General features: G+C 39.3%; 2 protein-coding genes across 5 annotated transcripts in view; both read left to right on the forward strand.

Annotated features, from left to right (window-relative positions):
- Window positions 1-1771: 1771 nt before the first annotated feature.
- Window positions 1772-50155, forward strand: PPFIA1 (PTPRF interacting protein alpha 1; the record flags this gene model as incomplete). 2 transcript variants are annotated; one of them, XM_080346071.1, is made up of 30 exons in its annotated part: window positions 1772-2035; window positions 19073-19174; window positions 20448-20612; window positions 21023-21097; window positions 21605-21706; window positions 21950-22171; window positions 22934-23080; window positions 23989-24123; window positions 24663-24737; window positions 25167-25250; window positions 25831-25962; window positions 28189-28251; window positions 29455-29534; window positions 29793-29925; window positions 30576-30799; window positions 31495-31729; window positions 34331-34360; window positions 35102-35253; window positions 35978-36150; window positions 36597-36690; window positions 42131-42212; window positions 42338-42538; window positions 43326-43388; window positions 43894-43920; window positions 45590-45765; window positions 45854-45951; window positions 47140-47315; window positions 47853-47921; window positions 48735-48900; window positions 50097-50155. In XM_080346071.1, the coding sequence occupies 30 exons, from the start codon at window positions 1772-1774 to the stop codon at window positions 50153-50155; spliced, it is 3804 nt and encodes a 1267-aa protein (XP_080202197.1). The 2 variants fall into 2 exon arrangements, with proteins under 2 accessions (XP_080202197.1, XP_080202198.1); XM_080346072.1 differs by lacking the exons at window positions 24663-24737; window positions 34331-34360; window positions 43326-43388; window positions 43894-43920.
- Window positions 50156-57219: 7064 nt separating this feature from the next.
- CTTN (cortactin) overlaps window positions 57220-71448 on the forward strand; it is a gene marked incomplete at both ends in the record, with an annotated part of 19448 nt that continues 5219 nt past the window's right edge. The window contains 12 exons of one of the 3 annotated variants that reach the window (XM_080346187.1): window positions 57220-57237; window positions 59132-59215; window positions 59636-59709; window positions 61051-61180; window positions 63938-64048; window positions 64697-64751; window positions 65274-65384; window positions 65890-66000; window positions 67229-67339; window positions 69062-69117; window positions 70223-70292; window positions 70580-70728. In XM_080346187.1, coding sequence (XP_080202313.1) covers window positions 59132-59215; window positions 59636-59709; window positions 61051-61180; window positions 63938-64048; window positions 64697-64751; window positions 65274-65384; window positions 65890-66000; window positions 67229-67339; window positions 69062-69117; window positions 70223-70292; window positions 70580-70728 — 1062 coding nt within the window. Of the gene's footprint in view, window positions 57238-59131; window positions 59216-59635; window positions 59710-61050; window positions 61181-63937; window positions 64049-64696; window positions 64752-65273; window positions 65385-65889; window positions 66001-67228; window positions 67340-69061; window positions 69118-70222; window positions 70293-70579; window positions 70729-71448 lie in introns of those variants that run through there. The other 2 variants (XM_080346185.1, XM_080346186.1) reach the window with 2 other exon arrangements.

The following is a 71448-nucleotide window of genomic DNA, read 5'->3' on the forward strand; positions in this document are numbered from 1 at the left end:
TCTCCCTTCTCCTCGCCTTCCGAAGCGATTCCAGCGCCTCACTCTTGGGATTATAAATGTTTGAACACAGACCCAGGGAGCTGGAAGGGGAGCCTCCCGTCGGAATTAACACAAGAGAAAAGAAGGGAGGCTTTTCCAAATCCTTTACGAGAAACCTCGTGCCGTTTTCCCATCCTGCCCGTGCTCTCTTTAATAATGCGATTGTGACCTGAGTGGAATTTAGGAGCGATGAACTGTTGAAGCTTGTTGCACCACTGCATCGGACTACGTATTTTGGGGGTTTTTTTGTTTGTTCGTTTGTTTTCCTCGACACATGATTCCCCCATCCCAGCTGTTGCAGGACCTATGGGCCAGTAATAGAAGGATGGGAAGCTGAGACAGTTTATTTTCACATTCTTCTGTTCTGGGGACTTGGCTGGTTGGCTGAAGCTGCTGCGTTTTACTGGATCTGCTCTTTTCTCGGCAGGTTTATTTGTTTTCATGTGCACGGGGTGTTTCAACTGAATAGACATTGGACTAGAGCTGAATGGATGCTTTGCAATCCAAAAGGTTTTTGGGGGTGACAAAAAACTGCTAAAAAGAGGAAAAGAACTGGTACTGCAGGAAACCAGGGGCCTGTTTTCCAAGCCTTTTTATTTTATTGAGCAAGGTAAATAATGTGGTGGTGTTGAAAATGGAAAGGCTTGTGGTAATCATGCATGAAAATGTTATAAAGCACTTCAGGCTGTTCCAAGTCTTCCAAGGGATTGTGAGGTCCCACTATAAGGCTCAGAATAAGTTTAATTGTTCTTGAAAATGTTCAGATATTTGAAATTTAAGACTGAGAACAAGCTTTGTGGTACCTGAGACGCTGAGAGAACTATTTCTTCTGATTTGCCGTAGGTTTATGATGTTGAGAGAGGCTGGCTGAAGGACTTCAGAAGTCTTAGAGGTTCAGTGAGAGTGTGCAGTAAATATATTAGTGTTTTTTTCTCTCTGCTTTTATAAAACTTGATGCCTCAGCCTGTTGTAAGGATCTGCTAAGGTCTCTTAAAAGTCCTTCCAATTCAACAGTAGAACAGTGTTTACATTTGCATTGGTAATTGTAGACATACTGTGCCTTGAATTATTTTTGCTTACCTTTATTTTTGTTATCCACAGTGGCAGCTGCTACGAATTCATAATGAACTTTTTACTTTTTACCTTCATTTACATGTGCATCTCCTGAATTGGACTGTTTGGATTTACCACTAATTTACATGCATCACGTTTACCATACACTTTCTACAGCCAGCATAAGCTCAAAGTACTGTTTTAGATACTATCTTTGTATGTTTCAAGTGTTGGAAGAAGCAGATAATGATTCTCAAAATATGCAGCGTAATCAGTTACTGGTTTAAGTGTCTGATTTTTGGTAGCATGCTGCGTGCCTTATCTTTGTTGTTTTGTTGGTTTTTTTTAAGATCTCAGCAGCAGTTTAGCCTTAACAAAAAATATGAATCCATTAAAATGAGATCACAGTCTGAATCGTAGCTGTAAAAATCTGGTTTTGCAAGAAGTCACAAGATTCTCATTATGAAGCGATGCCTTGATTAAATTGATTGGATACCTTTTCTCCCGCAGTCTTAATGAAATAGTGGCAAACGCTAAGGTGTTGGCAACTTTTGCTGATGCTATCAATGGGAACGCTAAGTTGCTATGATGGGTAGTATCCAAAGTTCCTTTGCTTATCCTGTTTAGATTTGTTTGACTTAAATTTACAGTCTTTGTTTTGTCTCGATTTTATTTCAAGATGATGTGTGAGGTGATGCCAACCATCAGCGAGGCAGAGATTCCCTCCGGGGGAAACGGAGGCCACGGTTCAGGTTCCCCGCTCCAGTCAGATGCAGATTCCCATTTTGAGCAATTAATGGTTTCCATGTTGGAAGAAAGGGATCGCCTTCTGGAAACACTCAGAGAAACGCAGGAGACGCTGGCGTTGACCCAGGGCAAGCTCCATGAAGTTGGTCACGAGAGAGATTCCTTGCAGAGGCAGCTCAACACTGCACTTCCACAGGTATGGACTCTGTCAAAGGAAGGGATCTTTCAATAATTCTCCTATTCTTTGTGGGTTTTTTTGTTGGCTTTTTGTATATTTAATTGTCTGAAGAGTCAGATTATGTTAGAGGGAGATGAATCTGGCTTAGTACTTATAAGTGTCTGTTGGTGCTTGCTCACGTAGAGAGGGATATAAAAACAGGGCAAGTGGGGAACATCAGCCCAGTTTGCTTTCCCAGTTCCTGCCATTTCTTTCTCTGGCTTAGCTTGAGCATGAAGTCCTATCTATATCCTTTTGTTTAGTAGAACTTGACGGACTTCTCTCACTAGTATTTTTTTAATGTAGGCCTGATACTGTTGCGGAATTTGATATAAAAACTTGAGAAGTTGTGAATACATACAGCCTGAGTTGTCATGGCAATGTAGAAGTCCAGGTGTAGGTTGTGGTGGTTGTTTGTTTGGTTTTGTTTGGTCTTGGTTGTTGTGTTTGTTTTGTTTTTGGGGGGGATATGTTGGGTTTGTTTTGGTCTTGCTAGGAGTTACTAATTATTGACTTCTGGAGGATGCAACATGCCAACATACAGCCTGTTGCGCTAAATGTGTTACATAGCGCAGTTAGGAAAAGGGATTGGTGTCTATGGAACTTCTCATTTTTAAAAATAATACAATGATTAAAAGAATACAACTGGACTTTGAACACCTCGAAAAGCCTTTGGTTGGAGGCAAAGCAGAGGCCGCTTTCAGGTGTCAGTTAACTTGAACTTTCTGGCATGGTGGATTGTCCAAAGTGTGTCACGATGGTGTTAGACTTGCGCACCTTGTTCCAAGAATACTTATTATTTTTATAGTTGCTGTTTATACCTTTTAAAGCGGTAGTTTTAAACCCTCTGTTTGCATGGCTCTCATTATAATGTAATCACTGTTTGACTCTTGGTGTGGTAATTGGTTCTGGCAATTACTCAGGGATAGAAACTAAAAACTAATAGGTGTTAATCCAGTTGTGCTACAATGGTATGATGGAAATGAGAAAGGAGATGTTTCCAACCTTTACTGCTCCTGGTGTTCAATCATGTGCTGCAGGCAAAAATCACTCTTTTTTTTATTATTGTAATAATTGTGGCTTCTCTTTAGCCGCTATTTCAGGTCTGCTGCATTAATGGGTGCCTTTAACCAATTGTATCATCTGTAAACTGTTATACTTGGATTTGTGGCTGAGCTCTAACCTGTGCTGTTCCTCTCTTCCCTTTTCAGTTCTCAGCTTTCCCTCCTAAATCTAGTAAGCTACTTACATGTCAACATTTCTAAAAGATTAATGCAGTTAAGAAAAAACAATTCCCATTTTCAAGAATGTCATAATTGTATGGCTTCATGTGAAATCTGTAAGAAAACAAGTCTCATAGTTCAGTGGTAAGATAAATTTTACTGCGATTTTATAAAAATATACAGCAGAGTGTAGATTTTGGAGATTGCTGTTGAAAAATCCTGTTGGTGCGGTGTGAGAACTATGTTGATTTTATCCTCAGTGGTGCTTAAGATAAATGGTTGTGGAAGGTGACAATTGATGGTGCTTTGAAAAGCCAAAAGTGTTTTATTATTCTGGCTACAATCAGAAATAACGTCTCTATTCTACAAGTTTTTGTTGCTGTTACGGTAAAGCATCAGGTACTTTATAGGTGTAAACATCTGATTAGGTGAAAAGGTTTCTTTTTTTAAAATTCTAATGAGTGTCCACTAGGAAAACTTGGTGGTGAGTGTGATATTTGAAACTATTCAAACTTTTTTGTTAATTGTTTCAAGCTGGGCGTTGTTTTGAGCTACTGTCTCAAATGACCTGTTTAGCTGTGGATTTCAAGGAGCAGCAGAAGCAGGATACCTTTAAATTTGCTGACAAGTGTGTTATTTTTTCAGGAAAAAAGACTTTTTAAAGTTCTTTATCATAGTAGTCATTTTGAATTTAGTAGGAAGAGATGTGAAGGTCAATTAAACTAGTTGTACAAATACCAGTAGAATTGCATGAATTACTAAGTCACAACATAACCAGTGTATTATTCCTCCCTCAGACTTGGTGTGTTGCTTTGTAGTTGATTTTTGGAGTACTTTATCGAGTTCAGTTGTTTGTGTGTAGAGTTTTTCTGTTATATATTTATATATGTTATATATTCTGTTATATATTTAGCTGAATCAGCCAGTTAGACCGTTCTGATGACTGATGGAAACTCCTTTTATAGATGAAAGAATGCCAGATTACTTCTGTACCAAAACTACTCTGTTTGTAGTATGAAGACACTCAATTTCTAATGACATCCCTGTACTTAATTCTTTACATTCATGAGTTTCTGCATATAAGGAAGAGGCTTGTACTGGTGTGCATATAGTTACAAAACGGCAAATTGGTACTTGTTTATTTGCACATCTTGTAGATTGTAAAAGTAAATGCAATTTAGAGTAAGAAGACTTTTGTTGTGGGTATCTAATTCACAGAGAGAAGAGCATTCTAATCTTGTATAGATGTGCTTTATCTGTTACATTTGCACAGAGTAAAACTGACAAGTTTTTCTTGTATGGGCAGCTGGAAATGAAATACAGCAGCATTGTCTTGATAAAATAACTGGATTCTTGGCAATGCCTGTTGTTTTCTGGGAGTTACCTTCTGTTAGAGATTACGCTGATCAAACTGGACTCTGACCTTGGAAGATGAACTTGATGAAATCAAATTGCTGTGCAAGAACTTAAAAAGAAATCTGTTCTTCCTAGAGTTTTTCCCCAGAAAAAGTGAAAATTAACTTTGTACTCCGAGAACTTAGAGAACTGTTATTTTTAATGCAAACACGTTCAATTATGATTTAATTATGGTCAGAAGAAATACTCCTTTCTGTTTCTTTCCACACCCCTATTCTAGAGTGGATTCTACAAAATTCAAGATTAGCGTGCTTGAAATTTGTGAGTTAATCTGTGCAACATACAGGGCGCTACTGCATTTACAAGTTAAACTTGGAAGTTAAAGTATATGAGGTCCAAGTGACAACCAGTTCTTGCTGTTGAGGTGTTGCAGGCTGAGGTTCAATTTGCTGATGGAATTTCATGTAGAAGTTCCTGTAAATGACAACAAGAGGCTTGTTTTGGGGTGGTGAAGACTAGAGTTGAATTTACAGTGACTCTGGTACCTGACACTAATAACACCAAAGTTGATGAATTCACAGCAGCTGTATCGGGATGACAATTTTAACGTGTGTGTTAAGCATTCTATAAGCTGATGTACAAATATGCTTCTTTAATACAGCAATGCTCTCATTTAGGTCCATCTTAATCTTGCACTTCTAATATTTTGGTCTTAAACTTATCAAACTCCTATTCAGAATGTCTGTATTCAGCAGTGTATATAGGGGCAGATGAGAGCTTTGTCAGTGGCGGTGTGTGTCTGTGTATAAATAAGAGCATTTTACTGTAATATGGAGTTAAATGGGGAAAAAACAAAACAAAACACCAAAACCAAGAAAACCCAAAACAACAAAGCAATCCTGCCTATAATTTTGGTTTGGCTTCAGCTTTACTAGGTCACCCATTGTATCTTCATTTCAAGTGAGTTCCCAGCAGGCCATCTTGAGTTGCATTTTATTGTTAGTAAGTATTTTTATGACTGCTGCACACTTTAGTTAAAAATAGTGTGTATCTGTTGGTATTAATGTAAATTTAGCTGTGTCTCTATAGAGTGATCTTCAACAATCTCAGAAATGCTGCTCGATGCCTCACAGCAAATAGTATCTAAACACTTGGTCTGGATACGGGCCTGGTATTGTTTTATTATGATGTACTTAAGAATTTAGTTGCCATTTTAGTAATGGTGTTACTTGGATTTCCTCCAGACAAGTTTTAAGTCATACAGGATGTCATAGATGTAGAAATGAGGCTTTGCATTGTACATAATATGAAGAACAGAGTTGCAGAAAGTACATTAAATAAAGCACTTGCCAAGCTTTGCAGCAGCTGAGATTTGCTTAGATTTCTTTTTACCTGCACTGGTTTAAGTCAGATGGAGATAGGAGTTAATGTTCCAAATTCTTCACTGATCTGATCAATAAACCTCAGCTTTGCTAGCATTTCTTTCTTTGCAAGACATAAAACCAGACAACTTTTGTCTGAGACCTTCAGAATATGAAGTTATCAGAAACCATGCTCTATAATTGGGCCAAAAGAGGAGTAGCTACACTTAAATGTTATAGTGGAGTATGTTGAGGACCAAGTCTAGTGTTTGGTCTTAGTTTCTCATTTATATGTATCTGGGTGAATTTGTTTATTGAAACATCCCACCCTTACCCAGCAGACATCTGCTTGCCTATCATTAACAACTTGCAGTTTATATTGTGCTTTTAATTTAGCTTATCTTGATTATAAATAGACCTTTTAGCTAGATTAAAGTTAGAATTAGTTTTAAAGTTGGGCTTTTTTTTTGTAGTTGAGGGTGAACTTTAGTGCTCTCATGATGTCTCATCAATCCCTTTAATAAAAAGATTTTTATGAAGTCTAAAACTATTGTTTTTGTTTTCCTTGGTTTATTTGTAGGAAGAATGTTTTGGTGACTACACAGAAATGTTTTTGTTTGTTTTTAATAGTCGATGTAGCCCTGAAAGATGAGCTAGTGATTATTTTTTCTTCTGTTGCTGTGCAGAAATGTCTGATAATGGGTTTATTAGTGTTTGCTGTGCTGTAGTCCGACAAACAGGCAGCATAGAAGCTTGAGTGAAAGAGCTATAAGCAAAATAAACTTAAAAAATACATGGTATATTTAGAACCAGGTGAACTTCACAAATATCTATGCGAACTTGTCTGCAGCCTCTTGTACAACAGGTAGTGGTTATTTTGGTGTTCTGAGAATTCTTCACCCGCGAGCCCATCTATTTCTTCTCTATTCTTTCTAAGAGTATAACTAAAAACTACTTTAAGTATGTTTTTTATCAAGACTTCAAGATTTAATGTGGCTACGTAGTTGCAATTTCCATCTAGCTGGTTTTTTTTTAAAAAAAAGGAAATAAAAAGCCTCTTGGATATTTTTGGTTTTGTTTTTAAGAGAAATGTGAATTAAAAATCCAACACTCATCTCCCTATTCACCTTCCACACCTTACAAGTTGTTATTGCTTTAACATCCACTGGCCTGTGACTTTGGTCTCTCCTTTCTTGTATTTATTTAGGTGGGTGTTGGGTTTACTTACTGTACTATTTGATCTTAGAATTAAGAGTACACATTTGATTGAGGTTTTATGTATGTAGATCCCTTACAGTTAACAACATTGTCGGAGAGCTTGAATCCCTGGAGAGAACATTTTACCTGTTGGGTAGTAATTTTGGTTTTTGCTCTTTGTAAGTTAGCACTGCATCCCAGAGCTAAATTAATATACTTCACACTTCATTTTGCTTGTTTTAGTTGTTCTGCTTCAAATGAATATGGTAGAGTCTTCACAGAAGCTGCTTTTAGAAATATAGGCAGCTTATGTCACTTTAAGTCTGTAAGGCTGACTGGTATCTGTTGACATGTATTAAGAAATACATATCATAAGCTCTTGCACGTAGGAATCTCAAGCTACAAATAGTGAGAAGGGGTAAATTGCCTTGTGTGTGTCAGGTCATCTGGGTGCTCCTCACTTTCCAAGTGTATTTTTTTAGGAGCCTGCCTGCGGATTCTCCAAGTGTCAATGGGGAAATGCGTGGCAATTCTTGCCAGGAAAAATGTTTTCCCATTCTTGGGGCTGAGACAAGGATTATTATTTTGCTGTCGAGTGGAGTGAGTTTTTTATTCAACTTGACTTTTTCACAGGAGTACATGAAGAAGGGCTGTTTCTGCATTTTGTAGACTCCAGATAATTGCCTGGTGAGCTGAACCCATATCTTGAGATTCCTCTCCTCGCTCATATATTCAGAATTGGAGCAATGCTGTGGTTACAGTATTTGCTAATGCTCAGTTTCATTCTGATACATTGTTTTCCTTTAGATTCTCTGTAAATTGATGTGAATACTGGGGTTTTGTATGAGCTCTACTGAGCATCAGCTCCTCTTCTGAGCAGCCTGACGAGGCTCTGTGGCCTGTTCCTCGGTGACCAGAGCTGTAACGTTTTTAAGAGGAGCTTTGTTACTTAATCTGCTTTTCTGCTGTTCCACAGCGGCCAACCTCAAACTTTGCCCATGTGAGTGTTTGTGTCTTTTGGATGGCAGTGAAAAGCTTAACGGGAATATAATTGTGGTTGCATCTGAAATATACTATGACTTTTGATGGGTACATATCAATAAGAACAATCAGCGCATCTTTTCCTGTAGTTCATATGGTTACGTTTTCAGAAATAGAAATCCTTAGAAGTAGTATTTTGTTTTAAAACTTCTGTGAAGTGCCCCAAGATTCCTTAATGAAAAGATCCTCATGCTACCAGTATTAGATGTAATCAGGTGTCGTCAGGACAGATCTTAAATGAGGCCCATTGCTTGTTTAAAGGGCCATGTGGAACAAAGCTTGAAAAATTTGTTAGGCACGTCCTCCTAGTTTTGTTGAGAAGAACAACTTCCACTTGGAAAATAAGCAAGTGTTTTCTATTTGTTGCAATAGGAGAATGGGCAGCCTTCGAATAGAATATCTCGTAGAAATGAGTAAAGACTGAGAGTTAATAAACTCTCGTACTCTCAAAAGAAGTGACATTTTTTTCCCATCTCAAATTTGCAGAACAGCACACACTATAAAGATATAGAAATATAGATTGCTGCTTAATTTACATAGTAAAACCAACCAAACAAAAACCCAAACAAAACCAACAAAAACCACCCCAAAAAAACCCCAAAAAAGGCAAAAAACCCCAAAGCCACCTTAACATGTTCATTTTAAAGAAATATTTTTTGTGTTGACCTATACAAAGTTTAGACTGGCTTGATGTATAGTTGAACTGTCTAACTATGAATGTTCATGCAAAGAAAGTACCTTAGTGAAGTGTATTAATCATTATCTTCTCAGCATTGACAACTTCCTGTAATGATAAATGATGTTTATTTTGAATTACTTGAATTATGTGGGATTTTGTCTGCCCAAATCCTTGATCTAATAGCTAAAACTTTCTTTAATGCGGAGAGAGCTCACTCTAATTTTATATTCTTTAAGGTTCTGCTGTGTGTCATATTTAAAGTCCAGACTGACATCTCACACTTGAATCTCTTCTACAAGGATTTCAGGCATGGGCCACCTGTTGTGTTTTAACTTGGAAACCCAGAAATAAAAGAAACTTTGGACCCAAATCAAAGGTCGTTTAAAAATTTCAATGGGATTCTGTGGTTCATAGAGTTACCTGTAGCACTAGAAGTTCTTTACATAATCTCATTATGTGTGTAAAGGAGAGACCAAGGTTGGGACAGCAGGGCATCTATGGAGGGTGGTCGTGGATATATGGGTGAATCTGGTTGGGGTTTTCGCATATTTATGTCTTAGGTAAACGTCTTAAGTTCAGAATATCTCATCAAAGCTCTATTTGCCATATGACATTTGGGTGAATGACTGGAAGTTTAGTTTAGATAATTTCAGGGATGCCTTGGGATACCACAGTGATAGTTCTTATTTTTTTCTTAGTAATATATTCCTCATGCAGTATTATCACCTTTTTGTAGTTCATGGGGAAAAGGCTCGGAAGGTCATAACATTCTTTTAGCTTAGTGTTGAAGAACACAAGGCAGGTGCATCTAGCTATGGATTCCTTTTAGAACATGCAGCTTGATCTTTCAGCGTGTCTTTGGAGGGTGTGGTTCACCAACACCATCTTCCAAAAGCTGAGCCTTTGTCTGAAGAAATCTGGAATTACTTTATTTCATGTAAAGTGGAAATGAAAAGGCTTTTTAGGATTTTAGCCCTCGCTGCCTGTCCGTGCAGGAAAGCAGCTGTCCCTTCCCCTCCTGTAATCTGATTTATGCTGATACTCACGCTGCTGTAACTCTGATCCCCTGTAGTCTTCAGCGACTGCGTAACACTCCTCTGTATTTTGTGCAATGCTTACGAAAGATTAAGTCCTGGGAAGCAGTAGAGGAGCAACGGGCCACGCAAACCTATTTTCTCAACCGGTTGCATCAGCTTTCCCTTGTTTGCAGCCCAGTGTGGAACTGGAGCTTCTCCTCTGCAGACCAGGTTCCTTACCCATCTGTCCTTTGCTTCAGCACTGGGTGCTGGTTACAGCACATTAACAGGTTGTCCTTGTCTCTTCTCTTTTCTTCCCTGCCTTTTAGTGTTCTTCATATCCCTGGTTTTGTTCTGTGGTGTAATGTGCTTCTTGGATTCAGGTAGTTATCAAGTTTGGAACTGTTGATTATGTGGCAGAGAAAAAATTGCTTTGAACATAAAAAAAAACCCACATAAACCAACTCTTTGACACTTAATCTGTGTTGCTGATTGAAGTTTTTCTGTGTTTAAACACCAGGCTTGTCTATTGTAAGACCCGAGCCTGTTTGTTGCATGGGTTTTAGAGGTGCCTTTATTTGTAAAAATCAAGTAACTTTTCCATGGAATGATTCAGTTGCATCTATTCTGAATATTGCAGATTTGGATATATTTCGCTTCAATTAGCCCAGTAAATTCACTTACCATGTAAACTGGGGTGATAGAGTGCAAAGAAAATGAACTGTAAAGAGCCCGTAAGTTGAATTCTCTGCTGAAGGCACGTATGTGTCCTCATTGCGCATTACCTGCTTAAACAAGTTTGAAATTACAAGGCTGAAGTGTTCATCACCTGGCCAAAAAAAAAAGAAGTGTATAATAGGAAAGCAGTGAGGGGGAAGCACATGTTGGCACTTGTTTAATGAGGGTGGCTTGGCCAACCTTATTCAGATATTCCCAAGCACTCCCTTTTAATGCTGCGTGAAAAACGTTCTTTCCAAGGACTGGCCGCAGAACTAAACCTGCCGACGAGGCCGAGACGAAGGAGCAGAACAGGGCAGGGCCTCAGCTGCCTCTTGGGCTTTTTGCAACCAGAAGGGTCTTGTCGCTGAAATAACCACAAGTGATGAATCTTGTCCTGGGTCTATTACTAAAAAAAAGCAAAGTATTTATTAGTTGCGTGAGGATTAATTTTTTTTAAACACAGTATTTATTATGAAGTAATTTTGAATTAATAAAAGTCATAGGAATTTAATATGAATGGTGCTGTTTCTTGTGGGTACAGTATGCTTAGGGTTGATACACAATAAAATACATATTTTTGTTTTCTTGTCCAAGGAAACTGACAATTTAATGTCATAGCTGCTCAGCCTCTAGAATGGGGAAGTCCCAGGAAAAATACTGAACTTGGGACATTTTCTCAGCATATATTGCATTATTTTTACCATTTGGCATTTTTGAGGAGCATCGTATGCTGTGAAATCCTGTGTAAGACGGCAGGAAATCTTGACCAACTTTATATGTGGAGGGGAAAAACTCCAATGAAATCTCTGCAGTGTCGTATTAAAGATGGAGACTGATTCTGTCCCATACCCTGTCAAACTGGTAATGCAAGATTCTTCCTCTTTAATTAAGTACAACTGTATTCTCCTTTTGCCACAGTGGGTATGGGTGTGGGTAGGTTTCTTCACTGACTTGGACTCCAAAAATGGAGATGCCTAAAGCTACAACTAAGAAGTTGTGCTGCTACTTACTGCATTAGTTACTAATCAAAATAGACCAGGCTAGGGGTGCAGGAATGTGGCAATTCATGTTGTGAAACCCTTAGAATTCACTGGTTCAGAGTGTAACTGAGAGGCACTTGTTTTTCTAACATCCCCCAAGTATGGTAAACTTATTTGTGTGTTAAGGTAAGCTGTTCTTCTGGAATATTGCTACGGTATTGGAAAGGATTACTCCAACAGTCTCAGCAGTTACAGTTCTGTACAAAGTAGCCAGACACATCCCAAGCTGAAAAGCCTGTTTCTCAATGATGACTAAAGGTTTCCTGATAGATACTTTAGCTGATCTTGTACATTTTTCCAAGCTGTACAAGCTCGGTATGGTTCCTAACACTTCTGCGCCGTATCTGCCTTTTCAGGGGACATATTCACATACATCCAAGAGCAGCTAAGGTGAAACTCATTGCGTAACCACCACAATGTAAAGATTCCAGCCATGTGATGGAAGGTTTTCTGCCACGGTTGCATATGGATAGATGTTGAGTTTCATGCAAGTCTGAAGAGCATTTCTGTATTTCCCATGCTTGCTGCCGGGCAGCTGTTACTTTACAAATGTTGTAATGGTTCTACTTTTGGGCTTTCTTACTCAGGCTATTCATAACGTTTCATCAGGAGGGACAACATTTGAAGAGTATTTTACAAAGTCAGGAGAAGGAAATAGCTTAAAACTATAAACTAGTGTTTTTAGGTAATGTTCAGGTTGTTCTTTTCTTGCTAATCCTCTGTATGTGCTGTTAAGCTGGAGAGTTCACCCCCCATACTGAGTATTTGGGGAAAGCCTTTAGAAAAAATCAGTAGTTTGGTATAGTTGCTCACTGGTTTGATGTGTAATCTTTGATACACATCTGTGGCTTTAAAAATAGTTGAAAAGCCAGTGTTGTTATAAAAAGGCTGTGTTAAAAATGCCTTGTGTCCACTCTGGGTTCTGTGAAAATATGCCCTGTGTGATCTAACGTGCTTTGAAGCGGCCTCAGATGCTGGCAGTGATTTGTTAGTTTATGAAAAGATTAACTCGGGACATTCTATGATTCTACCTGGAGAAATGATGGATTCTTAATCTTTCAGGGCTTGTTGCCCTATGAGAAGACACTTAGCAAACTGCAAGTTGTTAGACCTGAAAGAAGTAACTGGATGAGATTTTCTCACTTGTTTAAACAACTTAACGTTCTCTTTCCTTTATTTCACAGACCTACAAAGAGATTGATTTAGCACTGAAGAAAATAGGATGCAGCTGTGGCTTAGTTTGGATTTCCAGCACATTGCCAGATATTATTTGTGGCGTATGTGACTTATATTCACTGTGTTGTATGTAGGTCTAATTAACGGTGGAGTTTGGAAGATGCTCAGAGGTAGACATGTGTACCTTGCAGTGCAAAGTACGTTATATATATATAACCCTTTGTGGACAAGGGTTTACAGACATTTCAAACTGTTCTGAACCAGCAACAGGGAGTTTCATTCCAGAGCAATTACATTACGCAACTGTAAACAATTTAAAAACTTAATTGCCCATTTAGGATTGAGCAGTGTTAATGACAAAGCCTAGACAGGTCAATCCAAGACGCACGCTTGAAAGAATACTGTGCTAAAAAAGGGGGCTGGAATGATAAAAACTGACTTGTTTTTCGTGGTAGCCACTGAATGTCAGCAATATGCACTTGGGTGTTTTCATGCAGAGTTACAGTTTTTGCTAGAGAGGAAAATAAAGGTTAAAAAAGGGATGTTTTTTGAGTCAAGGAAAAGACAAACTTCGGAGAGTTGACTCAAAGCGGCATTAAACGTTTTAAAACATCTCAATGCCGCTAGTGGGAAACTGAGCATTGTTTTAATAGTAGATAAATCTGCACCTGGGTTTTAGTAGCGGTCTTTTGGGTTATAAAACATGCATAAGGAGAAATAGGAAAGGAGGTTGATACGTTAATTATATTATAAGCTACAGTATGTTCTCCCTCTGGCTGGTGGTTTAGATCTAGTTGGAAAAAACGCTGCTCCCAGCATGAAAAACCTTCCAATGCTCTGAAATGCAAGAGTTTGACATAACCATATTTTAATATGACTTTAAGTATTTTCTTACTTTTTAAGTTATTGCAATTTTTGAGAACAAAAGATAAACTTATCTCATAGAACTGAATCTCTTAATGCTTGCAATAAGTGTTATGTTTCCAGGTTAGAAAATTGAGGCTGCTTGATACTGGAAATTGATTTCACTAGGTGAAAAGCAAAAGATTTTTCTTCAGACTTCTTCAGCCTTTCCATCTCTCTGACATGTGCTAATGGGAAAGATCCATCTGATTTAGTACAAAGAACGAGCAAAGCACAGCTTGTATGGGTTGGTGTTTCTTGTGGATTTGTTGCTGTTAACATGTGTTCCTGTGTTTTCTTGGGAGGCTGGACTTAATCATTAAAACATGTCAATTCTTTTCAGTTTTAACTCTAAATACCCTTGAATTATTTCATAAATCTGACTGCTAGCTTAAAAAAAAAATTAAATGGGTCTGACTTAATAGGTGCAAAAATTTGCTTGCTACAAACTTTTGGATATATTAGGGATATTGGTCACTATGTGCTACCTTAAACCCCTTTGGATTAAAATGAAGTGGCTGTGAAATATATATAACAAGGGCAAGTGTAGAGTGTTGCATCTGGGTAGGAACAACCCCAGGTTCCAGTATAAGTTGGGGAATGACCTATTAGAGAGCAATGTAGGGGAAAGGGACCTGGGGGTCCTGGTGGACAGGAGGGTGAACGTGAGCCAGCACTGAGCCCTTGTGACCAGGAAGCCAATGGTACCTGGGGTGGGTTAGAAGGGGGGTGGTCAGTAGGTCAGAGAGGTTCTCCTGCCCCTCTGCTCTGCCCTGGGGAGACCACACCTGGAATATTGTGTCCAGTTGTGGCCCCTCAGTTCCAGCAGGACAGGGAACTGCTGGAGAGAGTCCAGCACAGGGCAACAAAGATGCTGAAGGGAGTGGAGCATCTCCCGTGTGAGGAAAGGCTGAGGGAGCTGGGGCTCTGGAGCTGGACAAGAGGACACTGAAGGGTGACCTCATTAGTGTTTACGCTGGCCCAGGCTGCCTGGGGGGTTGTGGAGTCTCCTTCTCTGCAGACATTCCAACCAACACCTTCCTGTGTAACCTCATCTGGGTGTTCCTGCTCCATGGGGGGATTGCACTGGATGAGCTTTCCAGGTCCCTTCCAACCCCTGACGCTGTGTGATTCTGTGAAATACCCTGTTAAGCTTAGATATTTAATTTTTCTTTGATTGCCTTGTGTAAGATTGCATGCTTGTCACTTTCTTGCATTTGGAATAATTGAGGTTTACATGTAATATAAAAAAATGGTGGCATTTATCTCAGATTCCCTCGATTTCTCATCCTGATGGCCTGTACTTTCCCCAGTTGTTCTTGTCATGTTCTCTTCAGCTTCTCAGCTTCTTGAGTTGTTTGATATGCAGGCTACAGAACAGGATGCTAACAGTAAAGCACAATATTATTTGGAGATTAAACAGATGAATTCTGCTCACATATTAGATGTTCCTAATGATGCAGCAGTTGCATCTTTGTCCTTGTATTGCCAGAAGATATTACCTTAAAAGTATTTTGAATTTGAAGTGTTTCTCTTTTATATCTTTTTGTCCTTTAAATAAACTTTCTGGTCGTCTTATTGCCTGTAATCCATGGATCATTATGCACTCAGGACTGATGTTGCATTTTATTGTTGAACAGTTTTATTTCTTTTCACTTGAGCAAATTCCAAGTAAACTTCCAGTTCTTTGTAGAGCGTTCCTAGTACACAGTTTATGATAATAAACTTTCTGGAATTATCCGTGTTTCCTTCAAGTTTTTTCCTAAGTCAAATACCGACTTTCCTGTCGTGTAGCTTTTATTGTTTTGTGATGTACTATCCATGGAAGCTATAAATTATGCTTTTAATAAACGTGAAGAGAATTGTTCCCTGAAAACCAATGTTCCTGGACTGAGATGTCCCACATAATCAAGTGGCTCGACACTAGTTGATCCAGCTTTTGGGAGGAAGTTTATGTTGTGACCTCTAAAATACTAAAGGCTGAAGGTCAGTTCTGGAGGTTGGTACAGAAGAAACACCACTATTGCTTTAAAAAAATCATGAAGTTTGTGCACAAAAAAACTCCCCAGAAAATGTATTAGTGAACAACGACCAACTTAGTGGCTCGATTTAGTATTTTGTTGAGAGTATTTTTTTCTGGCAGCAAGTGTGTCATATTTGGAATGACTTGGGTGGTTCAGAAAGTTACTTTCTTCAGTAAAAAAAATCAGTCTAGTAGAGAGTATGGGTGTGTGTTAGTAGGTTCTGATCAACAGGGGACATTTCCCTGGTGTATCTGGCACTCTGACTGATTCTCGTAAGTGCTCTAAAGTGCTTATTCTGAGTCTTGTTCTTGTCAGTCCTCAGAATTGGGTTTTTATTGTTTTGATGACAACCAGAAGCAGAGCAGGACCTTGTCCTGATGTTCTCAGTCTTCTCCTTAACTACAGAAAACTCACACAGCATTGCAGATAAGCAGAAAACTCTCTCAAGGTTTTTCTTCCTTTATTTCCTCCTGTATATTCATCTAATAGCAAGAAGAAATTAGGAGACGACTCAAGCTTTTTTGAGATGGCAAATAGTTTCTCTCCTTTTGAACTGCTTGAGGAAATCACCAATTGTTTACTGGTGAAGGTGAGTTTTAGGACTAGAAAGGACACGTCTTTTGGCACTGTCAACTGAAACCAAGGACATTGAAATGTTCTTTATTAGGCAGCTTACGGGACTCAAAGCAACTATATTTTGTCAAAACAAACAGCGCGGGAGGTGTTACACAATGCCAGGAATACGTGTCAGTCTGTTTATGCAGCAGCGATTTAAATCACCGCGTGCATTGTTCTTTTTTGGGGGTCATCTGACAGCGCCATGGTTCATGTCATGATATATTTGCACTGCAATTTCTGTTTGCGCAGAAGCGTGCGATGGAATAGAACTGGATGTGCTGTGATAAAGCCTATTGAAGAGTCAATAGGCTTTTAAATATACATCTGTGTTTCAGAAGGTGAAGCTCATAGATGTCATAGATAAGAAAATGTATATTAATGTGATGCTTTTAAGTTGAGAAAGGATGACGAAACTCTGTGTCTAGTAGTCTTTACTCTTTCTTTTTTATACTGTTCTCAACACTTGAGGTAACAACTGGAAAAATACAGACTGTTCCATGTCAGTCCTATGTCCTTTGGAGAAATATGTCGATACTTGTCAATTAAAATGATAGAATTTTGAGAGGTTTTTAATGGTTTTGAAAAAGGCAAAAGCACCACTAAGAAAATAAATTCAGATTGAGCTCTTCTGCAAATACTTTTAGTGCTTCTAGTAGTTTCAGTAGAACTTAATTATCAAAGAAATAAAGATAAGGAGGGAAGGCCAGTAAAGAACCGTAATGTTGGAACCGCGTTCTGGTTCACCGAACCTTGTACCGGAGCAAAAGGGAAATACTGCAGTGATATATTTATGTTAGTGTAATCATTAAGAGTGTTAAAGAAATCAGGTCTTTTTTCTAGCAATTGAAAAAAAGAGATTAAGACTATTTTGCAGTCATTTGCTGATTAACGAGGGGAACTACACTGAATCTTTTTTCCAATGAGCAGTTTTTTATTGAGGAGGAGACCTTGTGGATTCTGCATGTGTGCTGGTGGTATTACTGTCTTTTTAGAGCAGCCTTCAAAAGCCAAGTACATTAATATGTCCAAAGGAGTTCACTGTAGGTACATGTTGCACAACAGTGCTTTTTGTCTTTTCAATCCTGTTTATGTTTTAGAGTAAAGTTTACCAAATTAATCTTGGAACTTGCAGACAATGTCTTTTGACTATTCCTGCTTGTTTTAGCTGCGTGTTAGAATTTGCAGACGTGCTGGCGTAATTAGGTAATGTGTCCTTCTGGTTTTAAGCACGTCTTTTCTGTCACTTTGAATTTCACTGCAAAACAGCTCCATCTTAAGCTTATACTCAATATGTAGGTACAGTCTATGCAGCAGCATATCTTGCAGAGTTTGGGAGTTTCAGAGAAGCAGCGTTGGTGCACAGTGTTTCCATGCCTGTTCTTAGCTGCCATTTGTCTTGTCCAGATCATCACCAGCTCAGCTGTACTCATTGCCTGTTTATTAGGCATGACTCTTGTGTGTTATTGTGTTTTCCTTCTTTTAAACAATAGCAAAGACTAATTTATTTACGGGCATTTCAATGTTTTCTTATACAAGTGCTTCTGAAGTGTTCACCAGCATTGGAGTGACCGATGTGTATTTATTTTCCCATCCTGAGTTAGGCTCAGTATTTGCAACTCTACACCACATTTATAAGCATCTTCTACCCAGAGTGTGCTCACTGAGTTGACATCAAGTTTAAATGGCTTTGATGTTGAATGTTTTTAGTGAGGATGTTGATAGAGTGGAGGTAATTAAGGATGTAAGGGCTCTTCAGATACTCAGTACAGTTGTGTCCTGATAGGAACCCACAAATTTAGAAATATATTCTTTAAATCTGACTAATCTCAATGTTGAAAAATGTTCTGATGGAATTAGCTGAACCCTGATGATGATGATGAACCTCTTCCCTGATGACTTTTCACTCACTATCCTATTGCACTTCGGTTCAGTTTTGTTTGGTGAAAGCTTTATTTGAAGGGCAAGCCTTTAGAGGACTTTGAGCCTGAGGGTTCCACCTCTAGAACATACTGATTCTCATTCTCCCAGATTTCCAGCAGGACTGCAGGGAAAGGGCCGTTTCAGTTCCGTTCTGTGAGGTTTGAAAGTAGGTACAAATGAAATCCCTGTAGGTCGCTTAAGTAGATAAATACCTATAAAGGTCGGAGTTGTCTGGTTGTGAAGCTTCAAAGATGCGTTATTATTATGAAATAACCTGTATTTTCTGGGAGAGGCCAGTGTTATGTGTTGGCTCTGACAATCAAATACCTACTTGAAATTTGCCATGTTTTGCTGGGTTCTGTTTTTGCTTAGCACTCTGTTGTTTTTTCATGTATCACTCAGCAGTCATTAAAAAGTAACCCAAACAAACAACAACTTTTTAAAATAGTAACATAGTGCATTACAAAGAGGTTTCTCCCTTTACTTACTAGGGATATCCCAATTCAGATAATTGCATGGAGACAAATGAATTCTCAAAAGCCAAACATCTTTTCTCTTTACGTTTGCAGTGTAACGGTTCGAGTGTGTGAAGTTAAGCCTGCTTAGCATGACTAATACAACTGGTTTGAGTTTAGACATCTGAAATGAATACTTCAAGAAATCGTGTCAAGTGTTGGTATGAATCTGCTCTCACTATATCCTGATATTTGATGTGTTTATATTTCTGTCTGGTTTATTTCAGGAATTTGCAGCGCTTACGAAAGAGCTGAATGTGTGCAGGGAGCAGCTGCTTGAACGGGAAGAAGAAATCGCTGAACTGAAAGCAGAAAGAAATAATACGAGGGTTCGTTCTTTGCCTTCTCCAAGATCACTGTTGTTAAAGCATCCAACTGCATGGAGAAAAATATTAAATGAAAAGCTAAATGTATTTTTTTTCCTGATATTGGCATGTGAATCCCCTTGAAAGTGTCAATGTGTGACCATGAGCCGGCACTGAGCCCTTGTGGCCAGGAGGGCCAATGGTACCTCGGGTGGATTAGAAGCGGGGTGGTTAGTAGGTCAGAGAGGTTCTCCTGCCCCTCTATTCTGCCCTGGGGAGACCACACCTGGAATATTGTGTCCAGTTGTGGCCTCTCAGTTCCAGCAGGACAGGGAACTGCTGGAGAGAGTCCAGCACAGGGCAACAAAGATGCTGAAGGGAGTGGAGCATCTCCCGTGTGAGGAAAGGCTGAGGGAGCTGGGGCTCTGGAGCTGGAGGAGACTGAGGGGTGACCTCATTCATGTTTACAAATATATAAAGGGTGAGTGTCAGGAGGATGGAGCCAGGCTCTTCTCAGTGACAAGCAACGGTAGGACAAGGGGTAATGGGTTCAAACTGGAACACAAGAGGTTCCACTTAAATTTGAGAAGAAACTTCTTCTCAGTGAGGGTGGCAGAGCCTGGCCCAGGCTGCCCAGGGGGGTTGTGGAGTCTCCTTCTTTGCAGGCATTCCAACCCGCCTGGACACCTTCCTGTGTAACCTCATCTGGGTGTTCCTGCTCCATGGGGGGATGGCACTGGATGAGCTTTCCAGGTCCCTTCCAACCCCTGACATTCTGGGATTCTGTGTGTTGATTAAGAAAGTTTGGAAGCTTCTGTGCAGCCCCAAATCCTGTTGTGCAGAATGGGGAAAAGCTTGTAAGGCCACGCTGCTCCTGTCATTCAGCTTTCTCGCTGTTAAAGTTTTGTAATCATACAACACCCAAAATCAGCAGAACAGAGCGGGTGAGCCGCAGTGATGCCCCAGCAGCTCACACTGCCAGAACAGCTGCTCCCTTATTCACAGCAGTTCCCACGTGTGTTCTTCTGATGAGCAATGCAGTTCCTCAGGCTGGTGCTTGGAGCTGAGAAGACCTGCTTAAGTAAAAACCTCATTTAAAAGCTAGACTGAAATTGAGAGGTAGGAAATGTGTTAGCTCTGTAACTTCTAGCATGGCTAAAATGCTACAAATGGGTCCTATGCCTGATGCCGTGGTAGCTGGCTGAAGTTTAGGACTTAAAACTTAATGTTTTAGGAGGCAAAGTTTTCTGCAGCTGTGCCAAACTCAAAAAACATTGTTCCTTTGTTGTTGTTGTAGCTATTGCTGGAACATTTGGAGTGTCTGGTCTCCCGGCATGAGAGATCTCTCAGAATGACTGTTGTGAAGAGACAAGCTCAGTCTCCAGCAGGAGTTTCTAGTGAAGTAGAAGTTCTCAAAGCACTAAAATCTTTATTTGAGCACCATAAAGCCCTTGATGAGAAGGTAAGAAATACGGTAACTAACATCTTATCCCGTGCTCTCATTTTATGTGGACCATGCGGTTGTTCAGACTGAAGTTCTGTCTCTTCTTCTTCGTTGTAAATAAGCAAAAACATACACGCTGTGCGCCTTACAAATTCTGGATATATTTAATTCTTGCCTATACGTACAGGTCATGTTGAGATACAATTTGCTTATGATGAAAAGGAAAAACTAGATTTGAAGATACACATTGTTTATTTAGAAGGTTTTTATTGTTTGTGTTGTAATTAGTACTTAAGGTTAAGCAGGTCTCCAAGTGTAGTGGAAATAGTCTTGTTTACTGACTGAAGGGGTACGGCAGCGTGGCAATAAGTGTAATTGGTTTCTGTTCAATGTGAATGATTTCAAATTATTTCAAATTACTCTTTCAGGTAAGGGAGAGGTTACGAGTAGCACTTGAAAGATGTAGCTTATTGGAAGAAGAACTAGGTACTACACATAAAGAGGTAGGTTTCCTTTTTCTCAATAAGTTGTCATGTGTGCATTGTGGGTGTTTTAGTCAATATTTATGCACAGTAATTAATTAATGTTCACTTCCACTTTTTTTTTGGCCAGAAGGGATAACTATAATTTTTAACGTAGTCACTTGGAAAGAGCAGGAAAGGAAAAAACCCCACACAACAAAACAACAACAAACACCAAAACGTTGGCCCCCAACCAACCAGCAAACAGGAACAACAAAACAACTGAACAAGCTGCCCATCACCTCTATCCCCCCAAACCCAACAAAAATGAAACCCCAACAGAACAACAAATAGAGTTCCTGTGGCTTTAAAATCAGAATTTTTGAGTTGCAGTGGCATAAGGTTTTGAGTGCCTGTTCATATTTTATTAATACATACCTTGTGGTAGAATCAGTAATTGTTTTGCTCCTTTGCTTTTGCAGCTGTTCCTTATATTATTAGTGAGAGAGGAATTAACTTGAAACACGTGTATATAAACTTTTCTTTTAGTTAATGATCCTGAAAGAGCAAAATAATCAGAAGAAAACACTTCCAGATGGGATCCTGGATATAAATCACGAACAAGAAAATACACCAACTACAAATGGGAAGGTACAGCTGTTTACTTTTTTAAGCTGCTATCTGATTTTTTTTAATGATTTACTGTAATATTTTCATTTTAAATTATAATAAGAGATGTTGAGTTATTTAATTTAAAAGTATCAGTTACAATTTCAATTTTTGCAGTTTATCCAACAAAAATTTAATCTTGGTGGGGAGTGTTTACAGGTAGGTAACAAGTGGTTTTTTCACATTTCTGTGTAACATGCAAATACATTTTCCCGTGTTTTATAGCGATCTTCTGATGGTTCTTTATGCCACGATGAAAACCTTGCTAAAGTGTTGGAGCTCCAAGACGTCATAGACAAGCAAAACAAAGAACAGACACAAATGAAAGAGCGTCTTACGGCTTTGTCGAGCAGAGTAACAGAGCTGGAAGAAGATCTTGACACGGCTAGAAAAGACTTAATAAAATCTGAAGAAATGAATACCAAGTTACAGAGAGACGTACGAGAGGTGAGGAGTAAACTGTCCAAATTTGGGTAGTCGCAAATGTGATTGCTTTTAAAATTTCGGTGTCATTGCTGCTCAGTTAGACTTTTATGTCTTTAGTTTGATAGGTAAGAAGGTGATTGTTTAGACTATGATGGTGCCATTTTTTGTTTAAAAGACCAGTTGTTTAGAACATTCCTCTTCAGAATTAATCTGTGAATAACTATATATTTTGCGAATATATTAAATTGTAGATTTAGCATTGTGAACCGTAACATGTTCTAGAAAAGATGCCTGATCTTACCGTAAACTCTGCGCTTTTTCATGGAGTCTGAATTTTCTGCTTTTAAAGAGGTACATGGTCGAGGAACCACTTTGAGTGGTGTGATTGACAATTCCTGGTACCGATCAGTCACTAATCCCAAGGTCCTGTGTATTGTGTATTGTATCCTTATTAAATAGAAAGGGAGCTTAGTTAAATCCAACAAAACTCTGACCGTCCCCAGGAAGTAAAGATTTGCTGTGTTTATGCCATTGAAAAGGTAAGTAGCATATCTGTGGTGTAATATAATAAAGACCTGTCTTTTTAAGCAATCACCATTGCTTAAAAAAAAACCCCAAACTTTTAAACCCAAATGAGGCTATTCTTTCTACTTCAGTTTTACTGAGAGATCTAACAAAGTGTAAATTATTATTATTATTATTATTAGTTTGTGGATTTTTCTCCCCAGTTTGATCAGTAAATGATCATCTGTTATATTCTGAATTCTGGCTTGTCTTGCACAGACTATGGCCCAAAAGGAGGACATGGAGGAGAGGATGACGACTCTGGAGAAACGCTACCTCGCCGCACAACGTGAAGCGACATCTGTGCATGACCTCAATGATAAACTTGAAAATGAAATCGCCACTAAAGACTCCATGCATCGACAGGTTGTAATTTGAAAGAAGATAAAGTACATTTTGCTCAGCATAAAACTAATGGAAATAATTAATCTTCATCCTGTACTAAAGCACTTTGCTTTTAGGAAGATAAATGTCAACTGTGATGTGCTGTTGTTACCGATTGTTTTTCAGTAGCTGGAGGAGTGTATTGTACAGAGTTTTACCCTGGAGATGAAATGGGACAGTTTACTGTGCAGCAGGGCTGTTGTCCCTGTTAATTGTGGATTTTTAAGTTATAATATATGTATCCAGGCATCTTTATTTTCATGTGTGAGAATTACTCATTCCAAGCTAAAACAGTTTCTGAATTTTTGTAGTGTGTAGTGATGTCTTTATAGCCTATAATAGAAGTCAACGTTGCCTTACTGCAGCAGGAAATTTGACGTATGTTTGACATGAATTAGTCCAACTTAAAACCAGAAATGGTTGTTTAGCCAATCACTTTGTAACCCGAGGAAGCCAGACAACTCTTAGTCAACAAGATAAGTCCCTTTTAGTATACTTTTTAAAATACATACTTTAAATCAAAATGGAAATATGCGTAGTGTTATTTAAAATATGAAGGATTTTTTTTTCCTTAATATAACTCAGCACAGCCTTGGCATTGAAAATTCGCAGCTTGTTCTACGCTGCTTCCTATACCGTGACTGAGTTTATTTGGTGATATAGTTGCTTTCAGAATACACAAAATCACCTGCAGAAAGAAAACGTGTAGAGAAGAGGTTTTTTCCTGCAACGAAGGGGCTGATGCCACAGCTTTGGTTTTAAAACCCGCTTTGGCCAGTTTATTCTCCGCGGGTCTAGTAAAGGCAGGAATCTGTACCCTTCCTTTCCTCTTAGATGAGAATGAATTGCTATTTTAACACTAAACGTTTGCTGCTTGCAATCCTGTGTAGAGTGAAGATAAGAACAGGCAGTTGCAGGAACGACTGGAACTTGCTGAGCAGAAGCTGCAGCAGACGCTGAGGAAAGCGGAGACGTTGCCGGAGGTGGAAGCTGAGCTGGCGCAGAGAGTTGCAGCCCTGACAAAGGTGAGTCTGTCGGGCAGTGAGTGTCCTCAAGACTCTTCTCTGTTCGTGTCCTGCTGCACAAAGTCTGTTCTTAAAGTGTTTGTGTTTCCCCCAACTAATTCAGAAAGTTTCTCCTTGTTTCCTGTGCTTTCTGTTCGTCTCTGAATGCATTCTGATGTTTTAAATTTCTGTTCTTTGCAACTTCACCAGCTTTTGTGTTAACTCAGTTACGTTCTGAAAATGTTTCTGAGTTATTTTGTTGCTTTTGATGAAAATTCATTCAATAATAGGCATCAAGTCTTTTAAAACAACAACCATTTCTGAAGGGGGAACCCAAATCTCTTCCACTGTTAACCAGCTGAGGAGTGGGGGGAGACAGAGAAGTGATGATACTCACTAAATATTAAGATTTTTAGAAGGCTGCAAATGGAATAATGAAGTCTGAAGAGTTACATGTAGTAACTACAAATGAGCCTTTTCAAGTGCGTGTGTGTTTTCTTTTAAAGTCTTAGTTTCATTTCTTTCCCTGTTATCTCTCCTGTCCCTAACTGGCTCTTTAGTCTGACCTTTTGTCTCCTGGGAGCTCTGCTGCTAAAGATGCTAAAGTGTTGGAACTTGCCACCAAGCTTAGGAAGGTAGAATTTGTATCTTAGTCCTTGTTTCTGCTTGCCGCTTTCTGCTTTCTCATGATTACTAACAAAGGGTCACATTGTCTAGGCTTAGCCAGGAAAAGCTGCAAATGCACTTAGTTTTTATTTTGGGGTTGGTTTTGTTTGTTTTCTTTGTAATTCTTGGGTATTTGAATGAACTGCTGTTGCAAGCTCATTTGCAAATAGTAGTTGATTCATGGTACTTAGAGGTGAGAGGCTTCATCATTTTGTTACTTACCATATCGACTCTTACTGGGTTCTTTTATTGACAGAAAGGCATCTGTTCCACATTGTGTATTACCATAAATGGCAGTTGCGCAAAGCATGTTAGATATATTATCGTACTTCAACGTTCCTATGCTTTAGAAACCTTTGTTTAAAAAAAAATACCTAATTTAGTGTTCAAATTGACAGGCTGAGGAGAGACACGGCAATATAGAAGAACGGCTGAGGCAGATGGAAGCACAGCTAGAAGAAAAGAATCAAGAACTGCAAAGGGTACCGTACATATTTTTGGCAAAGATACAAAGCTGAAAGGAATAGTTGAATCCCCTTCATGGCTGCCCTCCATTCAGCAAAGCTGGTTTCATTTCTCTTCTCTAAAATAAAAGCAGAGTTGAGGCTGGCTGATAGTTGGGAGATTTGAGCTGCTATACTATGAGTGACCTTAAATCCCAAGAAAAAGCTGAAAGTGTCTGAGGAAAGTTTGAAATATATTTGGAAATAACTAATTCCTAGTGATGCTTTCTGACAAGGACACAAATTGAAAACTTGTTGAATTAAATGACTATAGAAAATTTGGTTCCTAGGTTATAAATAACAAAATTGGTTCTGAAATCTGAGTGTAAGCTCAGATTTTCAAGCTTCTGATCTTGGGACAGTTATTGATGTCTTAAGTGTTGCTTGTACTCCCTTACAGAGTCATGGGGGTACATGCAATACTCCTTATTCCTTTGGAAAAATATTTCTATTAAAGAAAATGCATTTAGATTAAAGAAACCTTACTGTTTTTACAACCTGGAAATTGTTATAGACCTTGTAAATTTTAATTGATTTCAGTAGCTTTTGTGTATCTTAGGCTAGACAGAGAGAGAAGATGAATGAAGAGCATAATAAACGTTTGTCAGAAACTGTTGATAAGCTTCTGTCTGAATCTAATGAAAGGCTTCAGCTGCACCTCAAGGAAAGGATGGCTGCCTTGGAAGATAAGGTAACAAGTCACATCCTGGCATATACATTAATTCGATGTTCACCATTCTGTAGTGATTTGTGTACTTTGCAATGTGTCTATAACTTCAGTAAATAATTACTAAGGCCTTATCGATATGTAGTTTCTGTCAAGGCTGTTTTCTAGTGTGGGGTTCGAAAATACGTTCTGAAAGTTTTGGGTTTTTTGGAGGTTGGCCCTACAATGTTGAGAAGGCAGCTTTTAAGAAGCTTTATCCCTCTTAGTGGACTGGTGTGGGCTGCATAAATACATTCATCCACTGTAATACAGGAAGTCTAAAGAGTTAAGACTAGAACTTTGACCTCTTCAGTTTCTTCTATTTCCCACTGATTCTGGCTGCACGAGTTGCCCTGACTCATAGTGGGATTTTGGCACATTGAAACGACCTTGTGTTTTCTTCCTGGTAGATCATTTTGAGGCAGGTTATATGATGTAAACGGGCTGTTCCCTGTGCTGCCAAAGCACATCCTGGAGCCTTCCCCTGGATCCAGTTCATCTTCTAACTTGTGACATACTTTACTCAGGTTTTGGATCTAGGTCCTTGCACATTTTTCTTCCCTGCATATCTTCAAGGGTTCCCTTATTCTGCATAGTGGTGTCTTAAGTAGCACATTGCTTGATGTTGACTTCGAATTGCTTTGTCTCAGATTAAAAAAATACTTAGTTTCTTTTACTGGAGGGAGGAATGACCATCTGGGGAAATATTTCAATGAAAGCCAAGTGGCTTTTGTTTTAAAGTCATGGTAATAAAACGCCTCAGTTGCAACATCTAATGATGTATTCAGACTTTGATAAATTTTGACTTTCTCTTGCATTCATGTCAGCTCAGTTCTCATCCCTAAACCATGGGGCAGGTATCTGACGTGTCTCTCCAGAATTCCAAAACTGTGCTTCTCTCACATCATTACAAAGATTTAGTTCATTCTTTTCCCCGCCTTTCCATTCTCAGAGCTGAGAGGGATCAGATGCTGCAGAACACACGCGGGTCCTGCTGGTCCCTGTCCTTTGGCTTAATAATAAAGGTGCTTATCTGCCATCCAAGGCTGCAAACTCAGACTTGTGGCTTTTACTTAACGTCACTATTTGCAGGATCACCAACTGCTCCTAATACTTCAGAAATTCTTCTTACGGGCCTTGTTTTGATGTCAACAAGGTTGTTTTAATGGGCTGAACTGCTTGAATATTGAGGGCAGGGGTCTTAGTGAACCCTGACTGCCCTTTACCCTCCAAACCCTGACTACGTTCATGAATGAGGAAAATCTAGTTTCCTTCCCTCTAAGTAACAGCTTCTAGACAAGTATTCTTGCTGTGACTTCCAGCTCATTCTTTTATGATAAATTGGGAAGAAACATGTAGGTAAAAATTTAAGCCTTTTTTCTGATGACTGAGGCTTTTTTCCTGGCATGATTTGTGTGTTCGCATGCAAAATTTTACTACGCGTTTGATGCAAATCGTAGTATTACTTACGTCAAGGAAATGTGTTTAGCAGAACTTCCTGGCAATGGTGGAAAAGGAAAAGAAAGTGACCCAGTTATAAGTTTCCTATTAGAAGACGGAATCTCTTTTTTTTTCCTTTTTGGCATTGCATCCTACAGTCAAGTACAATAGCTGAAATTCCTGCATTGTTGTAGCTCTCAAATGTTTCTTAATTCTCAGATGATTTTTAGTCTGAATTTGGAAAGCGCTTCAAGTAAAGATGTTGTAGTAGTCATAAGTATTTAAATGTACTGGAATTGTTTAGAAGTCACAGTATACCTATAAAAATGACAGCTCTGATGTTAATAAAGGCACATAGGTGAGGGAGTGTTGCAGTTTTGGAGGTGCAGTACATCCAAGACATTACTGTACAGCAATTTTCTAGGTTAGGCCAGTGAAAAGAAAATTAAAACCTAATGATAACAGGCAGTAATGCCTTAGTAACCACTCAGTGAATTACTTTGAATTATTTTAGCCCTCTAATTATTCCTTTTTTTACTAGTTTTGTCAAGTGGAGCTTTAAAAGGCTGGTATTGATATTAAATTTTTATGGAACTTGTGCTATTACTAAATACTTGTACTGTTACTATGGCCAAACCTTCAACTCTAATCAAAGTGAAATGATGTTTGCAATAAAGTGTCTGTGACTTAAGGTGCATCTGTGTAGTGTTGACTGCAAGTTTGTGATGCTCACTTTGGTCATGGTTTAATTTGTGGTATGTTTTATTTTAGAATTCACTTATTCGGGAAATTGAACACGCAAAAAAACAAATCGAGGAACTTCAGCATGAAAAGGTATGATACACATTTTTGAAACACTATAATTGCTGCTTAGCGGGACCAGGTTTGAACACCCCCATAAAACTTAACATTACCTGGTCTGTTTCAAAGTAGGGGGCTGTTATTGCTCATTTTATGGCATAGTGTGCCCCAGTTTATGATGATTTTATAGGCAACGTGTAGTTTTTTTACTCAAAGACTTAACACGCTTCTGGATACGCGGAGTGGCTGAATGCTTTGGAAATTTGCCAGAGTTCGAAGGTTGTGTAGAACTTTTACACTGTTGTACGTGTGACCTTGAACAGTAAAAAGAAAAGAGAAATACTTTCAATATTGGGTATTTTCCCGTAAGTTTTTTCTTAAAGCATTTGGGTATCATGAAATGCTTGTTCGAGCGATAAAGTTTTTTTCAAGTTTGAAGAATTGGTGGGCAGGGACAGAAATATTTATTAGGCTTGGCTGTTCCTTTGCAATAGCAGCTGCCTGGTGTTTTGCTTGTCCTGGACCTAAGAAATTCCCTTTTTGAATAACAGTGGTGGGGCCTTTCATTTCTTTGCGTTCTTAAGCAGCGGCGATTGATTTTGTTCTGAAATAATACGTGTTATTAGTTATTAAATCACAGGTGAATTGCATCTCCCAAGATGGTTCTAGCAAGTAGTGAGGCCAAACTGCCTGGACTGTGCTTCTGTAACAAAATGAAGAACGCATTCAGAATATATTGCAGAATATGCTTTGAATGTTTGTCTGTGTAGCCAGCAGTTTCCGCACAAGGCACAGATGTTCATCATCAGCCACTTTTTATTAGTCTTTCATTGTTTCTCATTCATTGGGTTTCTCTGCTGTTAAACTCCGAGTTTCTAGAGCATATAACAATGTCCAAGTTAAAAGTGAATGCGCTTTGAACCTTTGCACAGAGCTTGAAAAAATCTTGTTTCTTATTCAATATTATCCCTAATTACAGTGAAGTTAGTAATGTGTGAATCTTATTTGGTAGCTGTATTTAAAATACACGTTGTCATTAAGTAGAGTCACAGTGTAGAGAGGTGACGGGATTATTCTTGGGTATCCTTTTGCGATGGTGCGAAATAGCAAAACTTTTTACATTTTACATCATTGAAGGGTATGTTGTAAATTCAGTTATTTCTGAGTTTCATAGAAATAACACAAAAAACCTAAATATTCATTTATATTGTGTATTTTGTCTGTTTATTTTTACAGGATCAGCTGGTATTAAATGTTGAAGCATTAAGGGCTGAAAATGACCAAGTGAGACTTAGAGCCACATCACTTCATCACAGGTACCAGCACTTAATTGTATTTCATTTTTTGTCTGATTTCTTTAAAGTTACTTTGCTGAATGTGATTTTGTCTATTATAACTGCAAATACTTCAGTTACAGCAATGAAGTATATATTTTTATAGAGCATATAAAGCAGCTTTTATACTACGTAGAAAAAAGTGGCACTGGTGGGACAACAGGAATCATTTGGGTGGATATTTTCGTTTGTTTCCACCTTCCCTGTACCTTTGTTAAGGATCAAATGTTTGTGTTCTAGCCGACCAGATTTCAGATACCCAATGGCACCTTCGTCTGTGGCCGACAGTCACACCGACTCCTATGGCACCTCATCAGTGTTAAGGCGGCCCCAAAAAGGACGTTTGGCAGCTCTCAGAGATGAACCTTCAAAGGTAATAGAACTCTGAATATAATAATAATAATAATAATAATAATAATAATAATACTTTGCCAACAAAATAGATTAGATGAGGCTTATCTATTGCAAGGTGTACGTAGCCCTAAACTGCTAGATATATCCCATTTTACTAACTGATGCACAGCTACTAGTCTTTTTAATTGTTAGCAAATAATTGTAAAATTAGTATTTTGAAGGCCAGTTTGCGTTAAGTGTGATAAGCTTGTAGAATATAATTGGAAACCGTCCTAATACACTAATTTGTTACTGTTTTGCAAGCAGTTTTAAGTCCCTTTCGGGCCATATGACTTCTGATTACGTCAAGCTACTTCCAAAATTCTCATTGGATTTGATAGCAAAATTCTACTGTAATTTAGGGTTTATGTAGCCAAGATATGTGATGTTTTAATGTATTCAATGGGACTGCCCATTTTTAAATTTCACTGAGCTGTAAGATGCAAACTTTTCTACATTATAGCTTTTTTCTTTTTACATTTCTCTAAACGTTGCCGTCTTGATGGATGCATTCAGCATGTAAGTGGGCTACTTAAAAACTACTTTAAATATCTTGGAAAAACAGTAGAAATGTCACGCTTTTCCCATTGGAGTTTGGAATTTCTTTCAAATGTTTCTTAATTCTTGTAGGTTCAGACTCTGAACGAGCAGGACTGGGAGCGAGCCCAACAAGCAAGCGTGTTGGCCAACGTGGCCCAGGCGTTTGAAAGCGACGTTGACGTGTCAGATGTTGAGGATGACAGGGAGACCATATTCAGTTCTGTTGACCTCCTGTCACCCAGCGGTCAGGCTGATGCTCAGACTTTGGCCATAATGCTTCAGGAGCAGTTGGATGCAATCAACAAAGAGATTAGGTACGGTCTGCCTGCTCTTATGATTCTGATAAAAAGAAGTTTCTGTGACACTAGGGATGTTTTTTGTGGGGATACTCAGAAAATGGTGGCTGCCCATTGAGTTTCCTGGTGGGACGGTTGACAGAAGTAATTAGTTTGCTTATGGCCAAATTATCTTTTCTGGTTCTTTGTCTTCAGTCCCATTAATGGAAGGGTTTGTACATTACTAGTTTGGCAGAAACATCTGCATGGTGGTAATAGCAGCAGTGTTCACCAGTTTTTTGAGTTTGGGTTACAATATTTTTTTAGTGTAGCTGTTTTACTCCTTTCTAATGCCAGAGTTGGCCATTCTGTTTCTACTGTACTTGGTTGAATATCATAGAATCATTTTGGTTGGAAGAGACCTTCAAGATCATCAAGTCCAACCATAACCTGACTCTGGCATTAAACCCTGTCCCTCAGAACCTCATCTGTACATCTTTTAAACACCTCCAGGGATGGTGACTCCATCATTTTCATGGGCAGCTTGTTCAAGTGCTCGGCAACCCTTTCCATGAAGAATTTTTTCCTAATATCCAATCTAAACCTCCCCTGGTGCAACTGGAGGCTGTTTTCCTCTCATCCTATCACTTGCTACTTGGGAGAAGAGCCAGATGCCCTCCATGCTCCAACCTCCTTTCGACTCATGTTTCTTTGAATTATTTTTTTTCTTCTAGACTTATACAAGAAGAAAAGGAGAACACAGAGCAGCGTGCGGAGGAGATTGAAAGCAGAGTGGGTAGTGGCAGTTTGGACGCCCATGGCCGATTCCGGTCCATGAGCTCCATTCCTCCTCCCTATGCAAGTGGTTCACTGGCTGGTTCTTCCCCTCCTGGCAGTGGCCGCTCCACCCCGAGGCGGATTCCGCACAGTCCAGCTCGGGAAGTGGACAGACTAGGTATCATGACACTGGTGAGTATCCTTAGCTTTAATTTTCTAGAGGAGTGTTCTTTTTCTCTAGGAAATGGTTGTTTATTTTCTTTTTTATTCCCCTCCCCTTTCTCCTCTTCTTACTCAGCTGTATTTTTCCTTTCTCTAGGTTTTCCTACTGCTTCCTTTCAACTTCTATAAAAAGTGTAAGATACAGTCATAATGATTAGGAAAAACATTCAGAGCTCAAGTCTCTTATTTGGTGAATATCTCATGCCTAAGTATTCCATCTGTTGTTACGATCTTTCTTCTGACTCCTCTTCCTAGAAGAAATAATGTTTTCTTTTCAACGCCTGGTACAGCAACCAGTTTCTCCCCCTGCTTTGAACTTGATTTTTAGCAGTCCACTATTCCACTAATTACTCAGCTAAAAAGTGATTTGCATATATATTATGAATCTTGAGGGTTGTGGAGGTATCACAGCTGTTTTAATGAACACTGCTGTTTTGGTTTAGCCTATTAAGACTGGCAGGTAAAAGAAGCATCTGTTAGACGTCATAGCAGATGAAATAGGAGCTTGGGCTTAGCACTTCAGTGAGCAGAGAAAGATGGATCCATTCTTTTGACATTAATACGACTGCTTAGAAAAATTACTCCTTGTGGGAGCCGCTTTATGCACGTGAGCCTATCTGTAAAAACAACATACAAGTTCTCCACCTTTTTGTTTTTACATAAATGTTAAGCAAACCTACCAGTTTCTCATATTTGGAATACCTTCCGCTAAGGGGCATCGTGGATACAGGTATTTATTTGCAAGCACCCTCCAGGAAAAACACCTTCTCTAACTTAGCTCTAGGTACATTACTTTGTCTCCAGGTTTGCATATGTGTTTGGAAATTGTACTTACTAGTTGTACATGCAACACCATACTTAATATACATTATTGTGTTGCATCGCTGCACATGTGTCGTGTCCATATGATACCAAACAGTAGACAAGGAATTCTGTCCATCACTGCAAGAGCAGGTGGGCTGTCAATGACTGACTCAACTCATTTGAGTCTCTTACTTGTCTTTAAACACTCCCATATTTCAGCTGATTCCTTCTGCTAGCTTTTTAAAATGCGTACATATACCAAAAAGTCTATTTTCATAACAAGGAATAATTTCATCTTTCTTGCATTTAAAATTTAAAAAAATGTATCAGCTGTAGCCATATATCCAGGGTCAAACACTTGTATGGAAACTAACACATTTCAAAATGTCGAAGGCGTTATATTCTAATTTTTCACAGTAATAAGTAGTTAAGCTACGTACTTCCCTTACAGAAAACCATACACAAATGTAATAGCTATTTTCATGAAAACTAGATGAGAAGAATGTGTGTCATGTGGAAATATAATGTAACTGAATAAAAGAATTACATTCACTTTATATCGTAAGATTTGTGACTCAAAAGCACTTGACCCATTGTTCGCAGTTGCAATTGGCATTTTAGTACCTTCTTGCAACTGATTTGTGAAAGTGTGAAAACAAGAAGCTGTGCTTCTAGAATTACAGAACAAGAGCTTTCTAGGAACTGTTGGAACGGCTATTATGAATTATCAGACTTGAATGAGTTCTTACGGGTGGTTTTTTGATGTTTAACATACAGTTTTTCATATTTATGAGCACAATGGCAACATTAGCTCAGTGCCAGCTGCAGTAGTGGTCTTAGGCAGTTCAGTTTCAGCTGAAAACACCCACGATTAAAATGAATTAAAAAGCATCAACATGATAAATCAAGAAACCCATAGCTCTCTTCAGCAGCTCCTGTGGACAGTTTTCATTCCATATGGTGAACATTTATATGGGTGGTCAGATTTCATAGATCAATGAGTCTGCTGTGCTTGGAGGAGCGAGTGGATGATCTTTAAAGGTCCCTTCCAGGCCACACTCTCTGGCGATTCTGTGAACTTACAATTTATTAACATAGCACTCTACAGCCACTCTGAACTCAACTTGACATATTAATGCTGCATATTTGCGTGGATTCTAAATTAAAAAAAATGATTAGAAGTTGTCATCTTGGGGAGGGAAGCAACAGTCTTTTGAAAGATTTTATTGCCAAATACATTGATAATTAGAGGACAAATGATCTCAGTTAAGCTGTTGTCAGCATCGGTCTGAATAACTGAGGTTGCTGCCTCGCTCTGTGCGCTGCAGATGTGGGAACATCTGGAAGGTGAGATTCTGCGGCTTCTGGAGTGGATGGAGAATAAAATAAAACGAGTGGGAGATTCTTCCTCAAGCATTCCTGCACTTTTAAAATGAGTAAAAAGCACAGAACGCAGTTAGTGTGGAGAAATCAGCTATTGCTGCCACTTTGTGTCTCGCCGTTAAAGTGCAGCTGCTTTTTACACTATGGACAACCAGCTATAAATAAGCCTTGATGATTTTTTTCCTTCCCTTTCCCCACTTCAGGGATACATTGAAGTAATCTGTGATTTGAAGAGTATTTCGTACTCTGTATCTTTCTCTGTGCTGTAATTGTTATGGATATTCTCCCTTATATGTTTTGTCTGTAGTACTTGTCTCAGTCTGTGCTACAGTTTGCAATAAATACAACTTTTCCAAATTTCTTTTCTTTGCATGCATCTATCAGCCTAGTGATTTAAGGAAACACCGTAGAAAGGTAAAAATCTTTAGTTTATTTACTGGTGTGCTCCTTCATCTCCTTCTCTGGCCCCAAGCTCATTAGGAACATAAAGGAAACCATTTGTAGGGTAACCCTATAACCAGGATTATATGCTCTTTGATATTAAATGTAAATCGTTTATCATCTGAAGTGTGGATTTTCGTTTGTTTTGCTGGTGTGCAGGACTGTTGCGTTGCTTTCTGTTTGTAAACCGCTTTTTGTTTGCAAACACTCTTTTGCTGTTTTTCTGGAACAATATTTAATTTTAAAGAGCTGCTAGTGCACACACGAGTCTTAATTTCTGTGATTCAAACTTGGAGATAAAGCATAGCCACAGGTATATAGAAACTGACTTCATAGAATTGGTGGTGTTACTAGTCATCGTCTAAACACATAAAAGCCGTTTCAGTTCTCACTGTTATTTCACAGGACCCTTCAGCTTAAGTTCTGTATATTAGTTTAGTGGTGCTGAAGACATTACTGTAGTTGATAGCTCTATGAATGAATAAAAGATGAGCACTACTTGCTCATTTCAGTCTTAGTAGTTTGTCACTGAAGGTAACAGAAAATCCAGAAAAAGTCAAAAAATAGCCACCTACAGAATGGTAAGGGCAAGAGCAACTCTTTAACACCGAAATAATTCATTTTTCCTTTCAGTATTTTGTATAGCGTTGGTACTGCATTTATGGTTTTGCGTTTCCAACGAACCCCTCAAGTTTTCATTCGTTTTTTCATTAGTCTCCGGCTTCTAGAGAAGAGGTACGAGATGATAAAACCACCATCAAATGTGAGACGTCGCCGCCTTCTTCACCGCGCTCTTTGCGTTTGGACAGAGTCCAGAAAGGAGCTTTGCACACAGTGAGCCATGAAGATATCAGGGACATTAGGAAGTAAGTCAGGCCTAACAGGGTATCAGAATAAAATCCTAAAGCTGCAAAGCTGTTCGGTTTATAGGATTTTAGTCTAGATATTCAAGTGTTTCTCAAAACATTATGAGCACCTAAATGGGTGACTGTGTTACATAAAAAATAAGAATCCAGATCTTTTTGATGGTCGGAAATGGCTTTATAAGAAGAATTCTTCTGCTAGTCAAGGTCCGCATTAAGTTTGCTTCATGTTTAGGAAATGAAAAATGTACAATTCCCATCTTCTCTCACACGCTGGAATTTAGCTATAAACTTCAAATACATTGCAAAATAACCATCAAATGGGTTGGTTTGGGTTTTTTTGAGCAGTTAAGTATCTGGGGTGGATTCCACTCAAGTATTTCAAACTTCCATTGGCTGCCTCAGGAACTTGAGTTGTCAACTGTGGCCTCTCTGAATTGCACTTTAAACAGTTTTATTTCTTAAAGAATTGATGTGTAGTTCTATGCTATAATATATAAATATGTTTCTTGCATGATTTAGTTGCTTCCACCGTTTTTTTTTCTATTTAATGATACGTGTTTTAGTAGACAAGTTTATTATCATGACTCACTAAAAGCTGAAATTAGAGGTCATTAGTGAGTTATGGAGTGGACTTGCACAGAAACCCAAACTTGTCTTTCACTATGTCATGCTAGTGAATTTGTTATATCTGTGCTCCTTTATGACTCCTCTTTTTTTGGTAAAGTTCAACAGGTTCGCAAGATGGGCAAACAAGTAATCCCAGTAGCAGCAATAGTAGCCAAGATTCCCTTCATAAAGCCCCCAAAAAGAAGGGGATCAAATCCTCCATTGGCCGCTTGTTTGGCAAGAAAGAAAAGGGACGACCTGGACAAACCAGCAAGGAAACACTAGGACAAGGTTGGTGGGTTTTGTTTGGTTGGTTTTTGTTTCTTCAGGTTTTTTTCCACAGTTAGAGAGTGCAAGACTGAATTTTCTGATGTGTGTATCCATATGTGCGTATTTATAACTGATTATTTAGAATGGGTGCAGGATTTTTTGGAACTAGTGGCGCTGAATCTTCTGGTAGGTCCTTTTGTGCGTGCAGGATGCAAGTTCAGCTAGTCAGGTATTACCATCTTTCATGTTCAATAAACTGGTTACCTGAGACTTAGTGGACTGTTACGGCTTGTTTTATGGAGCAAAAATTTCACCTGTATCTCAGAAATGAAAGAGAATTTTGTTAGTATTGATGGCAGTCATATTGCAAAGGATTAAATACTTTTTAGGAAAGCACTAGTGATTTTTGAGTTCTGACTGGCCAAAATGGAGATGACTACAAGATTGGTGTTTGTTTTATCTTGCAGTTGGCATGGGAGAAGCTGATAGTTCCTCTCAGGATGCCTTGGGCCTCAGCAAGCTTGGAGGTCAGGCAGAAAAAAACAGGAAAATGCAGAAAAAGTAAGTTATGAAACACTTTTAATCCTCTGTGGTTAAGATATTGCTTTGTTTAAATTTTGTGTTTGGTTTTTGTGTTGTGTGTTTTCAGAGCATTAATAGTAGCACAGGTCATGGTAAGTTTGAAACAGACTTCAGTGCTGAAAGCTGCAATAAACAAAGTTGGAGATAAAGGTAGATTCTGATCAAACCCTCCTCAAAACATTGTTCTATTTAATACCTGTGAGTTGAACTCATTGGCAAGATCTCCCAAAGTTGTCTTTGGCTGCAAAGGGACTGACAGAGTAAAAGGCTGAGATGTTCTTCTCTACATCCTTCTCTGTGCGTTGGCTGCTTCCTTTCTAGCAGGTGACTCTGAAAGCCCAAGAAAAACTTCAGTTTAACGTTCACCTTTGAGTATCTATTGAGTGTTCCCAGGCTTAGAAGAGATGAAGGAAAGACCGTAATAATAGGTGCAAATATATATTGATGCTAGTAGAAATCTTAACTTGATGTTTATGTGGTAATACAGGAAACAGTCAAATTTATGTGAAGTAGGATCAAGCATTCTTTGCATTTTTGCACCCAAAGCCTTGAGCTTTGTTGCTTCTGTTGAGCTGCATTTACTGTGTCAAAAAACTGACCAAGATCAGACCCATCTTGTGGGTTTTTTTTAACTTTTGAAGGCAAAATAGTTGATGTTGCAAAGAAACTGTGCTGATTTTTCTCTTTGTGCAGGAGATTCCTTGCGGTACCTGAGTTCTTTCACCAAATAATAATACTAATGCCTGGTGGCTGCTAATGAAAACCAGCAGGGTGTTGGTTTGCAAAGGCAGAATGGAATGTGGGTTTGTTTGTATAACAGAACGCTCAGCTGTTTTTCTTCAGACTGTTCCACTGAAGGCAGCCAAACATTATTGTGATCTGGTATTTTCCCCTTTGTGCAGAGCTTTAAATTCATAGCACATCTTGGCTGAATAAACAGTTTTAGCCTGGTCATATCTATATAGCGGCAGGCCTTTGAACAATATAGATCTTAGTACCAGCAATAAACTTCCTTCTGGAGTAAAACAATCTATAGTGGCTTAACAAATGAAAGAAACGCAGTTCCAGATAAATCATGGCTTTTCTTTGTAAACATTCTGCCTTTCAAAAATTTACTGCTATTACTTAAAATATGCCTCATGGCTGCGTGTTGGTTGCTTAAAAGGCATGTGTCTGTATCAGACAGATGAGAAGTTTTAGTCTGAAATTGCCTCACCAAGCTATTGAATATGAGTACGTGCTTATTCGCAGGAAGGTATCCATGATTCAGGTATGAAACAAGACGGTGGTGATAAATATACGTATCACAATGTTTAGTTGTATTTCTCTTTCTGCTGAGGGCTGTGAAGAAGCAAATCTGCTATGATATTTTAAAAATGCCGGCAGTATCCTTTTAATCCAGCTGTTCCAGAATCCTGGCAGGTATTGGGAAGGTGGGAAGGGACGTTATCACAGTGTCCCAGATCCCAGATGCTCCTTATCAAAACGAAAAAGTGGCAAAGCTGGATGAATGAGGAGAGTTGGGGTTAAATCAAATTCTTGAGCCCGACTTCACTTATAAAAACCTGCATTGGGCAAAAAGAATTCCAGTTACCTGAGTGCTCGAAACAGTGACAGCTGCTCCTATTTATAGTTGTGTCTAATCCCCCTTTGCTTGCTTATCTTTCTGGTTTCTGCCTGTGCGCACACAAACAGGCTGAGGGCAGCATTCAGTGTCTTTACTAACAAAAACCTATTTATAGTTACAGAATTAAATCGCAGTACCCATTATTTGTCTGGTTTTGTATGCCTTTTGAGTTCAGTTTAATCCTAGCTTTCTTTTTTTCCCTTCATTGTTTCGTTTTCCTTTTGTTTACCGTTTGATGTAGTGCAAAATCAGGGTAAGTTTATATTTATTTTATTAGGATTGTTGTGAAATTCTGATAAATCCCATTTGGATTCTTTAACGATATATTAAAAACCCCAGCGTTTCTCAAAGAAGTCTAATTGTGAGAGGAGATAGTACGTTGTGAAAACGTGTTGCTGAAATCAATCCAGTGGTGTGTAGTTCAGTGTGAATTCTTGTTCAATGTCTTGTCTTAGTTTGCATGGTGTGAATTTGTATAATGGAAATATTAAACCCTACTTTGAATTAATATTCTAACTTGGGTTTTGAAAGTTCTTTAGCAATAGTAGATATTTGTGGCCATTCGTTTCCAAGGTAGATGTATTTCTGTAAACCCTCGCTCTTTGTTCACTGAATTGAAGTTGGTTTTGGTGTTTTCATGCTGTCCATCTTTGTGAGCTGTGCTACCAACAGTGTTTGCCACAACTTATTTGTGCTTTTCTGTGTACAACACAACAAACTTAATACTGTATTAATCAAAAAGGAAGGCAACCCTAAATTTAATATAACTCTCCCTAAAAAAAAATATGCACAAAACGTTTATTACATTCCTGAAATAAGGATATTAAGTTTCCACTGGTGCTCTGCCTGGGGTAATTCTGTTTTCACCTCATGTTTTGCTGCTGTTGCCGTTCAGTTTTTACATCTTGGACTCTCTTCACCACCTTCCCTACGGTGTTTTCTCTGTTCCCAACTCCTTCCAACTCAGTTCTTTTCAGTTCCAACCAGGAAAGCTGGTCTCCAGCATTCCTCCTCAGCTACCATTTCTGGATTTCCCCATTCCCATGCTGTCTTAACCCAGTCACAAAGTGATGTAGCTCTGCGCTGCTTGATTTCCCCTCTGGGATTAGCACATGTTGCCTGCCAAGAGCAATTCTAAACACTTCAGATGCTCTTTAAAGGGCCTCATGTGTTTGCAGCTCCATCGGGCACCTGCAGGTTTGACATCATTTCTCATCCCACACGGCCACAATTTCTTTGTTCTCCGCAGCTGAGATGCCTTTTGAATGTGTCCAACAACAAGTGTTCCCCTCTTGCCGCAGCGCATTTGGTCTCCCTTTCCAATTCTTTTATTAAGTCTGTAGACATTCATCCCTTGGTTTCATCACCCAAGAGTTATTCTGGTAGCCAGCTACTCCTTTAACATTCCTGTGTCCTTCATGGTGCCAGCTTTATAGCATCTGTTAACACTGTAATGTTTTGTTTTTCTCACCAAAATACGAGGCTGGATTTTTCACCCGCTTCTTAGATTGTATAGTCTTTATGGAATCTGATTGTATATTGCTGGAATGCAGCGAGTTTCGTGGTGAAGTTGGAAGGGAATCATTGGAAAAGTGAGGTTTTCTGCTATAGGAAAAGAAAAATGATGCATCATTTGTGGATTAAAACAGCAGCTGCCTTTGAATTCTTCCCATGAGATGTTTGGTGCCTGGGCTACGTCTTGAGCTTTCAGTTGAATGATTTCCCATGCCAGCAAGTTTCCGTCTCTTCTTGCATGTGAACGAATTCCGCTATTGTTTTTCTGCTTCGTGTCTGCTTTCCTCTTTAGATCATCGAATCATTTCTGCATAAAGTTATCTCATAAATACTTTTATTTCTGTGTTTGCCTCCAAAACGTAACACTTGCAGCCACAGTTGTTTTCTGCACACAATACCATGAGTTTATTGTTTCCATCGTAGCCTCTCCTTATTCTTTTGATCCATTCCCAGTACTGCTCATCTCCAGATGCTTTGCTGTTTCATGGTCAACCTGAATTACATGGGGAGACTTATAAAACTACCAGAAACAATACTGCAATTCTTTGAATTGCATACAGTACCCAAGCTGCTTTATAACCACCAAAAAATGAAGGCAAAGACACCATTTTTGAAGTTAAACTACTTGGAAAAAACATTGTGTTCCTTTATGGCCAATACAGTATTAAGCATTTGATTCTGTTCTTGCCAAGCAGGATTTTATAACATCTTATTGATTTGTTTTTCTTACATTTTTAGTCTTCAAACAACAAAGTGAAGCAAAACTAGTGATTTGTGGGACTAATGTAATGCATCCCACAGTAGCAGGAAAATAGCCGATCCTTTATTCCTAATTTAGAAATATACGTATATTTTTGATGTCTACAAATATATATTAATTTTTATGGTCTTCTCTGTTAGTGAAATCCAGCTATTGAGCTGCTAACTGTTGAAGATTCTCTCTATCTTAATTACAGGGTCTTAAAATGGGTAGGTTAGAATGGTTATTTGTAACCAGTTCGCTGGCAGTTCCTCCCTCCCCTTTTTTCATTCCTTGGCAGGACATTTAATTAGAATAAAGCATCAGGAGGTGCTTCTAGAGTAACAGGAATTCATTGCCATGCAGCTGGAGAAGTACTATCCATTGCTAAAGCTGTTGCTAGTATATTTATTACTCCATTGATTATTTTTTATGTTGCCTACCAATCTAGCATGAGGATCCTAGGTATGCTGGCGTGTCTAAAAGAGCTGATACTGCACATATATTCTGCACTACTAGCAGAAAAAGCTGCTAGTATTTCAGTGACCCCTTTTCAAGACGTCTTGTAGATGTGTTTAATGACACGGTTCTGAAGGTGAGGGGATTTGGGTTTAAATTGCGAGCGAATTATAAATCCGTAACGTAGGATCCTGAATCTGTAGTATTGCTGCTTATCTTCTTAATTCTACACTTGCAGAGTTGAATAAAAAGCATAAAAGAGTAAAAACTGGCCAATTAGACTATACTGGTTTTTCTAAAGTTCTGTGGAGGGTGAGTGGAGACTTAACCCTATACAAGTAGCTTTCAACGGCAGCTTAAACACTAGTTTTTGTCTCTTGGTTTATCAAACATCTTTGGCAGCTTTTTATAGGGATCTTATGTGCTCCCATTGTTTCTGGAAGCTGAATTGCCAGTTTTCAACTTGAGCCCCTTCTGTTTCAGAATAACAAAGGAAAGGGTGTCATCGCAGGAGATGAAAGCGGAGTTTCAGGATGCAGCCTTGCAGAATAGAATTGCCAAAGAGTATAATGCTTGTCTGAAACAACGCTTGAAATTCTGACAGGCCGCAAATTAAAATTTGCCCATTAAATGGTTACTGTCTCAGTGTCCAGCCGGATGGGCAGTAGCGTTTTGCTATTGTGGGTATCTGATCTGTACTCACACACCTCCATGGGTTTCAAATCCGCACATTGAGGAAAAAGCGACTGTTTTGGCTCAGTTCTAATTTGCCGAAGAGGAAATTGCAGCAGTTGAGAATCTGACTGACGGATCAGTCTGAGACCTCTGCTTTGTGTTGGTTGGGGTGCCAGTAGAAGCTTCAGACACAAATTACTGAAAGGCAAGATCCCGAAACCTCCTACCCAGCTCATATAGTCCTTGTACATGTGCTGTGGCTGCCTTAGTGGCCTCTCATATAAGGCTGGAAAAAGGAAGGAAACCAACTCTTGGAAAGAAGATAGAAAATCGAATGCAGTATTTAAATGGTAGAGTTATAACGAGTTTCTCTTTGTTATTAATAACTATTTCTGTAATTGTAGGCATGAGTTGCTGGAGGAAGCCAGACGACAAGGTTTGCCTTTTGCCCAGTGGGATGGGCCAACTGTGGTTGTGTGGCTGGAGGTCAGTGGTCCTTCCAAAACAAATAATTGACCCCCCCTCAGTGTGCAGACTTGTAAAGAATTTTAAGTTTTGGAGCCAGGAATGTTTTGCAGTTCCTGTTCACTTCTTTTTCTTGTGTGTTTCAGCTGTGGGTTGGGATGCCAGCCTGGTACGTGGCTGCTTGCCGAGCAAATGTGAAAAGCGGTGCTATCATGTCAGCTTTGTCTGATACAGAGATCCAGCGGGAAATTGGGATTAGCAACCCCCTGCACAGGCTGAAGCTGAGGCTGGCCATTCAAGAAATCATGTCACTGACGAGTCCATCTGCACCTCCCACCTCCAGGACGGTAAGGACAATGATCCAGCATTAAACATCTTTTTAGAACCGTTACAGTTTCCAAAAATTCTCCCATAAAGATGTAACTGAAAGGATTTGAGCTGAGAATTAAATTGTAGAACGCCACATTATTTAAATATAGGATGTTTCTTTCATGGAAATTAAATGAAGGAATAACTACGTTTTCTTTCCTAAGGGGAAGAGAAGTTAATATCAGTGTAAGTATATAATCCAAAATATTTAGAGTACATGTTATTTGCCTCATCTTTTGGCCTCAGAAGAATTTATAAATCAGCTGAAGTGTGAGTGTACAGAAACTTGTGCAATAGTTGGGAGGCTCTTTTAATCCATTGACTGCAAATAATGATTCAGCCTACATAAACTAGGAGTCCATGCCTCTGTCTCTACTCCAGTACATTTGGACACTCAAAGTCAGTGTGAATTCCCTCTCAGGAGTCTGTCAGCCCTATAATCTAATTTCTGAGATTCCTGGGATTATACCTGAGACCACCAATGGATTTTTGGGATTAGAGCAGAGTCAAGTGTTTGCCCATTAATTCCATCAGCATAAGCCGTTTATCACGTTCAGTGTTGTTAATATCTTTGAGGAAAAGCGATCCGTGTTAAAGGGTTTTTATTCCATGCCGTTACTTTCACTAGATACACCTAGTCTTAAGACTTACCGTTGCTTTTGCCCATGCCTGCTCCTTACATGTACCAATTGCTTATATGTTCTGCAACCTCTCCTCTTTGTTACTGCTTTCCTTGCACTGGATGGGATTGTGGGGTCATGTTAGACCACGGGAAATGTCTGGGTAACACACGAAGAAATGGAAAATCTTGCAGCCACCCAGCAAACGGTTAGTTTATAGTGTTGCCGCTTCTGTTCCTTGGAGTGCTTTTCCTGCTTTCTAAACATTTCAATCAAACGCCTTTTGGTCTTTGCTTTTTGATTAATGCATTCAAATTCTGGATCATCAGTTCTTCTAATTATTAACCTTGTAACCTGCATCTTGGTAGTGGTTTTTTTCCGAAAGTGGGGTTGGGGGGAAAATCATCACCGATAACATTGTAAACAAGGCTCTTTCTAATCTGGAAAATGGAGCTCTAATTTGATTCACTAATAGACAAATTGAATTATTTATGCAGAAATTTCTTCTCTGCAGAAAACCTAATCAGTAGATGGTTTTGCAGCCCCTCACGAGTGCCTTGTGTATTGTTTTCCAATGCATGATTCTTGCTTTATCTAGATTTTTTTTGGTATGCAGTAGACATAGTCTTGCAGTGCATCTTTAATTGTGATCTCCTTACTAAACTTAAATACTAATACATGTGTGTTCTTTTGCTTTTCTAACCACGTAACAGGAAGATGAGGAGGGAAGCTGGGCTCAGGTTGGAAACTTTATGTAATATTATAGACTATATGTAAACCGTCACAATAATGAGAGGATAAAAGAATCTGGGTTTGCTTTTTTAGCACTTTGAATGACTCTTGGTGTGGCTTGGGGATTGGGAGAGGGAGAAACTAGAGGTTTATCTCTGTATAATACATACTTGGAATGTACACTTTTATATTTAGGTGATTTAAATATTTTAACGTTTTCTGCTACTTCCAAGATTTGGTGGTTCGCCATTGAAAAATTGTAAAATACTTTGTTACATAAGGATTTTTAATAATAGGGCTGTCAGGGGAAAGAATACCCAAAAGTCTTTGTCATTAGCTTGCTGAAGTATTTCTCCTCTAGCTTATGAATTGCCAAAATGTAGTTACTCTTGCTTAATAAGCGTAGTTGTATTCTATTCATTAAACATATTAGATCATATTTTTAAGTAATTTGATGCCATAAAGCAGGGTGTGTTTTTGGAGGGGTGGCTCTTTGAGAAGGCAGAAATCCCCCATTAATCTGGTGTGTGCAGACAGCCCCAGCTCAGCCTTGGCCACCACCCCAGGTGTGCTGCAAGACACACGGAGCCTCCATACTTAATTAGATTTCTCTGCACTAATTCTGTAATCCTCCTTGATGAATTGTTTTCCTTTCAAGTGCTGACAAACCCTAATTGTATTTTCAGGCATTGAGATAGTTATTTTATACAGGGATAGAAACAAAACTCAGGATTTGCTGGTGAGCCGGATCTTAGGACAGGCGAGTCTCTTCTTGTTTGGCTGCCCCCCAGCTTAAACCTGGTTTAATTCCCATTAACCAGATACTCATTTGCGGATTGTCAGGAATAACAGTCAGAGTTTCTCTCCCTGTTATTATACAAGAGTAACTTGCTGTTTCAGTCTGCAACCCAGCGATGGCTGAAAGAAACGCTCCTTTCTATAAGATGCTTCCTCTAGAGGAGAAATAAAGCTCCTGACTTTTAATTGCACAGTAAAAATGAATTATTACCCTTAACTTCTGAAAAAAAAGGAGCTGCTGGTTTCGTTGCTCAAGGGTGATTAGATGCGTAGTTATAAAGTCTCTCGTTTTTAGAAGTTTTATCCAAAAAATGCCTGATGAATTGCAGGTCAAAACTGCAGTGTGGTTGCTTTGTTTTTTAGGATAAGGACGAGCACTTGGAATTATTCTTCAGTAATGCATTTTTAGCATTTTTTGCTTACTTAATTGGGATCAGTTTCTGAAAACACTTAAGAGGATTAAAAAACCTTTTTTAATATCTTGTATTTCTATGGTCATGGGAAAAATAAGATTCCCCCTTTCCCCAGTTTTCAAGAGATACAATATTTTCAGGATCTTAACAATATGAAATTCTGTGGCTTTTACTATCAAGACAGCATAGACGAGTCTCTTTACATTTTAATTAATGTATTTTTTTAATACTCTTCAACATAAAATAAAGGCAGCTTTACTTGATCTGAATATTTAAACTTGCTTTTCTTCATGAGGCCGATGAGCTCAGAGAGCAGACATGTAGCATTCAATATCTCTATTTGCTTATCTTTATAGGCTAAGGAGTAAGCATTACTTTTTCTTTCTTTAAAATATATTGTCTTAAAAAGCTTTTTCTCTTTTATTTCTCATTTTAATAAGCTTATTTCTTAATCTTTTAAACCCAGACGTTAGCGTACGGTGATATGAACCACGAGTGGATTGGCAATGAATGGCTCCCCAGCCTGGGGCTCCCTCAGTACCGCAGCTATTTCATGGAATGTCTTGTTGATGCTCGAATGCTGGATCATTTAACTAAAAAAGATCTGCGTGGGCAACTGAAAATGGTGGACAGCTTTCACAGGTATAGAAATTGAAGTTGGAGACCTAACAGTAAATGTTTCCCTTATCTCTAAATAATTTTTTTACGCTTTTCTTATTTTCCGAAACAGGAACAGTTTTCAGTGTGGAATTATGTGCCTGCGAAGACTGAATTATGATCGAAAAGAACTTGAAAGAAAGAGAGAGGAAAGCCAGAATGAAATTAAGGGTTAGTGCATTGCGGCGACCTCAGTCTGATTCTAACACGTTTTCACTGTTCTGCCTCAATTTCTTTTGCTTTTAAAGACATTAGAGAGAGAGGAGATGCAGACCCTGGATGGTGCATCGTGAAACACACCGTTAAATCATTCACTTGTGCAGAGATGTGCTACAAATGCAGCAGGTTTTGAAGCTCTTGCTGCTCTGAAGTGTGAAACAAAACTAAATGTCTCAGGAAAATGAGGGTTTGCTCCTTGAAATATGGAACTCTTGAGTTCCTCCTGGGAATAGTTTGGGAAGAGGAGGAGTTGATACAAGCCAGAGATGTGCTGTGGATCGTTATAACAATTTAGGTGCAGACATTCCTCAGGAGTGTAAAACAACCTGCTTCCAAGAATGTAGTTTTTGTTTTGACGTTTGGGCCAAACATGTAAATGCTGCTTTATAACATTTTTCCTTGAAAAAGTTCAAAGATGGGAATATATTGATTGTTGAACTGCTGTGGCATGAAATGCCTTCCAGCAAACTTCAAATATGTCACTTTCCACTTTAAATTTATGATTGTGGAAAAGCGTAGCAGTATGCAAACAAAAGCTGAAGCACTAAATCAAACACCTCCAGAACTTAAAAGGTAGATGGGGTTATAAAACTAATAAATGACAAAGCTTTATACAATAATAAATAAGCTTTCTGTTCAAATCCAGTAGGAAGCGTGTGAGGAAGCGCTGTAAAATATTTCTTTTGAGTAGTAAATGTTTTTTTTTCCAAAATATTTAATGTCTGGGGTGATGTACAAGCTGGTAAGTGGCTGTGTAAAATATTAATAAAAGATCCTATCTTCTCCATCTGCGTGAACGCTCTCCCCAGCTCAACTTGTCTCCGAACTGTGACTACAAAGAGAGAAGATGGAGCAAGGTCTGTTTGTTCTGGGTGCAAGGAAAACTATTGCATGGGAAGGATCCAACACCAACACGAGGTTTTGTTGCCACTTCAGAGCGTTTCATGCACACCAGAAAAGTCAGGGGCAGATTAGATCGCAACCTGTTAAATAACACCATTCCTTGAGGGCTACTGCTTAACGCTGAATTGTGTGTATGTGGAAATCAATGCTAACACCAACATGCAGGTCAAGAAACTGCGAGTCTTTTGTTCAGAACAGTGGTTTTGTATAAACCAGGCAACTTTTTTGTCTCCACAGATGTCCTCGTGTGGAGCAACGAAAGGATGATCCACTGGGTAGTGTCCATCGGCCTCAAAGAATACGCGAATAACCTTATCGAGAGCGGAGTTCACGGTGCACTTGTGGCCTTAGATGAATCGTTTGATTACAATGCATTAGCTCTCTTATTGCAAATACCCACTCAGAACACCCAGGTAAGCAAAAAGTAGTTGCATTATCACCGATGGGATTTTTCTGCACTCTAAGAAAGTTAATAAAAAATGTCAGTGCCATTTTTAAGTGCATATCTTTCCATTTCAAGTTTCTAGAGCCAGGAACAGAAAGTTGTCCTTAATTTCATTGTGTAAGAGAAGAACACAAAACTATGCTTTTCTTACTGGTTTCTAATTGTTAATTCTGGTTGATAAATTTATTTGAACAAAAACTATTTTTCTTATAGCCCGTCTTCACAACATGAGTGCAAAACTCATCTGTTCGCTGGGTTTTTATTATGAAATAGTGAAGTTTGAGCCAGAAATCATGAACTTTCATATCACAACTAAGGGGAGTGGGGAGCTGTTGAGTCTTAAATTTTTTAAAAGTTACAACTTCAATAGTAACTTTTTAAGTGCTATATTTATTAAGCTGATAAGAAGGTATTAAACAATTTGGGTTATATTAAGTTTTTAGAAATTACTGTAGGTTACTAATTACTAATCTTTTGGAATTTATTTTTGTGCTATAAACTTTAGGCCCGTGCTGTTCTGGAGAAGGAATTTAATAACCTCCTTGCTATGGGCACTGACAGAAGACTTGATGAAGTAAGTTACTTGAGCTGATGACCCAAATAATGCAGACACTTGGCTCATTCTCATTTTACCTAAAATGGCATTCAAAGGATTGAACTGTTTCTAAAGGTGGAGTTGGCAAATGAAGATGCACAATAGATACATTTTCATTAACATAATACCTTCACTGCAAAAGACATTTTTGGAAGCGGGGCTTGAACTGTTGTATTTATTAAGTGCAGTATTATATTTCTGAAGTGCAATATTACTTAAGAGATGCAGTTGTATTAATGAGGGGAAGATGTACATGGGTAATTACAAGTTAAATTTACCGAACTACTTAAGAGAATGCTGCACAGTAATGTAGTATTTACTACCCTTTTATTTTTCCTCACTGTCACTTGTTGGGATTTGTAGCATGAGAAAGCACGATGGCTGTATCATCATTCCTGTGAGACAGAAATGAAGGTTAAAAGCAATTGTTCAAATTTAACCTCTATATGTCAGTGTTCCCAAAGCGGCTTTTCCGATCCGCTCCACTCCTCATGTCCCCTACGAATGAGTGATGTGATGCTTCTGAATTACTGCAAATCGTGAAGTAACGACATTTGAAATCCAAAATGTGCTGAGCACGTGAATTTCTGTAGTTACGGAGCTGAGGAGCCCACGCTCCAGCAAACACACGCAGATTGGTGCAGATGAAAACCCCTGCGGCCATCGCACCTGAACCGCAAATTAACTCATTCGGTGGTGACACGTTTACTTAAGATTGCCAGTAATCCTTTTAATGTCAGTAACGATCCTACACTTTTTATTAATGGCTAATGATGTTTATCAATGTAACAGGATGATGATAAGAGCTTTAGGAGAGCACCTTCCTGGAGAAAGAAGTTTAGACCAAAGGACATAAGAGGTTTAGCTGCTGGATCAGCAGAGACTCTTCCTGCAAATTTCAGAGTTACAACCTCAATGTCTTCACCCTCTATGCAGCCAAAGAAGATGCAGATTGATGGTATTGATTTTTTGTATTATTTTAAGCATGATGCACTTTTTTTGCTTGAGATTACAAGGGGATTCAGTTCAAATTACCTTTTTGCTGCATAAAAGCATCTGCCTTGTGCATGGTTGTGTATATAACACTGTGTTTAACCATAGGGCGCTTTATAATTTCAGGAAGCTGCACTAGGTGTGGAGTTTTTTTACTTCATTGGAATAACAAAGTGAACGTTATCGTTAGAAATAGATTTATTTTAACCTAGGAAAACAAAGTGACATTTCAGTAGAAGCCTTTTAATCACATGATGCATAATTTCTAATTAGCAGCAATTAGACCAACGTAAGTCTCGCTTCTGAAATGCAATAAAACGCATTCAACAAATGATGAATAAACTCCCTTGGATAATTTTGGGATTATTAAAATTTAGACGATGCGATCCCTCCCTACAGTAATTATAGTATTGAGTGTACTTGAAATCACAGTTTCATTCATTGCTGTGTACTTAATGATCTATATGTATTAAAAAACCCAACCAAACCCAGAATACCCCGTCTGGAAGTGGGAGTTGGTCACTTGTCATATGAGGTGTCTTGTCTGTTTAAAAACAGTTTCTTTAGTACTATAATAACATTTACATGAGTTTATTTTACAAAGCGCAAGTAAAAATAAATGGAAAAGGTATGTAAGTGGAGCAGACAGGATGAGAACCTGAGCATCACCTATCAGAGTTGTCTCAGGTTCTGAGCATTAAAGCTCAAAGAAACGAGCTTTACACATGATGTTACTCTTGAAGCTGGGAACTAGTTTAAATTTAAAACATTGGCTCTAGCACAAAATATTTTCCAGATTTCACATGGAAAATTATGTATATTGAGCGAAGTCTTTACCATGCAACCCCCCCTTTCTTTTTCTGCTAAAACCCAGAAAAATATATAAACTTTAAGAAACAGAAAAATACATTCCTTATAAAATTACCGCTGGCAATTTGTGTGTTAGTTGGCATGCAGATTTCTTTGGTTAGAATTCTTTTTGTTAGCCACTGAAACTAGAAGTGGTAAAATAAACTGTGAAATACATTCTGCTTTTCTAACTTGTAAGCTTAGAGTTGGGTGAGTACAGTAGCTGTTATCACCTTGCTGTGGGGTATTTTTGGTGTGGAAAACTAACATGCATGCTGTGTTCTGCATGTCTTCCCATGCTTCTTGAAATAGGCAGTGTATCAGGAACACAAAGATTGGATTCTGCTACAGTAAGGACCTACTCCTGTTAGAGCCTTCTCCTGGTGAGTAAAGTTGGGAGCTTTCATAGTAAAGCAGCTACTTATGAAGCAAAATATCTGATCTTTTAATACAGTGACTTTACACACAAGATGGTTTCAAGTGTTCAGGGTAGATTGTTATATTGAAAATGCAAAGGTTATTTCCTACAATGAAGATGGCAAGGGTTTAAATATTTACTTTTGTAAATACTATATTCTTTTGAGGATTTTCTTTAGAAACAGCCTCAAAAAAGACCCATGCAAAGTAGTGTGGAAAGCAAAGGCTGGGTGAAGCAGCTGCTCAAAGCGGGTAGGAGGGAAGGGAACTAAAATAGGGATATAAAGGAAACACTGAGGTGTCTGACACTGAGCTTCATATTATTGATCCTTCAGAATCTTGGCCAATGTTATCCCTCTGCAATATACATCAATATTGAATTGTTATAGGCGTTACTGCATCGTTTTCCAAATCCTGGCTACTTCAAACACAAAATACATGTATTCTGGCTTATGAAAGATGCGTAGTCCTGTCTCACTCCGGGATTTGCAATGCTTTTCCTTCAGCTGCATTTTCTTAGGGAACGGGATTTCTCCCATTTTGCAAACAAGTCTGGAAATTGAATTTTGACTATATTGGAGTTTAAAAAAAAAGAAACTCAGTGAGTCTTTGACTAGCTGGTACATTCCGTGGGCTATAAATTGCATTTTCTGCTTACAGCTTCTTTCTTCTCACTAGTAACATCCCCACCAGCTCCTGTATTTGCTGCCTTTTCCTCAAATTCGGCACCTTTTTGCCCATACAAGTTTATATATGAAATGCTGAGAAGGGGAACTTGCACCTAGCAACTCAGATCATGTGGATCTGTCAGTTTATAATCTCGGGGGAGATTTAAATTGTCTTTAGTTTCATGACATTGAAGTTTGAAGTCTTCCCCAGCTTCTCCCCTCTGTTGCAGGATGTTCTGTAGTCGGATGATCCACGATAAAAATCTGGGAAGCAGGATTATTGTGCTTTATTTTGCGTTGCAACTGAAGATGACAGGAGGCAATAAAACTGAATATGGCATGGCAATAATTTAATGCATGGATGCTGGGCTATTGAGCTGCGTGTTTGAGAAACTTAGAATGAAATGTTGTTGAAGAAACTGCTAACAGAATTCTTTTTGTTGTTTTCTTGTGTGTGTTTTGTTGTTTTTGCAGTTTACCCACACTATTTCTACCGGTGATATGCAGCATTTTGAACATTTGGAACCCTTAACCTGTTAATACTTGTTAAATGGACACTTTGAGATATTTTATTACAGAGTTTTTAATTAGCAAAAAAAAATTCATGAGTACTATAGAGAAAATATTTTAGAATCTAAATGTTTCTTATATTTATGTGACTTCTCATTTATATAGTTACTTACTTTTTTCTGTTTCTATTCAGTCTACAAATCAAATCATTGCTGATTTTTTTATTCTAATTTTAGTCTTTCCAACTGAATGTACTGTAATGCTTGTATGTATATGTCCCTATAAGTAATATAGGGTTTTTGTAAATTATGCAGTTACTGTAATTATCATTGGGTTTTTTTAAATAATGAAACTGAAGGTGAAAAGGATTTTAATACCTTTGTAAAAGTATCACGACACCAAGCAGTATATATTTTGTCTTTTGGAAATGTTAGCTTAGATCTGAAATCAAGTCCAGCTTTTTTGGGGGTAAAAATGTGTGTTCTTGTAGGTTTGGTACATGATTGTTTTCCCTTTCAGAGCTGTACCTTTCCACAGAGAGGCTTTGTCAGGTAGTGGGAATGTGTCTTTATTTAAAATATAACTTGTTTTAAAAGCTGGGAAGAGCTCTAACACTACGGAACACGTTTTAGAAGTGCTTGACTCGGTCATGACACTCTCTGCTGTATTCGTGTAGCGTTGTCTTCACGGTGACTGAAAACAAGCCATAAACCAAGAACTGCTTTTATTTGTATTAGTTTTGGTTTTTCTTCCTTAACGGGGGAAGACAGACTTCATAATAATTCCTGGTCGTAATCCACAGGCCACACAGAGAGTTTGTGTCCTAGATCTTTTTGATTGTGGAAAGACGCTGGTGAAATTAGTTGGAATGGACCAATAATGAAGCACTGCAGCCCCCGTCAAATGAGTAGGGAACAATGAAGGTACAACGGGCTGAAAACTAAAGCAGTGCAACTTCTAATAAAGGCCTTACTTTTCTTATGTAAGTCATCTTTTGTGTTTTGTAAACTTGTCTGGACTTTAATTGCGATGGTCGTAGCCATTTTGGACTGTATGAGTAGAAAATGTATCCGACACTTGTAAATGGCACATTAAAAAGCCAGCAAGAATCTGTTCAGATGGTGCATTATTTATTATGCAACAATATATATAGCATGTCTTTTTTTTCTTATTTTGTTTTCCACTTTTAACTCGCTTGTAAAACTGAAATTCATTGTTACTGTCCTGTTTTTCTATTAATCTTTTGTGTATTTTCAGATTATGTAACAATATGTACAGTCTACTTTTGAACTATTTTTATCACAGTATTATTTATTGCTTTCTTTCAATAAAGTACTGATGCATTTTCCACTGCCAATAAAACACTATTGAAAAGCTACGATCTAATTGTACGCAGGCAGATACTTTTGCAGTGAGTGGATATTGTCAATAAAGCATCTTAATGATTGTTTGCTGCCCTGTAGATCTTGTTTCGAATGACGGCTTTTCTCCAGTAGAAGAATGTTCCATTCGGTGCGACGTTTTCTTTGGAATTGTTCAAGTTCACGTGCGCGTTAATCCATTTTTTGAAGACCAGTTTTCAGGAGAAAACTGCTTTATTGCCTATTTCTACTAGTAGTTAGAGCTGTGATTTGCTTCCAAAAGAAAGCAACAAAGACTATCACACAACTTCAGTGTATTCTGGTGAAGATTGAAGTGCTGTTTAGAGCAGCAACGGTTGCTTTGTTAATAAAATGAGATTATGACCACAGCGATATCTGGGGAGAAACACAGGAGTCGAGGGAGCCAATACAAAATTGGGCCACAATAGGGCTGTTTATGTCGGTTTTAATATATTTGTAAACCATTTATTGTGTAGAAGAGAAGACAGAAGGATAAAGTTACAGAATAATCGAGGCGGTAGTGAAGCGTATTTCATCTTGTCCTCTAGATCAACATCGGGATGTGGAATGCATGGAATGGAGAAATATTGTGATTGATGCTTCAACCATTGTTCAGTAATGCATCTCTGTCTAGCTTGTCCGTGTGAGTTGCTGTCTGATCATTTGCAGTATCTTTTTATATTTTCAGAGAATCTATCTTTCTAGAAAAATAAGCTCAAAATGAAACTGCAGAAGGAAATCCTGACTCGCTGTTTAGAGAAAAAAGAACTGCATAGACGTTTCTGGTCACTGATGTGATAGTGGGTGTTCCAAGTCATGTATTGTTGCTTCTCAAAAGTGAAAACAACGCGGAATAGACTTGTAAAATGTGAAAAGAAAATATGTTTATTATTTTAAGGCTGTAAAACCTGAACTGTTATGGAACGATGGAATCGAGAGCTAGAATAAATGAGTGAAACAGAAAAAGCTTTCACGAACTGGCAAACCTGTGTGGTGACTTCCTTCTGTGTTATACAGCAAAGCTGTCTTGGAGAAATGGGGAAAAAACAACGCACTCAATGTTAATAACTCCCTCAGAAAGAAAAACATGCAAGTGCATGTGTAAAAGGCATAGAGTTATGTTACAGTAATATTTAAGTAGTTTGACTATAACTGTAATTTGCCTAATGTCTTTATAGGCTTGACTTGGAAAGAGCGCTAGAAATTGAAGTATGTGCTTTATCTGCAGTGAGATGGTACAATTAGCTCTGAGAACTTTAAACTTGCATTTTTTGCATGTTTAGCGGGCAGGGAATCTCATTTGTTATAATTTTACACTTTCTGCTTTTAAACACATGTAGAATTATAAGATGAGTTGGTTTTGCAGTGTCTTGGGGACGCTAATGATTTATCACGCCGAAACTCAGCATTGTGGTTGAACATGTGTTGTAGTTCAAAGCACAATTCATGTCTGGAAGGATGTAGACTAAAGATTGGGGGGTGGGAAATCAGCAAAATTAACTTTCAGGTAAACAAAATCTGTCACAATGTTATATTTGAAGAGTTATTTGAGGGCTGATGTTTTTGTGGAAACTAAGGAGTTAGTTTGCCTTTAAAAGGAAAGCGTTTTGTCACTTGAAAATCCCATTTGCAGGGTTGTAGTTTGGCTGCACTGCTTGAACTCAAGTTATTCTGAATGTCATTAGTTTCATTTTTTTGTTAATAGTAATTTTTGTGGGGAAAAAAAAGGCGCTTGTCTAATGTAGGTAGCAGCACCTTCTGGTTTCATATGGCATGGAACGGATGGATGAGAAGTGATCTATAAATGTGGCCGGTGTTCAGACCTGTACAGAGGACAGGGGAAGGTTCCTAAGGGCAGCAGAGCCAGAAGCGATGCCAGAAGGACAGAGGTTCTCTGAGCTGCCTTCTCCTCTAGACTTGGCTTTAAGAGTAAGTTTTAGCCCACTTTTTAAAATGCATTTGGATTTCAGGGTAAATTACCCTATGTTTAATATAGAAATAAATTAATTTAGCTTATTTGTACTGTGAACTGACTACATTTGGGTTTAGGTGACTGGAGGTAACTAGGAAACCGTTCACCTTGATTTGTTTTATATTTTACCCTTTATTACAGTTGAATTTGTGTGTTTATTTGTAGTGGTTTTCACTAGCAATGCCCACCCTTGGAGTCAGTTTCCTGTCCTCCAAAAGATACAAACCAACAGCGGCTCAAACAACTCTGTAAGTGTTAAGGCTGCTTTTTAACACCTCATTATTTTCCTTTAATATATATCTATTTAATTTAGGTAAATCAGTTCAGCCAAATGTGAACCTTTTGCCTGCTGGTAGATACAGAAACCCCTCAAGATGATGTAGTTGCCATTTTCCAAAATATGGTGCAAAAGCTGGGCAGTAAGATTTACAAAAATAACAATGAAGTCTAAAAATGTGCATAATCCGTATGCATTTTTAAACTCCTGACGGTGCATTTTTTTGAAGCAGTAGGTGATCAAGCGCTAATTCGTGCGATTCTAAGAACCAGGGAGAGGAGCTGTAGTTACAATATATATCGAAATATCGATATAATTTACTCAAAGCCCCCTTTTTTGTGTTGAAACGTGGCTCTCCGCTCTGCGGGCCCCGCGTCCTCCCGGCCCGGCCGCGGCTGCTCCGCCCCGTCCCGCTCCCACCTGGAGCCGCCCCGGCGGGCGGGAAGAGGAAGTGGGAGCTCGGGAGAAGCGGAAATTGCAGCAGCAGCCGCCGCCAGCCCGAGGAGCACCGGCGGGGAGCCAGGGGCAGCGGCGGCCGGAGAGGAGGAGGAGGCGGCGGGTGTCAGAGTAAGAGCGGCGTGGGGTCTGGGGAACCCCCCCGCACCCCTATCCCGGCGCTGGGGGAGCCCCGGCGGGGCCGACCGGCTTTGTTGGGCGGGTTTGGGCTGCGGCTCCAACCGCAGGCCCGGGTGGGGACGGGGCTTCTCACCGGCCCGGAGCTCCCTGAGGAGGCCGGAGGGCGCTGCCCCCGACATGGGTCGCTCTGCTGGTGAAAGGCCGAGGCAGGTTTACCTGACTCATTCTTTTTATTTATTTAATTATTATTATTTTTTTTTTTAAACTATAAAGCCACCCGCAGCTCAGAGGCCTCTGAGGTGGTAACTTGAAAGAAGAAAAAGCTATAGGTTTGTTGCTGCCGTATTGATTGTGAGGTGAGATATTGACTGAGGTGAGGCCGCACCTCGAACGCCGTGTTCAGTTTTGGGCCCCTCAGCGTAACAAGGACATTGAAATATTAGAGGAGGTGATGAGGCTGGTGAGGGGCTGGAGCACAAGTGTGATGGAGCGGCTGAGGGACCTGGGGGTTCAGCTGGAGAACAGGAGCTGAGGGGAGACCTTCTGATCTCTGAACTGCCTGAAAGGAGCTTGGAGCATGGAGGGGGTTGGTCTCTTCTCCCAAGGAACAAGAAACAGGACCAGAGGAAACGGCCTCAAGTTGTGCCAGGGGGGGTTCAGATTGGATATTAGGAAAAAATCCTTCCTGGAAAGGGCTGTTGGGCATCGGAACAGGCTGCCCAGGGCAGTGGTGGAGTCACCATCCCTGGAGGGATTTAAAAGGCGTTTAGACGAGGTTCTTAGGAATGTGGGTTATCACTAGAGTTAGGTTATGGCTGGACTTGATGATCCTGAGGGTCTCTTCCAACTAAAATGGTTCTATGATTTCTTAAATGATTTTAGGTCTCTGGGGGCTTGGGGAAGGCAGCGGCGATGCGGGAGGGGGGTGAGCCTTGCCATGGCCTGGGAAGGTTGGGCCTGAGGTGATTCCCATGCACCCAGAGAAAAGAGGAAACTCCCTGAATGTCCTTCCCCTCATGAATGTTCCTCCCTTGCTGGAGGGATGAGGAGGAGCCGGAACAGACAGCGGGACCCCTGCTGGTCCTGCTCCCACCAACGAGCCTTGTCTGGGAGCTGCTCCTTGGTTCTCTCTACCTGCAGCGTGATGTCTGGGGTGAAAGCCTTGGCACCCCCCTTTGTTCCTTCCAGGAGTTTGGCTGTCGGCCCTGGGGAAGAGGGGAGTTCCTAGGGGAACCACTGAAGGTGCTGGGCAGGAGGCCGTGACTGCCCCTTAGTCATAAAAGCAACGAAGAACAGAGCTGGCCGGCTAAATTCAAAGCGTATATTTAGCCTCGGTTTGCGTTTGAATCGTAGCGTTTTCTTTTTCCTTTAGAAATTTGACCATGTGAGTCGGTGACTCATAAATAGATCATATTTCTCCACATTCAGCTCTGGAAGAGATGCTGGATTAGCAAACTGCTGCGGAAACCTGGATTGTTCCTTTCAGCTCCCCACCAGCAATCAGAGGTCTTGACTGAGCCCCCTTGTTACCAGGCTGCTTTGCACCCTTTTGTAATTCACTTTATTGAATGCAGGCTTGAGGTGTGGAAAAATGTTGGTGTTCACGTGCATAATTTAGGAAGAAATATGGTGGATTCTGGATTTTGTTAGGGTGTGCGTGTGAAATCCTTCCTTTATTATTGTTCCTGAGAGGTTGAGAAGGAAGTAAAGAAGTCTAGACTTAAGGATCTAGCTTTTGTTCTTTTAAATGCCTAAGCACAGCTGAACACACAAAGCAAAACAAAACAATCAAGTGAATGCTTGAACTATGTACTTAGGGGCACAAAGTTGTGTTTTGCCCAGTTTAATAGAGTAACCGTCTGTGTATACACCTGTGTTTCAGCTCTCGTTTAGAGATTGAATTCAGGTGAGTTGCACAGTGTGGTGGAGCATGAAGGGAGGGAAATGAGCCTCCCCTCTTAGGAGTGACCGTGGCTTTTTGTTTGTACCACGTTAGAACTTGGCCCCCACTTTGAGTTTCATTGTTGAGCTGGTTTGGTTCTGCTTTCCAACAGTTTGTATTATGAATATGTAGTCTCGTAAGTTTTCTGGATATTAAGTAATTTAATAAATGCTAGCTCCTTAATTGCAATAGGAATTTGGAGGTGGGAGACCTGAAGAAGCAGAAGGGGAAATGTACTACTGCTTCATTGGGATGTCATCTGCTCTGCTCCTATATTTTCCTTCCAGGCCACTCTGTCATTTGCTACCTTGGTGTTTGACGAGCTGTATTTCAGTTGCTCTCATTTGTCACTAGTCCTGAAAGTTCTGAAATGCTCCATAAAACAGGCTTATTAGTTTATTCTGCCAGGCTGTAGAGCAAGCAGTGTTTTTTTACCTCTGTGCACTTTACGTGTGGATTATTAGTTACTCATTTAAAAGGAAGTTGTTCCACCTACTGGGTTAGGCTTGTGTGGATGAAATAGTCTGTGGTAATCATCCTTGTAATCTATTCTTCGTCAGAAAAATAAAGGTAAGTAGAAGGAATGATGGCATGTTGAAGAACTGAACTCTAGTTGGAATAGCAGTGAAGAAAAAATCCTTCTGACTTGTGTGCCTGAAAAATCTGGGAGAACAGAAAGCTTTTTTTTTATTTTGCTTTTTAGAATTTATTGTTTTGATTTACCTAGAATAAGGAATACAAAACCCAGCCACCAGCACCAGGCAGGTCAGGCAAGTATTCTGCCCACCAGTCACGTTCAAAAGTGTTAATTAAAAGTGTCCAACTTGATACTCCATGGAAGATAAGGTTTCCAGGAAGTGAGAAGCCCAAAGCTTTAAAGTGTTGAATGTTGTTTCTGGATGTTATTTGCGTTCTCATGAGTTTTGCTTCCTGCTGTCAGTACTCCAGCGCTCATCCTCTCTTTCTCCTGAAAATCAGACAAGATGCTGGGTTTGCGTACATATTTCACAAGGAATTCTCTGAGAAACGCAATAACTCATGTATTCCGTTGTTGCAGGCAGCTGGACTGATATCTAGATTGCGTGCAAATTCTGACAGTTGTTTGATTTTTTTATAATGCTGCGACACGTTACAACGCAGTAGAAACACGTAGGTTATGCTGCCTAATGAACAAAATCATGCTCATCATTAATAATGGCTGGGGAAGAAAAACCAGCTGTTCTTATGCCTTAAATATGTGCATCAGGTCTAGAATGAGCAGCAATCTTCAGAAGTGGTGGCGGTTTGGAGACCTGTTTGAGGAGAAGTCTTTCAGTGCACCGAATGAAGGAAAGACACGTTCTCCTTGAAATCGTGTCAGTGGTTGCTCCTAAGCTTTGCACAGTGCCAATAGGAAAAGTAAAAAGGGTTTTCAAACCAGCTTGAAGGCAGCCTGGGAGCCAAGGTCAAATCTATTTTCAGTGCAAATATAGCCTTCGTTTATGTGCTTGAATAATATACTTTATTGGGAATATTGGATTGTGTTTTCATCCACTTATACATAATATACGATAAGTTGGCATGTAACTGGAGTGTGACAGTGCTTCTTCTGCTGGTGTTGCAGATGTGGAAGGCAACTGCAGGCCACACCGCTTCTGTCCATCAGATTGATGGTGCCGATGACTGGGAGACGGATCCCGATTTTGTGGTATGGCTATTGAATGTTCTCGACTCAGCAGGAACGTGTTATGTAGCAGGTTAAAGAGTAATTCAGGGTGAGGGGGGTGTATCTCAGCAAAATAAATTATAGGAGCGTGTTCCTGGAAGGAGGGGGAATTAGGGGTTTGTGCCTGTGAGTGATTAACAAAAGTACCCTGGCCGGGTGCTGCAGGGAAGTCTGTGCGGAAGAGATTTGTGCGAAGAAGCAGCAGCTTTTTGGGGCTGAACATGTGCTCTGTGCATTTCAACAGGGGACAAAGCAAGGGGATCACAGCACAAAAGAGAAGGTGGCCTTCACTGCTTTTCTAAATTCTTCCCAACTGCTGAAGGCTTTTACTGTCAGCTCTGAAGTGCAGATAACTGGTAACGTCTTTGGGTTTTTAACGCTTTTTATGTGTGTTCTTTGCAGAATGATGTGAGTGAGAAAGAACAGCGCTGGGGAGCTAAAACTGTGAAAGGATCCGGCCATCAAGAACACATCAAGTAAAGCAGCTTTCTTTTTAAATTTATTAATAGTCACAGTCCCAGGCGACTTAATCAGCTCATGTTCTCTGTTACTTGTACCTTCATAATTAAAACAAGAGTCTCTGTAGAAGATTGATTCTTTTCCAGATTGCTGGTCTTTCGAATACGTCAGTATCTTCAGATCTGAAATTAAGATCAGAACTGTGGTGTAGGGACTAAGACAGTTTTTTGAAACTTGAAATGTAATTTTTCATGCCTCTTTGTGTCTGGAAAGTTTGTTTCTCTGTCCTGTTTTGGTGCAAGAGCTAATACTGGCCAGGGGAGAAATGTATGTTGGGTCATCTGAGCGGCTCCAGTTTGATACGTTAAGGATGCATTTGGTCCCTTAATTTTTAGGCTTTGTTTAGAAAACTGCTACCAAACTCCTAAAAATTCTGGCCAAGTAACAATTGACCCCTCTGGCAGAAAAGCAAACAAATGTGTTATGAGGGGCCATGTGAGGCAGAAATGATCCATCTTCTGAATCTTGCACTTCTTATGAAAAGTGCCTAAGATTTAACTTTAAACAAGCTTAGGAAATCTGTGATTGTGATGTTTGTTTTGGTTTTGCTTGTGGGTTTCTGGGGCATCAACCCTCATGGTATAAAGCTAAGAATAAATGTCAGCAGTGCTGCGAACTGAATTACGTGGGTTAATTCTGGGCTCAGTTTTACTCTAACCTGTTTGGAGTGTGGTGGGGATGCCACCTGGCTGCATTACACTCAGGTGGGAAGTGGTTTAAGGTATCAATTACCATCTTGGTTTCTCCTTGGTGTATGTCGCCTGTTCTACTGTAAGTTCGACTCCTGCGTACTGCAGAGGAACACTTGGGGAAGAGGAAGTGCATCTCTTCTTGCATCTTTATTTCGCATTACAGTTGTGTCCAGAACGCTCAGTTAGAATTAGAGCTTCGTTACCATAGGGACTGTCTGATAAGAGATGATCCCTGTTCTGAAAAGTTGCCATCTAAAGAAAAAACGTTGGAAAGAACTTAAATTAGGACATGAGAAGAAAATATGTTTCAGGCATGTATATATTCTGAGTAACTGCTCGTTCAAATAGCAAAATACCCTTCCATGTTAGTCTTAAAATCAATGTGTTCCTTTTTGCAACAGTGTTTTGCAGCAGAGTAAACTCTGTTTCTCAGAATATGATGAAGTGCTTTGCGCATCGAAAAAAATGCAAAGGATTTGAAAAATACAAGCTGTCCAACTTGTAGTTAAGATGATATTTTTATCATCCTTTTATGTTGCATCTTTTTGAAGTTCTCCTCAGAAACTTTCTTAGGAAAACTTACCGCTTCATTATCTGTCTTTGAAGTATTCATCAGCTGAGAGAGAACGTATTCCAAGAGCACCAGAACCTCAAGGAGAAGGAGCTTGAAACAGGACCCAAAGCTTCCCATGGCTATGGAGGGAAATTTGGCGTTGAGCAAGATCGCATGGATAAAGTAAGTAGGAATGTTTCCTGGGCTGATACTATAAACCTTGCTTGTAGCCAGCACAACTGTGTATAACTATATAATTGTGTGTGTATATATATATATATATATATAAAACAAGGACACTTGTAATTACTGTTACCCAAATCTGTCAGGCCGTCATGCTCTGTTCCCCAATTAAATCAAGATGCTCCTACAGAAAGAACTGGAACTAAAGCACTTGAAGCATGAAGAACAAATATTATCAGGTGGCAAATTAGGAATGTGGGAACAATGAGGAGAAGTTCTGGGATGTGTGGTGGCCCCACATGTTTTTGTTTGATGCTTGCTCTGTCTTTAGAGTAGGTCTACTTGCTTATGTCCTGAGTGGATTGCCCCAGAGTCAAGGTTCAAGTTTCTTAATGTATATTTGTAAATGAACAAAGTACTTCATGCATGAAGAAATCCAGTATTGTTTTTAATTTCAGTGCTCTGCCAGCTCTTCCATATATATGGAGGTTGCCTAAAAGTGAAGAAGAGGCTGTGCTGCTGCTTTTAAATTAGGAGGCGGCTCTCAAACAGTGATAAGCTATGAACAGTAACAAGTAATCCAAGTATTTAAAAAATCACTGTACTTCAGTCAGATAGTTATGTTTTCCGTAAGGACACTCTATTAACAAAAGCACTGATAATTCTTAAGGTAATTCCATTAGCCATGTGACAGTTGGACAGCCATATCAATTTCTGGGTAGTTTCTTTCATGTACTCTGTTAAAGTGAGAGCCAAACTCTTTCCTGAACAAGAATGATTTTATTTTCTGACTTTATTTACTTTCTGGCTTTCTAGTAATTTGACAGCCTTAAATTTTGCTGGAATTCTGTATTCCAGAGTAAATTGCTGTATAATTCTCAGTGGACCCTTGGAATAGGCTAACGGAACCTTTCAATCTGGGAATTGCTGAGCAGATTCAACCATTAGACCTATTCTGCAGCAGTGTAGCTCTCTAGTGTCAGCAGCTTGTCCCTCACCTGCGTCCATGACAATAAAGAAAAAGAAAGAAAAGTGAGGACTGTTTCTCATAGGCCAGAAATAATCATCAGGAAAAATGTGATGCTCATGTCCATCTGAGTGATACTGGTGACAGGAGATATACGTAATTTATTTTTTTAATAAAACTTTATTGCTTATAAGTGTAGTTCTAAAACCTGATCACTGAGATCTCTCCTTCACAGGTATCTGTGCTGTATTAAGTCTCGACTCACCTCAAGTGAATGAGTTTTACTGCAGCGTTGTCAATTGTACAGGTTTTTGCTGCGTTTAGGACAGAACCTCGATGCTGACTTAAACAGTTACATCGTTCTCTGTGCCAAATCTCCATAAGTGGTTTAAAATGTAGCTGAGTATTGCGCTGAGGAATTATGAGGGCAGTTTACTCTGAAATACAGATTTCCAAGAGAATTTTTTTTTCTAAGTCTTGAGGGGGTGTGTTGTAATGATCGCTATTTGGTGAAATGCAGAAAGTTGTACCACATGAAGAAAACAACATGCTTAAACCTCACCTATCCCATCTGGCATAACAACAGAGAGACCACCTAAAACCACACAAAACCTAGGATTTTCAGAGCCTCATGTCTTCCATAAATACAGTGGGTAACAGGAAGAAAAACAGAAGGCAGGAGCCTTTTCTGTCACATTTAACAGTTATTCTACTACAGAACACCTGCAAAGTCAACAAGAGGATGACTGTTCCAGTCAGGAAAAGAAAGGAGCTTTTATATTGCTTATAAGTTCAGGTAGTGCCCTATTATTGACATCCTTCTGTTACCTGGCAATTACTTCAGCCATTATGTGCAGTAATATTTTGTTTTCCAACATGCTGGAAATATTCCCCACACAGCACCTGTGTAAAAAAAGAACCAACCAACCAAACACCGCAAACCAAACCAGACTACACCACGTTTTTGGCTATGTTATGTAGCACCCCTCAAGGTGCAAGGCTCTACCATCAGTTCCAGAATCTAGAAGCGTATCCTGGCACTAGATTAGTGTAACACTATCAAACACTATCTGGCTGTACTTCCAGGTGTGTAATTCCATATGCTCGTGTTCCACTGAAAGCCGGGCGCAGCGTGATGGAACTGCGCTAAGCTTGTGTTCAGCTTGAGTTCGGGGACAGACTCACACTCTGGGGCTGTGATGCCTTTATCTTTGTCTTAATATGAATGCACCATGTCATGTCATGATGCCATTTTGCAAGTGAGGAGAAGGCACGGAGAAAAGATTCCTAATTTTGATTTACGCAGAAGATCAGGGTGTCTCCCTAAAAGAATGTCAAAGGAAAACCTATCTGGAGTTGGATGTGATTGCAATCTAGTATCAGCTAAAACAGATCTGTAGCTATGTGCTTAAGTATGTGTATTTTATCTGGAACTAATCCTGATTTTAAATCCGGTGTGAACACCATCAAGATCCCAGCTGTATCCTTCTGGTTTTCATTACTGTGGTTTTGAAGGAAAAATCCAGAATGTCAAGCAGTCTTCATAGAACAGGTTTTGCTGTCAGACTCTTTCTTTGCACTTGCCTTGGCTGTATTGGCAGCGTGGTGAGAGTCTTACAAAGACTTTTCAAGTGAGCAGCAATTGCTGGGGAAGTTACTTTCAACAAGAACGGTGGTGATGCATGTTTGGAACAAAGCTTCTCCTCAAGTGGCTTGGTTGCAGTGTTTTCTCTTATGTACAGAACTGTATAGAACTAGTGGCTGTTTCTGAACTTTCCAATTTCTTCTAGTCAGCTGTTGGACATGAATATCAATCCAAACTTTCTCAGCATTGCTCCCAAGTGGATTCCGTGAAAGGGTTTGGTGGCAAGTTTGGAGTACAAACTGATAGAGTTGACCAGGTAAGCGATTTCATCTTGAAACTCAGCTATTCATGGTAGTTGAGTTTGTAATTTTTTGCATACAGCTGAAAAATTCCAATACCTTAAAATGCTGCTAATGTCTGCTCTCCCTGCTGATTTTAAGTTTAGCAGGAAACTAACACTGACTATTGCAGAGATAAATTTATGTTTGAAGCAAAACAGAAAAAAGCTCTTAGGGGAAACTGGGATGCAAACTGGAAAGAGATGCTAAAACATGCCTTTCAGCAAGACTGTGTTCTTTGATGAGGATAAAATCAGCTGTACAAGTAGGGATTTGGGGGTGGTTTGTCCTGTATCACAACTACTGGACAGAATAATAGGTGGCCTGTTCCAGGCCTGTGTAACAACCGCTGCATGGAAATGCCAAATTCCTGTTGTACTGAATTGCTGAACCTGGCAAGACTAGTACGATTTCTTTGGCAGGGGCTGACAAAAACCCTTGCCATGAACACATGTACTAAATTATCATGTAAATGAATGCGGCCTGTAAGTTAAGTAGGTATTTATGCTCCTGATCAAGAAGGTCAGAGCGGTGTGGAAAGATACAGAAGCTTTCCATGCTGTTCACTGAACTTCACGTGGTTTTTCTAACTCTTTATCACACATGCATTTGTATTTCTCTTCCAGTCAGCTGTTGGGTTTGAATATCAGGGGAAAACGGAGAAGCATGCCTCCCAAAAAGGTAAAGTGGTGAAGTGGTGGCCTCTGTAGATGTGTATTTTTAAAAAAGTAATAGATCTCAGTTCTTTTACTGTTCATAAAAGACCATGTTTAGTGAGACCTCCATGTATTGTTCTCAACGAATCAAATGTTGAGGGATTTGGGTGGAAGAGATGATGAAAAAATGAATTTCAAAGCAATTTCATGGGTTGATGAGGTTTTAGGAGAAGAAAATAGCCTGTCATCATGAGTCAGACTTTTCTTTTAGAAGTGAGGTTCAAGGACATTTTAGAAAGAGTGGGAATTGTCCTTTGCTGTATTGCATCCTGTTGGACACAGGGAGTAGATTTGAAAGGAACTACCATAGTTTATAGGACCGTTGCTCATCTTATTTCTGTGTTTCAAATTAAACTTAACTTTGTGTGATAAAGATTAATAAAAAGAAGTTGTTTGGGTTCTCCCCCCTGCCCCCACTTGCTAGGATGTGATGTTTCCATTCAAAGCTGCTTCATTTCATTTTTCTTGTACTTTACTCTCAATGCAGACTACTCGAGTGGTTTTGGTGGTAAATATGGAGTACAGGCTGACAGGGTGGACAAGAGTGCGGTGGGGTTTGATTACCAGGGTAAAACTGAGAAGCACGAGTCACAGAAGGGTGAGTAGACACATGTGTTCATGTCGCAGGCATTCATGATAGGCAGTGTTGTAAAATACTGAATATTTTTTACATCTAGTGCACTCCTTACCTGCTGAAAGTTAGCAATGAATACAAGTTATGTTGCTGAAAACTTTGACTTCTGAAAAAGAAACCTGAAACTTAGGTTCTGACTGGTTTTAAGTGATGATCCAACTGCCATTACTTTGGAACCAGGTTTGCCTGGGGGTTTTTTGCAACTGTTGAAAAGCTGCAGATTGAAGTATTGAGACTGTAAGGGGTTCAACCACAGCAGAGAAACATTTCTAAAAGAATCCACTGCTTGTAGATCGAAACGTTTATCAGAGTTAGTAGTGTTTAGAGTTAATATTGTGTTGCTAATCACATTTCCAGGCGTATCTGATCACAAATTTAGCTTATCCCATAACACGTTACTTTTTTTTAAATTAAATTCTGTCTACACTCGTAAACCAAAATAATCTTTTCGGAAACTTTGTGCATACAGATTATGTGAAGGGGTTCGGAGGCAAGTTTGGTGTGCAGACAGACAGACAAGACAAATGTGCGCTTGGCTGGGATCACCAGGAGAAAGTCCAGCTGCACGAATCCCAGAAAGGTACATCAATTCTTTGCCGATCTTTCTGATTTCCCTCATTTGGACTTCCCCCTGTGTGCCCCCTCCTCCCCTGGTATCCTTGGCCACAGCTTTACAGGAGCTGAGATGAGTCTCCTTTTTCGGGGTTTGAACAGTCGCTGTGTGTTGGTTGCAGTGGTGTCCGCAAAGCAGGTTTAACGCACCTCATACCAAGTCTCTGAGAGTTCACATTTACTGATAAGTTCTCCCTGAAGCAGCTTTATGAACTTGCAGATAGCCTGGGTTATTTTTTTTTCCTTCTTCATTTAAATTGTCCAAACCACAAACTAGCCATTTTTTGTACTTTCCACAAATAATCTCCCTTTTTTGCTTTCTGTTTTCTATATCCCTGTTTTCATGCAGGGGAAATCCAGTATCTAACCCCGTCTTTTCTCATTGCCTGTGAGGTACCTATTCCTATCAAATACTGGCACCCAGAAGAAAAATTGCAAAATAATGATTGCTCCCCAGCCCTATGCCTCTCACCACTCTTAAATAAATTACTTTTTAAAAATTAATTAAGTGATCCTCAGAACATTGTTCTGTTGGATGCTCCAGCAGCTTCCTTGTGAGCAGATTACCTGATGCCCTTTTTATTTTGTTTTTTGAACCCTCATTTTATAGCATGTATTAAAATGGCTGTTCTAAGGCAGCAGTTCGGAGTGCTTGTTGCTCTCTGCCAAGAGCCTTTTTCCCCTCAAGCTGGAATATTCCTCTTCCTTTAAAGGATGCTGTGTAAGAAAATCTTGAGGATCCTAGTGTCTGTGGACCATATCGTAACACCTTTTTAAAAGGCAGATCCATAGTGTACAGATGTTAACCATGCTGATGAAGGATGCTCGTTTTATTCTCTTGTATCCTTTTGTAGGATGTTTTGGCTTAGGGAATGTATTGTGTGTGTGTTCATAATGCTGATCCAATGCAAGTGTATTATGCAGTATGTATGAAAAACATTGAGGAATTGCTTTTTTTCTGTGACTTCAGAGTGTTGTTCTTACGTCTGATAAACCCTGCCGACTTCTTCTTGATCTCAAATGGAAACTTGTTTTGAATTTACTCTTACACAAATGTATTGAGACTTTTAAAATTTTTTTTACCATTCAAGATTATTTGTAACTGAGAAAAACTGCAAAAATTATTTTGAGTGTCTCTGACTAAACTTCTTTATTTTCCTCCCTTCACTTAAATTTATTACATGTGGCTTTTTCAGACTATAAGAGTGGTTTCGGAGGGAAATTTGGTGTACAGACAGAAAGGCAGGACCCATCTGCTGTGGGGTTTGATTACAAGGAGAAACTAGCCAAGCATGAATCTCAACAAGGCACCGTTTTCACTTGTTACTTTCTTAACAGTGCAGCCACTTCTTACACAGTCTTAATTAGTTGTAGATTGATGCTAAAAATGTGCAGACACTTTCTTGCGCTTCTATTCCTACATGATCTATCACCGTTCTTCTGTTTTTTTCTTAAAATGTTACATAAAGCAAGCCCGTATTCAGGAAACAGATATCCAATGTTTAGTAAGAGCTCTACAACATTATGCATTTAGTACATACAATGTGATAATAACATTATTAGTAGTGTAATGTTAATGACGTCGTGATTACCAGTTTTAGCATCTAAATGTGAAATTTTGCCTAGATAAATTGGTGGAAAAATATTGAGATAAGGACCGTGCATGTAACCATTAACAAGCAAAGGGTTATGGCAAGATAATTTTAAAACGATTGTAGTCTTTAAAACAAGAAGTAGGGAATGTGTGTGGTTCTTGGCTGAGCAAATACTGTTATAATGGTCTCTTTATTCGTTGTGAAATAGTTGGGGTACAAACCATCAATTCCTGGTTTTCCGTTATCTTAAAGTGAGAAGTCTGGATCAGGAAAATGTAAGTGTAGTATATTTATTCTGGCTGAAAATCCATACAAAGCTGAAGAACATGAGGTTATTCATTCTGACAGTCAATATTTTTCTTTGCTACAGTGACTCAAGTCAAAACTCCTGGAGCGTCAGGTGTGCTGTAGCAGAGCCTGGGTAGAAACACTAAAATAGCTGGTTAGGGGGATCCAGGTGGTTTTGGGGCTGAGAGGAGGAGGAGTAATTGTATTGCAGGGCTGTGTAGAAAGCCTATCCATCTGCAGAGTCCAAGGGCACGTTCCCACAGCTTGCTGCCCCCAGAAAGGTGTTTTTCCAGCCGCACACTCTTGCTGCTTCTGTTGCGCTGGCTGTGGTGCTCATCAGACATTTCTCCGAGTACAACTCGCTGGAAAGCGCAGAAAGCTACTTGTTAGGGTTCATTTGTTGGGTGTTTTTTGTTGATGCCACTAGTGAGTTGAACTGATTTTTGGAGTATAAAGTCGTAGAGCCAGCGTCAGGTGGGAGGAAGAGTGTGCAGCTTGGGGTTGGTATGGAATAGCGTGGCCACCCCGTTTCTGTGGCGGTGAGCTGTTGCAGGCTCGTGCTGCCTTGCGGAATTGCCCCTTTCCATGTGTAGAGCAGGAGTTATTACCAATGACTTTAATGCTCATCATTTGGGTATCACGACCAAATCCACTGGAAAGAGAAATTAGTTATATTTTCCTGCCATTTGTCTAATTTACCAAGTTAAAGAGGAAACAAACCACCACCTCTGTGGTCACCAAAGACTGGATATCGCTCCTTTGAGCAAAGCAAACTGGCTTAGGTTGTATAATTATTACTGAGGGCTAAGAATTGGTGCTGCGAAAGGCTGTGTTACAGAAGTGATGCATTAGAAGGGCTCATCCCTTATTCCTTTGCTTGATACCTTATCAGTCCTCAGCTTAATGTTTACTCCAAGAATGCATGTGGCCCACAATCTGTCGTCTGCTGGTGTACCTGAAGGCTCTTGCAGTTATGTATCCTTTCTGCATCACAAACCAAGCTGCATTTTCTTTGGCCGCTGTCACTGTATCTCTGCATGCAGCTGAAATGGCTCTTTGCATTGGAAATGGCTGTTTACGTTTGGCAGAAAGACGGGAGGGGTAACAAGCTCCCCGCTCTCTAACTTCTTTTTATCCTGCTTTTAGATTATTCAAAAGGATTTGGTGGGAAGTACGGTGTGCAGAAAGATCGGATGGATAAGGTAAGTTGCTTAAAAGAGCCGTGACTTAAATAGCCTGTAGGGATAAAAACCAGTCTGCTTAGATCTGTAGTGTTCAGCTCTTTATTTCTGGCTACTTAGTAGAGTTCTCTGCTTTTCTGAGTCTTTAAAGACTAAGTTTATACACGCAGAGCTGATGCCAGTTTACATACACATGGTGTGTAGTGTATATATATTTAAGAAGGGAAAATGGAAGCATCGAAATGAAAGAACAGCAAAATCTATATGAAAGAACGAGAAAAATCTATTGATTCCACATTTTCAGTCATGTCTGCTAACAACTACCTAATCCCTTATATCTTGAGGATATCCTTTTAGTGGATTGCTTAAAACTGATACCTACCAATTTTGCCCACTTTGATTATCAAGGACCTTCTCTTTAGGAGAATTTGTTTTAGTATTCTGTAACAGTGAAAGACAGGGCAGCTGATACCTCCCTTCTACCTCTCCTTTTTGCAATTTAAAAAGCTAGAAGATGAAAGAGTCCTCACTGAGATTTATCTACTGAATACATTTACTTTGAGCATTATGTAGGACATTCAAAAGTGAGACAGTAGAGGAGCTTGAAAGTCTGTAGGATTTTTTTTACTTGTGGCTTCAGGAATCAGGACCATTCATTCAAAAAAAAAAGAAAAAAGGAAAACAACAACTTGTCTTTTGAATCCTGTTGTCAAAATACACCCTCTATTTTAATTATATCTGCTTCTTTAAGGGAACTGGGTGCTTTTACCTTGGTAGGAATCCTGCATAATGTGAATTAGAACAGTAACAGCCACGCAATAAATGTTTTGGATGTTGCCTCATTTTTAGTTCTGATGAATCATCTGTTCATAAGCCACATTGTTTTTTTTTTAACAAACAGGATTTTAATGGGTTTAAACCTGTTCCTGAAGATTAATTCTTACATAGGTTGACTTACAGAAAGAATTATTCCATTTGTCGTGTTTTGCTTCTTCTCGATCTTGGTGTTCTGAAAAAAAAGCCAGAGGTGTAATATCACAATAAAATGTCACAGACTGAAGCTGTCTGAATGTCTTCATGAATTGGTGCGTTTTTTAAAGTCTGTTCTTTTTCTCCTTACTGATAGAATGCAGCAACTTTTGAAGATATTGAGAAACCAGCATCAACTTACCAGAAGACCAAGCCAATAGAAGCTGGTAAGGTGTTTGCCCTAGATCCTTTCTTTGGAGGTGATATGGTCAAAAGCCTGGGTTATTATCCTTTAGAGATTTTTTTGGTTGGTTGGTTTTGTTTCGGTGTTTTTGTTGTGTTCTGTTTTGTTGTTTTTTACCGTGAGGGTTATCAGAGTTGAGGAAGGCAGAATAAAAAGCATCAGAGTAGAGATGTGTCCGATCCCAGCAGAAATTTGTACCAAAACCTCATTCCAGGCTGCCTTTACACAGAACCTTAAACAACAACATTTGACTTCTTTTTAATGTTCCAGTTGCTAATAAAACAAGCAGCATCCGAGCTAACTTTGAAAACCTCGCCAAGGAGAAAGAGCAGGAGGACCGAAGGAAGGCAGAAGCTGAGAGAGCACAAAGAATGGCCAGGGAGAAACAAGAACAGGAGGAGGCTCGAAGGAAGCTGGAGGTCAGTAAGCTTCAAATTCCATGTCAGCGGCATGTCCAGTCTGTTTCAATGCAAGGTTGGGAGAAAAGAGAATCTTTTAAGAAAAGATACTTTCCTTTTCTTTTTTTTTCCAGCCAGGCTTTAAAGCTCTTTGTGTGTTTGTACCTGTGCTTTAACTGTTTGCGCCTCCAGCCATCTCTCAGCATGCACCAGCTGTATGTCAGACATCAGATTGGGTGATAGGGTAACACTTAATAGTATTTTTTCTTTTTTATTTAATCTATTTCAAAATACGTACGTTATTCTTGAGCATGCTGTTGTGTCTGACCTTTTCCTACTGTACTTTTGCCTTTTGGTAATACCAGAGTCCCTTGGGCATGGAGGTGCTCAAAAGGGGACAGAGACGTGGTCCCCAAAAGGCCTTATCTGAATGCTTGTTCAGGTACCATGGTGATAGTTGAGGATGCTGTGTTTTTGGAATTTTGTGGAAGATGGAGGTGGTATCAGCTGTTGGATAGCATGCATGTGTGAGATTAGGGGAAAATTCTTCCAAATGTTAACTGAATCTGAGCTTGGAAATTTAAAAAACAAACAGTTTAGCATTGGCATGATTAAAAGCTTCACGATTTTTGTGTTATTCATAAGCAAAATAATTCCAGGAAATGTTTAGTCAGAAACTATGTCTTATCTGCTTTGTAGAATTTGCATATTTGGTGAAACTCCACCGCTGAGATGGAGGGG

This window comes from Nesoenas mayeri (assembly GCF_963082525.1).
Source record: "Nesoenas mayeri genome assembly, chromosome: 5".
Classification (NCBI taxonomy): domain Eukaryota; kingdom Metazoa; phylum Chordata; class Aves; order Columbiformes; family Columbidae; genus Nesoenas; species Nesoenas mayeri.